General features: G+C 40.6%; 1 protein-coding gene and 1 long non-coding RNA gene across 4 annotated transcripts; one reads left to right on the forward strand and one right to left on the reverse strand.

The window, feature by feature from the left end:
* Positions 1-5,117: 5,117 nt before the first annotated feature.
* On the reverse strand, positions 5,118-51,078 carry LOC126426699 (uncharacterized). Of its 3 annotated transcripts, none has more exons than XR_007576391.1 (4): positions 32,283-32,476; positions 24,249-24,427; positions 11,723-12,280; positions 5,118-5,474 (listed from the first exon to the last, which is right to left on the reverse strand). It is a non-coding gene; the product is annotated as an uncharacterized LOC126426699 (long non-coding RNA). The 3 variants fall into 3 exon arrangements; XR_007576393.1 differs by lacking the exon at positions 32,283-32,476 and adding an exon at positions 24,650-26,907; XR_007576392.1 differs by lacking the exons at positions 24,249-24,427; positions 32,283-32,476 and adding an exon at positions 50,049-51,078 and having other exon boundaries at positions 12,111-12,280.
* Positions 51,079-51,969: 891 nt separating this feature from the next.
* Positions 51,970-53,207, forward strand: LOC126427340 (uncharacterized). The gene is made up of 3 exons (XM_050089667.1): positions 51,970-52,227; positions 52,408-52,551; positions 52,805-53,207. The coding sequence occupies exons 1-3, from the start codon at positions 52,033-52,035 to the stop codon at positions 53,159-53,161; spliced, it is 696 nt and encodes a 231-aa protein (XP_049945624.1). The 5' UTR covers positions 51,970-52,032; the 3' UTR covers positions 53,162-53,207.
* The last annotated feature ends 18,882 nt before the right edge of the window (positions 53,208-72,089 follow it).

The following is a 72,089-nucleotide window of genomic DNA, read 5'->3' on the forward strand; positions in this document are numbered from 1 at the left end:
GAGAGCTGCGTTTCCAGTGTAAGCTACATACCAACCATCTTTGTTTCGTTTCTTTGATTAAATAGTTCCACTAATTAACACATTTGGTGCAGAAATGCCTCTAAGCATTTCCGTAACTCATGAACCAGTGTGACAGTCGCTTATAAGCGTGTGTGTCCATGTATTTATTATTCATTCTAGCAGCAGTGAACTCTCTGGCAACAGATTTTTGTGGTTAATCTTGTTTTCTTGTGCTTAGTTGTCTGTACCGTGCATTGCTCCAAATGCCAGCTAATTAACTGACACCTTCTTATGCTAAAAAGTGTAGGAAGAATGAAAAAATTACTGCCGATCAGCGACCGAATGTATTTGATATACCGATTGTGAGTTTCAAGATAGCAACTTGGAGGACAGCTGTAATCTCAAGAATGCACATACCTGTCATAATGATGACAAGCTTTCAAATATGTTTCATAACATTGCAGAATATGAAGATATGGATGGTGATGGTGATGGTTATGGTGATAGTGACGGTGGTGGTATTATTGTTGGTGAGGAAAAGCTCACACGTGGAAAAGTTAACAAATCAGGTGAAACTTGGCATGATGAACCACACGACATGAAGTACCATTTGTTTGCAAAGTAAGAATGTTTATTTTTTTTTCATCCTACTGGCAATACACCTGTGGATCTCTCTAGGCTATAGATGAAATACTTCATGGTATAATTAATTAAACAAACAACAGTGCTGTGAATATATTCCTGAGCAATAACACAAAGGACCAATCTACAATTTCTAGCTGGAAAGTGATTAGTATAGATAAAATACTTGTCTTCTTGTGTATTTTGCTACAAATGTGGAACATGAAATCCATTTAATTGGTAGACAGATTACTAAAGAATGATTTCTGTCTTTAAACAGAGTAAACAATGAGCATGAGCAGAACAGCTGTATGATTATGTTACACTCATTACATTTGCAAAAGTTCCACAGGCACATCACCCAGAACCAGTTGATTGATGATACAAAATATGAATTATTTAGGAGTAAAGGAGATGATTCATCAAAATGCTGAAGCGCTGTGTCACCGACAGGTACACAAACAAAAGGTACAGTGCTTTCCTTTGCTAGCTTTCGGAATGAAATTCTTTCTCAAGCTGTAGGAGGAAGGGGGGGAAAAAAAAGCCAACCACACACACCTGTCTCCCTATATTGTGCTCAGTTGCCTGCCAGCTCTTTCCTGTCCAGCAGTGAGTGCACTGGGATGATGGAGTGGGGGTGCAGGGTGGGGTGAGGGATGGAGAGAGACTAGGGTGTGAGATGGCAACACACAACTAGCTGACACATATTAGGCAGGGATACTGGGACAGGGGATGGTGTATGTTTACACACACACACACACACACACACACAAAAATGGGGTGGAGGGGGTGGGGAGGGCAGTGAGTTACCTTAGGTTTAGGCCAGTGAGGTTAGGGGGTGAGCGATGTGCTACAAGGATAGCTTCCATCCGTGCAACTCAGAAAAACTGGTGATGGTGGGGAGGATCCAGATGGCAAGGGTTGTGAAGCAACCATTGGAATCTTACTTGTGCTCTGCTGCATGTTGCACCATTGTGTGGTCCACCTTGGTTTTGGCAACAGTTTGGCAGTGGCCATTCATTCTGGTTGACAGCTGGTTGGCTGTGATACTGACATAAAACGCTGTGCAGTGGTTGCAGCAGAGCTGGTGTATAACACAGCTGCTTTCATAGGTGGCCTGGCCTTTAATGGGGTAGGATAAGACAGGACTGGAATAGGTGGTGCTGGGTGGCTGGGTCTCCTTTATTCCTGAATACTTCCTTATTCTCAACCACAACATTCCGTATGTTATTATACAAAATACAACCTATACTAAATTAGTATAACAAGAAAACGTGTCAAGTGTATTATCCTGGAAAACACCTGTCTTTAGATCAATCATTGATTCTTTGGACAATATACACGAAACAAATAGGATACACACATAGTCAAAATGTACAAACTAAAGATGGTTTTATAAATAGGTGCTCAACGATATGTATGGATAATGTCAAGCTGAAAAGATTGCTTAACATTTGCTACAGGGGAAGTTGCATGTTGGCCAACATATTTACACTGATGTTTATTACAACAGTTTAGCATTAGCCAAAATGTTATTGAATCTGAAAAGACACTGCACTGAAATATTAAGGTTAAAGAGGACTAACATACTTAAGGAGATGAAACTGCAAAACTGTCAAAAGGAAATACAATTGCTAGCTATTTGCAGAGCATGATAAAAAAAAAAAGGAAAAATGAGAGGATAGCTACATTTTCACAAAATTTCATAATAGAATGATGCAAGTGACGAATTTACACTAGCAAAAAATCTCAAAAGTTAGACAATTGTCAAATACAAAGCTAATATGCAGGGGATTGATAGGCAGGACTAAATGACGTCATATTATTTATGTGAATGGAGGGCTGCCTGCTGCCATTAAAAATTAATCTTCCACCTTAATGGCATGCTACTTTTCAGTTCGAATTACCTGTACGACAAATATTCAGGGAGTAAAATGATGTTATATGATTACAGAGTAAAAATAATAAAGGAACTATTTCCTCCAAGAGGTATAGGAAAGAGACCTCATAACAAAACATACATTGCATAAAAGTGGAAAGCAACTGAAGGTAAAAAGCAGGTCGTGAGGCAGATGAGTAAAAAGTGCAATGAACACAGCCAATGTGCTGACACAATATATGAGTGTACAGACTGTCAAAACTGTGCATTTTTTTTTTTAGCGGTTTTGATGTAATACAGGGTTATTACAAATGATTGAAGCGATTTCACAGCTCTACAATAACTTTATTATTTGAGATATTTTCACAATGCTTTGCACACACATACAAAAACTCAAAAAGTTTTTTTAGGCATTCACAAATGTTCGATATGTGCCCCTTTAGTGATTCGGCAGGCATCAAGCCGATAATCAAGTTCCTCCCACACTCGGCGCAGCATGTCCCCATCAATGAGTTCGAAAGCATCGTTGATGCGAGCTCGCCGTTCTGGCACGTTTCTTGGTAGAGGAGGTTTAAACACTGAATCTTTCACATAACCCCACAGAAAGAAATCGCATGGGGTTAAGTCGGGAGAGCGTGGAGGCCATGACACGAATTGGTGATCATGATCTCCACCACGACCGATCTATCGGTTTTCCAATCTCCTGTTTAAGAAATGCCGAACATCATGATGGAAGTGCAGTGGAGCATCCTCAAGATAATACAACACTTTTCACTAACTCTCAAGACTCCATATGAAGTCATTGTGACTATTTGTCTTGGTATTTGCAAGTGATATTCTGATCTACTGTTTATGAGCTCACTGGAGAAACAGTTAGTCTTTCCTGAAGACATACTTTGCAACACTGCCTCTAGTATTGATAATGGCTTAAAAATAGCACGATGGAGAATCCATATCCAGCTGAAGCCACTCATTGGTGATTAGATTCCACAGAGCTACCAATCTGTGAGGATGTTAATCGCAATGTTTCATTCGCTGTTCCAAATATCCCAAACATTTTCTGTGGGAGACTGCATGTATGCATGCAGCCCTGTGAACTTCGCTGTTGTCATCTTAGAAGACAGGAGTGTCTGGAGCATACTCATCATCAAGATACAGAAGAGAGGCCAACACTGATTCACCAGAATGTTGAAATCAGCATCCTTGTTCATGTCCACTGAAGCGCAGATGAGTAGACCCAAGTAATGTTAAAAATCATCCCAAAAACATCACACAACCAGCATGCCGGTAGAATGGGACTTGTGATGGGGTATTATAAAATACACAGTAAAATAATGAATACATGAAGCCACACGTTTGTTTGTTTTCCTTAAAATTCTGCGTTCAGTAAGAATACGTCCTTTATTTTGTTATTTTACAATGCACACTTCATTATCCGCAGTTAAGTGGATATTCAACATAATATTTTAGTAATGAATCACCTTAGACACCCCCTCCCCCCCATTTTTAGTGTGTTTTATTCTCCCTTTAACATTGAGATTTCCAAGCATATATACACTGCTTAGTGTGCCTTTGTTTATTCATTATTTTAGTGGGTGTTTTATAACCCCACCCCCTTCTAATAATTTGTTCATATAGCATGCTTTATCAGTACAATCACTTTCTTTAGCATGATGTTTCACAATTGATCAATCCCCCCCCCCCCCCCCATTTGTCTTTTAATATCTGCAGGTTCTCCATCATGGTGCATCCTTTTGCAGTATTCCTTCATGTCAGGGGTCAACTCAACTATCAAGTATTGGGCCCCTTATACACCGATAATATTTTCTTGAAGCGTTTTTGCTTTGATACTCATGCTCGTTACAATTGCAGATTCAAACGCAAGTGCTTTTCATGCCTTTTTGTGGTATTGTAAAGAGTTTGCTATGTTTGCCAGAGCCTGCAAGCTCTTTATAAGCCACATGGCTTCACTGGCACACTTTCCTACCCCTCCTCCCCTCTCCTCTCCCGCTATCAACATTTTAGTAAAATGTTAATTCTAGTAATTAACTTGCACTTGTGAAACCACACACCTACTTGTTGTGGCTATACCACCTACCAGAGGCAACTTAAGGCCAGTGCCACTACTCTTCAGCCAGTCAGCACATGTCATCAGCTCTGCACATGACATACATACGCACTGTAGGCTCCAATGCCACGTTTTATATTTAAATGTCAACACACACACACACACACACACACACACACACACACACACACACACACACACGTTTCAACTGACATACTGCACGTTTGATCCACTGTGAAATGTGTGGTAATTTAAAAAGTTTTCAGACAAATCTCTAAAGTAGACAGCTACTACTTTTATATCATGTACTTCAAATCGTGATTAAGAGAAGGACACACACGTGCTAGACAAAGCCAACAGTTCCCACATTGATTATAGATAATATACGATTCTACATGAGTATGCTTCACTAAAATTATTTGTAAACATTTCCTGTAATTTTTTTTTATCATAATGATACCGCAACTGTTCTACACACACAGTTGCAATATTTGTTAATAGGTACAATATCTCCTGAAGAGGACAGTTTTAAAGTTGTCAAAACTATGGTCAAGATGTAATAAACCTATATTTCGCAAATGGTTGTCTGTTATTTCCAATCAGTTGAAGTAGTCAATTACTGTTGGGATAAGTACAGAGGAATTCATTTCTCACAAGCAACAAATCCTTTTACAATTCCCAGTTATGTGCTTGCGATTCAAAGTCTGATTAACATTGCTCGCTGCTTCTGTGTTTCATAATGCCTCAGAGAAGCTCTACATTCTTGGGAAGCCCAAACCACAGTACTTTCCACTGAAGAACCCAATGGTGCAGCACACGGCACTGCAGATTCCGAGACATACACTTCTGATGTCATAAGCACGTCGGGTGGCAGTCTCGTGTCGCCACGCAATGCCCCTGTAGCACCTTAAACAAAAAAAGAGTGCACAAGCCAAACGCAGAATAGAATTAATACATGTCACTGAGCACAATTACTCAATTATTTAAAATGTCAAGGGTTCACATACTCTACCTATACATTCCAAAATTATAACATAATTCTGTACCCATACATCTGCACCCCTACAATTAAGTAATTGTGTCACAGTTCATAATACTTCTATTTTCGTAGACTATTTATTACAACAAAAGAATATATTGTTCCTTATTCCTACACTGAGTCTTAATAATACAACACACATTTTGAAAATCTACATGAACCACATATAAATCATTCTTAAACAACTATCTACGAGAATAATCCCAAAACTAAGGTCTCCTATTTTTTTTATAAGTACATAGACCTGTTTCTTTCTACAATTGTGTACATCAGTTTACAGCTTGAACATTTAGCTATTTTTCAACATAATCACCATTTCTGTCGATGCACTTTTGTAGACGCTGTGGCAGTTTTTGTATGCCCATGTCATACCAGCTCGCCGCCATGCTGTTCAGAAAGTTACGGACCTCTTCTTGCACCTTGTCGTCGGAGCTGAATCGCTGGGACCACAATTAACGCTGACAGGTACTGAGATCCTCTGAAAAAACTCAAACGGGCAATTCAGAACTGGAGAAGAGGAATGTTGAGCAAGGGTGTACACATTCTTCGTGACAACGCTTGCCCACACATCGCTCGGCAAACCGTTGCTCTCCTGCAACAGTTTCAGTGGAACATAATCACCCAGCCACCCTATAGCCCTGACTTGGCGCCCAGTGACTATCACCTGTCCCTAGGTTAAAAGAACATTTGGTTGGAAAGCGGTTCAGCTCCGACGACGAGATGAAAGAAGAGGTTCATAAACTGATGTAAACCATTGTAGAAATAAACAGGTCTACGTACTTATAAAAAAATAGGAGACCTTAGTTTAGGGATTACCCTCGTATTTTGTGTAGTCAGTAAATCTCATCTGAATAATGTATTTCTGTGGTTATACTGTATATTTATAACTACTTCATGTCCAGCATCCAATTTGTGCTCATTAAATGAGCTTACGTATCTTACACATGACCTCAATCCAGTTATCAATTTCTCTCCATCATAGCTTTGCAATGACTGATGCTATTAACCTCCTTGTTCTAGTTAGTTGTACCTACTTAGTATGAGTTGTGATATTCTTATAATTATATGGTCCCTTGTACTTTTATAGGGCAAAACTTAGCTTCTAACCAAAATATTGTCCTACACTGCAACGCTGCTCTGAGTATGGAAGCTAGTCAGCCGTTACTACCCCAAACTCTAAAACAGTTACCCCATCCAGTGCAGTTTGCCACACACTCAAGTAAAATGTATAGTTGTATCAGTTTAAATAATTGTGAATACGTACCATCCAGTGAGTCATCATTATCAAATAATGATGCTCTAGGCCTTCGCACTTCAAAAATTTCCAAATTCTCCACGTGTTATCAGTATTCCAATTATTGTTTTGAGAAAAATTACCCAAATTAACCCATTTAATATGTCTGCAATAACATTAGTTGCCACTTTCTGGGCAGCTATTGACGTCAAAGTCTCAATGTACTTATTGTACTTACAGGTATCTTCACGTTGAAAAGTACAGAAATCCACCATAGTAATTTTTTAACTTCTCCAATAGGTTAGAGATACCTTACCCCATAATAATAAACACATAATAACTGTAGTGCTTTATATTTTTATAATTTGCCATACTGTTTCACACCCAAAGCTTAGGGCTACACTCAGGAACTTGGTAACATAATAACAAACACAGCTGATACAATAGTGTTAATCCTATGGTCTCTCTGAACCACAAGATCCAGAATTACAAACTCATTGTATGGGCCATACCAAATTGGTGCTCCCGGAATTCTTTTCAAAGTCACCTATTACTTATACAAATATAATAGAGAGAAACATTCCACATGGGAAAAATATATCTAAAAACAAAGATGATGTGACTTGCCAAACGAAAGTGCTGGCAGGTCGATAGACACACAAACAAACACAAACATACACACAAAATTCAAGCTAAACAAACACAAACATACACACAAAATTCAAGCTTTCGCAACCATCTGTTGCTTCGTCAGGAAAGAGGGAAGGAGAGGGCAAGACGAAAGGATGTAGGTTTTAAGGAAGAGGATAGACTTACCTTAGGGGGAAAAAAGGACAGTTATACACTCACACACACACACACACACACACACACACACACACACACACACACACACATCCATCTGCACATACACAGACACAAGCAGACATTTGTAAAGGCAAAGAGTTTGGGCAGAGATGTCAGTCGAGGCAGAAGTACAGAGGCAAAGATGTTGAAAGACAGGTGAGGTATGAGCGGCGGCAAATTGAAATTAGAAATTAGCGGAGATTGAGGCCTGGTGGATAACGAGAAGAGAGGATATACTGAAGGGCAAGTTCCCATCTCCGGAGTTCTGACAGGTTGGTGTTAGTGGGAAGTATCCAGATAACCCGGATGGTGTAACACTGTGCCAAGATGTGCTGGCCGTGCACCAAGGCATGTTTAGCCACAGGGTGATCCTCATTACCGACAAACACTGTCTGCCTGTATCCATTCATGCGAATGGACAGTTTGTTGTTGGTCATTCCCACATAGAAAGCTTCACAGTGTAGGCAGGTCAGTTGGTAAATCACGTGGGTGCTTTCACACGTGGCTCTGTCTTTGATCGTGTACACCTTCCGGGTTACAGGACTGGAGTAGGTGGTGGTGGGAGGGTGCACGGGACAGGTTTTACACCGGGGGCGGTTACAAGGGTAGGAGCCAGAGGGTAGGGAAGGTGGTTTGGGGATTTCATAGGTTACGAAGATTAGGTGGACGGCGGAAAGACACTCTTGGTGGAGTGGGGAGGATTTCATGAAGGATGATGGATCTAATTTCAGGGCAGGATTTGAGGAAGTCGTATCCCTGCTGGAGAGCCACATTCAGAGTCTGATCCAGACCCGGAAAGTATCCTGTCACAAGTGGGGCACTTTTGGGGTTCTTCTGTGGGAGGTTCTGGGTTTGAGGAGATGAGGAAGTGGCTCTGGTTATCTGCTTCTGTACCAGGTCGGGAGGGTAGTTGTGGGATGCGAAAGCTGTTTTCAGGTTGTTGGTGTAATGGTTCAGGGATTCCGGACTGGAGCAGATTCGTTTGCCATGAAGACCTAGGCTGTAGGGAAGGGACCATTTGATGTGGAATGGGTGGCAGCTGTCATAATGGAGGTATGCTTGTTGGTGGGTTTGATGTGGACGGACGTGTGAAGCTGGCCATTGGACAGGTGGAGGTCAACATCAAGGAAAGTGGCATGGGATTTGGAGTATGACCAGGTGAATCTGATGGAACCAAAGGAGTTGAGGTTGGAGAGGAAATGCTGGAGTTCTTCTTCACTGTCAGTCCAGATCATGAAAATGTCATCAATAAATCTGTACCAAACTTTGGGTTGGCAGGCCTGGGTAACCAAGAAGGCTCCCTCTAAGCGACCCATGAATAGGTTGGCATATGAGGGGGCCATCCTGGTACCCATGGCTGTTCCCTTTAATTGTTGGTATGTCTGGCCTTCGAAAGTGAAGAATTTGTGGGTCAGGATGAAGCTGGCTGAGGGAATGAGGAAAGAGGTTTCATGTAGGGTGGCAGGTGATCAGCGTGAAAGAAAGTGCTCCATCGCAGCGAGGCCCTGGACGTGCGGAATATTTGTGTACAAGGAAGTGGCATCAATGGTTACAAGGATGGTTTCCGGGGGTAACAGACTGGGCAAGGATTCCAGGCGTTCGAGAAAGTGTCTGGAAAGTGTCCGTGATCTGAAGTGTCGGAAAGTGTCCGTGATCTGAAGGCTGACCGATCCATCGTCATTCTTCCGGCGGACAAGGGTTCCACGACCGTGATACTTGATCGTCGTCCTACCCCCCCTTAAAATATGACAATCCTGGTGATGTCTGTGCTTTGTGGACATACAGAATCTCATCTATGGCTGTGAGAATCTTCACACGTGTCCTCAGATTCATATCTGAATAAAATCTTCTCGAAAGGGGATAATTTTATTCAAATTATTGTGGCTTGAAGACCAAGATAATTTTATTCAGGATGTTGACATGACGATTGACACCATCATCACTGCACAACCAATATAGCACATCCAAAATGTATGGCAATTCTCCAAAAGGACCATCCTGCCATTTGGAAGGTCACAATTTCGCCCCTTTCAAACTCATCCAGTTGGCCACAGGAAGCATGAATGCATCTCCATGGCACGGTTGCAGTTTGCACCACACTGAGCCTTTTGGCTGTGAGCATTTGCTATTAGAAAGGTAGCCACGGATGGCACTCTGGTAGCTATGCCATTATGTTATCTGTCGGCAGACGGTGTTGAAACCATTATCAGTACACCGATAATCTTCCAGGTGGAATAAGTTGTCTTCGGATCAAAATTGACGTTGTCTTTCTAGGTATACTAATGGTTTTTTCCAGCAGCATATATTTATACACTGACATGCTAAAAAAATGGTATAGGCATGCATATTCAAATGCGGAGATATGTAAACAGGCAAATACGGCACTGTGATCGCAACACCTATATACGACAAGTGTCTGCCACAGTTGTTAGATCGGTTACTGCTGCTACAATGGCAGGTTATCAACATTTAAGTGAGTTTGAATGTGGTGTTATAGTCGGTGCACGAGTGATGGGACACAGCATCTCCGAGGTAGCAATGAAGTTGGGATTTTCCCGTATGATTATTTCACGAGTGTACCGTGAATATCAGGAATCGGGTAAAACATCAAATCTCTGACATCACTGCTACCGGAAAAAGATCCTGCAAGAACGGGACCAATGATAACTGAAGAGAATCGTTCAACATGACAGAAGTGCAACCTTCCCAAAAATCGCTGCAGATTTCACTGCTGGGCCGTCAACAAGTGTCAGCAAGTTAACCATTCAATGAAACATCGTCGATATGGACTCTGGAGCTGGAGACCCACTCGTGTACCCTTGATTACTGCACAACACAAAGCTTTATGCCTCGCCTGGGCCTGTTCGACACCGACATTGGACTGTTGATGACCGAAAACGTGTTGCCTGGTCAGACGAGTCTCCTTTCAAATTGCATCGAGCAGATGGGCGTGTATGGGTATGGAGACAACCTCTTGAACCCATGAAGCCTGCATGTCAGCAGGGGACTGTTCAAGCTGGTGGAGGATCTGTAATGGTGTGGGGCATGTGCAGTTGGAATGATATGGCCCCTGATATGTCTAGATACTACTCTGACAGGTGACGCATACTTAAGTATCCTATCTGATAACCTGCATCCATTCATGTCCAATGTGGATTCTGACAGACTTGGGCAATTCCAGCAGTACAATGCTACATACCATACACCGGAATTGCAACAGAGTGGCTCCAGGAACACTCTTCCGAGTTTAAACGCTTCCGTTTGCCACCAAACTCCCCAGACATGAAATTATTGAGCATACCCTGGGATGCCTTGCAACGTGCTGTTCAGAAGAGATCTCCACCCCCTTGTACTCCTATGGATTTATGTTCAGCCCTGCTGGATTCATGGTGTCAATTCCCTCCAGCAACACTTCAGGCATTAGTCGAGCCCATGGCACATCGTGTTGCGGCTCTTCTGTGTGCTTGCGGGGACCCTACAAAATATTAGGCTCATGTACCAGTTTCTTTGGCTCTTCAGTGTATATTTCTGGTATAAATTAGGCGAAGTATTACTCGTACTCCTCTTGTTCCCTGGATCAGTTTGGATGTCCTTCTGGACATTCCTTTACTTTAAATTTCTTAATTTATGAATAGTGTTGATTAGGGCCGTACTATACTTGCCTTTCACCCTTCCCATTGCCAGTAGCTAATACTGTTGTTTACAAAAAGTCCTTTATATAAAAGCTTCAGTACTGTTATGTACAAGCTCTTGTTGATTCGCCTAGTCACATCTTGTTGAATATGGTCGCTAATGTTAGATTTTTATATTTTTGTTAAAAAATCAATTCACAACTTGAGAATATCTGTCCTTTATGGTAATGTAGACTATAAATTCTGTCATTACATGTGTTAAATGAATGGACGTTTATGTTTCACAGTTGCTAATACTGCTCTGCAGTAAAACAATTACTTTATTGAAACTGCTTGCAGCTGTCAGGTTCTTCACTTGAAGAGTGTCCATATATTTTAATAAATTCACAGGTATTATACTTACATAATGTGGTCGCTGCTTGCAAGGTGCGGGTACCTTGTAGTCTCGAGTATCTAGTTTCTTGCAATAATTATATTAGGCCCTCTTCTACCAAACTACTACTTCCATACTGATTACAGGCTTGAAACTGACTGTCGCGACTTGCAAGGGTTTCTGTCAAATTTCTTGACAGTGGAGTTGAAATTCGTTGATTGGAATCTCACTCTGAAGTCAGTCTTACCTCACAGTAATCGATCACTATTGAAATAAATAAGAAGGAAAACACTTCACACAAGCAATGAATTTATAAACTGTGTAGCCAGATTTAACAATTGTCCATATTAACAACTGTCCAGTTTAACAATTGTGCAATTACGAGCTTGCTGTTCAAAGTCTGACTAACAACACTCACTTCTTCAGTGCGTCCCATTCTTCAGAAGCCCAATACCGTGAAACTTCAACACAGAAGGAACTCCAAGGTGCAGCACAGATCACTGCAGGCTCCGAGACGTATACTTGTGATAATGTACATAAGTGTGTCGGGTGGCCATCTCACACTGCTGCACGACGACTTTCTAGCACCTCGAACATAAAAGAACACACAGACCAAAGCTAGAATAGTATTAAACACATAACTAATTCACTTTAACAAATCCCATATGTAAATGAGCACAATTACTCAGTTATTTAAAAGGTCAAGGTAAAAGCACGCTCCCTATCCATTCCGCAATTATAAAATAATTCTGTACCCTTACAATACCCGAGGCAGACAATTCTTCTGTGCCCATCCATTCACTGAGCCAGCTTACTGCCAGTCATTTCTATGTAAGAAGCTGTGCAGTGAACACACATTAGCTGGTAAACAATAGTGATTCTACACGGTTCATTCAAAAAGTTCCGATACTGATGTTATTCCTAGTGTACGAGCAATGTCATTGCAGTAACTACAGTGGCAGCTCCAACTAGCAACTATAACAACACATATGCACTCAACCAGTCAATTGCGAGAAGCCAGTGTTAAATGGTCAGCATGTGGCCACAGTGTGTCGACGTCACTTGTCACAAACCGACACGGAGCAACATCTCTAAACCAAGTGTTCTAGACTTTTTCAGAATGTTTTGAAAAAGAGAAAAGTACGTGCAAATTTTGTCCCACACACCCTGATTCACAAACAAAAACAATGACACACGAATGACTGCACCAACTCAACTGAATTGCAAATCGCAGACAATTCTTTTCTAAAAATAATCATCACGGGTTATGAGACTTGGTGTTATCAATACAGACCTAGCACAAAATGACAAGATGCAGGTATCTGCATGAAGGGTTAGCACTTTGACAATGTAACCAACACTTGAGCCAAAGTGATGTGCGAACTGAATGACATCCCAAAGAGGTACTTTCTTGATAGCGTCGTAGTTGTATGAACATTGTGCATGTTGTACTTAAGTGGGGCAAATGAAGGGGTTAACTATGTAGAATACAATACCTGAAACATTAAAACAAACCGTAATAACTTTCCACTATTTTTTATTAATCCACTTTCAAAACATTTTGGACAGATGGGGTAGAATAACCATTTGTGCTAGGGACACAGGAACCCTGTTGCTTAGCATGACTCAGAGACTAATACACGTACTTTAAGTGCTTTTGAATGTTATTTTTTAAAAAGTATATTATTGTACTAAAAAAAGTTTGCTTCAGTATATCAGTCAGTAGAAGAATTAATAGCATTTATCACCTGCAAGGGTACTGATATTGATCCTGTCCCAGAGAGATACTGAATCTGCCCTTACACATCTTTGATCCAGTGAGTTAGCATCACTGACGGGCAAGCCCCTTTGTACTAGCAGGGTACTGCTCGACACCCACCATTTGCTTCGGCATGTAAGTGATGTAGTCCCATCTGAGCCTTCTTAAAGAGAGGACAATGAGTGTGCACACAGTATGCGATCAGGAATAAAAGGTATTATTTTGAGGAACTGAAATTATTTGAATAGTCAGGAGATGGTTTTAAATTATGACCAACTGTAAAGAACTTACCAGCAATGGGAACATCGATTAAAAAGTGCTAAACGCATAAATGCAACTGCAGAGTGAGTGCGGTTATGCTCAAAGAGATAACCTTGCTTGTGATTTGAGCACAATAAAGCATGTACAGTCAAATCAATGTGAACTTCATTTAACCTGGCCATGTTAATGACAGTATTTTGGTCAGTGTTTTGATGAAAACTGTGGGGAATGTAGATGGGGCACATGTCATCAGGCACACAGTTAAGAACTTTATCGAAATGATGTGTGTATCCTCCACGCTGTTGCAACCGTCAAGTCCGATTACCTATTAAAAATCAGACAGACAAAGTAGGTGAGTTAGCTTAAATAAAAGGAATGGCAACTTACACACCTAACAGAATTACATGCCCTTCTGGACATTATGATCTACCACAAACCTTGTTTTGATATCATGAACTGTTCAGGAAATAAAAGGGGATGTTATGCCTTATACACCATCCTGCTTTGTGTGTGTGTACAGAGAGTATTACTATTAGTGGCAAAAACTGCAACTGTTCAGCAACAGGAGTAGAAATGTTACAATAAACCTAGGTCCACAAACGAGCCATTTGTGAGAACTGCACATGTGTGGTTCTGGGTGAGACAGCCACAACTGTTCTTTTCAGAAATCTAATCAGAACTTGTCACGAAGCAAGCTCGAATATTTTTACTACCCTTCTTGTTTTGTCATCTGCCTCCTTAAAATTCATTTTTTTTCATGTCTCACTAATTACCATTAACAATTGTGAGTATTATCTGCATTTCCAAAAAAGAGAAAGGTTGACCCTGAGTTTTAAAGAATGTAACACAATTTTGTGCTTAGTTTTATGTACGTAATTGATTTTCTAATCTATTTCGATTATCCCTAGTTAATATCTTTTGTTATAGGGTAAAATTAGTAATTGTTTTGTAACTTAAATTCTGTTTTTGACTTATAAACAAATATAATTTCTGTACTAATTATAAACATTTTGAGGAACAATTAACAGTACGCTTAAGGGATCTATTTGGCTTTATTCGAAAACATGTTAGCAAAGCCAGTCCTTAATTAGTTCCAAAGTAATCAACAGTTTTGTCAAAAGTACTGTTTGCGTAACGATGTCTGTTAATTTCATCATTTAAACAAATAATTTGGCCTAACTCTTGTAACAGAAGAAACTGTTAAAAAGAACCAATTTTTCGATGTATTCAGTTAATAGAATGTGTTAAGTTTCAATTGTAATTTCTGTAAATTAAACATTGAACAACGTATAGTTTCAATACCTATTATTGTGAGGATATATAAGGGCCCGATTTTTGGTATTGAGGCAGTCAGTCCACAGCTGAGTTTCAGACAAGAAACCTGTGTTGGTTAGAACAACAACAATGCATCAACTTAACCATAAAATAAGTGTTACACCACAACAACAATGCATCAACTTAACCGTGAAATAAGTGTTACACCAATAGGCCATGCGTTAAAGCAATGACAGTGTCTGTTAAATTTATCTGAAAGACTGTGATTGTGTGGTTAGGTTGTTACTGCTCCTAGATGTTCAACAGAAAACTATTGTAACAGTATGTGGAGGTTTGCCTGCAAACTATTAATGAGGCTTATCGAAAGTTAAACAATAGTAACTGGCCATATAACTGTGTGATATTGAGGGTTTGTGAACAATGAAAGTAAATAACCATGAAACACAACTGTACAACTACCGGCTAATCAGTGCCGATATTACAAACCCCATTTTTCAGCCAGTGTAGCAACGCAGTACCTCGACACCGAGGACAATCAACGAAGAAATAAAGCAGGTGATCGTCACAAACTGGAAGGAACTAGTTCTTTTCCATGACTCACCATTCACTCACAAAAATAAGTAAAAGGAAGGTACACTGCCTAAAATTCAGGTCATTAAACCTGTATTTTTATCTGATCTGGTCCTATCTTGAAAGAATGGTAGTGTTATGTGCCTAGTAATTTTCAGATACAAAAGTTTTAAATTCTGTCTGCTGTAAAAATTGAAATTTTTATCCGATTTGGTCCTATCTTGAAAGAATGGTAGGGTTATGTCCCCAGTAATTTTCAGATACAGCAGTTTTAAATTTTGTCTGCTGTAAAAATTGAAAATATTACAACAAAACCCTAAATATTTTTTATCTAGTGGAAAAATTCATTCTTGTTATATTTTGATACTTTTGTTGGAAAAAATACAGTATAAAAACCATAACAACTGTGACTGAAGTGTATCGGCAGTCATCATTCACCGTCAGTATTACCATATTGGTTCCCACAATGAAAAAATTAATCAATATTGTCATTCATAAATAAAAATTGATCCATTTTAGTTGATGTGAGCCTATTTCTCTTCTCAGAGCATTCTGTCCTGGTTTTGAAAATATTCGTTCACAGGCCACTGCTGTTGTTGTGATACATACTACTTTTAGAGCCAATTGATACAGCGCTGGCCACAGACTTTTTCTTGTTTCCCGCCAGTTTAAGGCATCAGTGTTTCTAGGCAAATATCCCTCCACTAAATATTTGTTCAAACTGACAATTACTGCAGTTTACAGGTCATGACTTGCTTGAAGCTGACTAACAGTTTCATTCAGCTCCTCCCAGATTGAAGAAAACTCACGTGTCACAGTGGTAACTGTTTGAGAAATGAGATTTTATTTACTTTTTTTTTTTATTTTTTTTTATTTATTTATTTTTTTTTTTTTGAAAAACCAATGCTTTAATTTCTGTAACAGCCTTCTCTTAGCAGTCCTGAAATGTTTTGTCGTAAGAAAATCCTTGCCTTTGAATCGAGAGTCCAGTAACATTGCCCAAGTTATCAACTCGTTGCTGGAATATAACACCAAACCAATCTGATAACCATTTAAGCAAATTATCAACCAATGACTATTTCTTTAGGCTATTCTTTATTTTTGTCTTTAAAAGATTTTAGTTGCCATTTCACTAATCTTGGCACAATTTTCATTTCTGAAAGTGAGACTGTTTTCTCCAAGGATGCCTCCTTTGGTTACCTTATCAAAAACTTTCAAAATCTGTAAACCCTACAGCATTATCTCCCAGTCTGTATCTTAAGTTTAAGGTGATCAATTTTCCAACTAAAATAGCAAGACACGAAATTATGTGATCTTTACAAGAAACAAATCTTTGCAACAGTTTGCTTAAAGCAAAGGGTCTCTGCTTAAGAAACGTAGCAACTAGCAATGTATTTAGCATTGTCAATGGTTTTCTTTATGGAATTCTGAATTGTATGTCGCACAGTGAGGTTTAAAGAAGCTTGGGATAATATGGGGAAATTTTAGAAGCGTAGCAGGTAATTTCATGTTTGACACATTTTCTCTTATTATGGAAATTATTTTAAAACTGATATTGTATTTGGGATAACAGACTTTACCCAGTTTGAGACGTTTTCTGCATTGTGTCTGTCTTCGAATTGTGAGCAATCTAAAAGGTATGACTTTAGTTCACTCCTCACACCTATGAAATGTACAGCGAGTGCATTGAAACTAATGTTATCTACACTCATCCACACATCATATGTAAGGCAGACTGCCTTTGCAGGGCCCAAATCATTTTTTTTATTTTATCAAATAATTCATTATGCAAATTAGGCATTCATGAATCTCGGAGACACTGCACATCAGACTTACAAACAATGTCCTACCCTTGAAAATAAAATTTATTACAAGCAGAGACCAAACATAGCAGTCAATCTGAGAGAAACAATGACTAAGACATACCAAAACATTAATCTTGAACATAAAGATCAAATGCTTTATGAAAAAGCTTTTGTGTTCTAGGATAAGAGTAGGCAAAGTAGAAGCTGCAGCTGATCCCATTGTCCCAACAAAAGAACTAAACCAGTCATTGAACCGTAAACAAAACACAGACTTGATTGTGTAAATCATGGATTGCTTCTACATAAGCTCAAGTACTGTGGTATGAATGGGACAGTGCTCGAATGGTTTAAATCATACCTAACTGGAAGAGTGCAGAAAGTTGAAGTAAGCAGTTCACATAATATGCAAAAAACTGGTGATTTCTCAAACTGGGGAACAATCAAGAATGGGGTGCCGCAAGGTTCGGTCTTGGGTCCTCTGCTGTTCTTAATATATATTAATGACTTGCCATTCTATATTCAAATACTAACAAAGAGATAGAGGGGCTGGCCAGTACTTAGCTCAGTACAGCCGATAGATACACATAAAACACATAAAACAGAACCGAAAATTTACATTCCTAGCTTTCGGAACAAATGTTCCTTCATCGGGGAGGAGAGAGGGGAAAGAAAGGGAAGAAGGGAAAGGAGATTCAGTTACTCACAACCCAGGTTATGAATCTCCTTTCCCTTCTCTCCTCCCCGATGAAGGAACATTTGTTCCGAAAGCTAGGAACGTAAATTTTCGGTTCTGTTTTATGTGTATCTATCGGCTGTACTGAGCTGAGGTAAGTACTGGCCAGCCCCTCTATCTCTTTGTTAGTATTTGTTTCACATCTCATATGAGATTTTCCATTCTATATTCACAAAGATGCAAACCTGCTATTTTTTGCCGATGATACAAGTATAGCTATCATACCCAACGGACAAGAATTAACTGGCGAAATTGTAAACGATGTTTTTCAGAAAATCATTAAGTGGTTCTCTGCAAATGGACTCTCATTAAACTTTGACAAAACACAGTATATACAGTTCCACACAGTAAATGGAATGACACCATTAATAAACATATACTTCGATCAGAAATCGGTCGCTAAGGTAGAATATTCAAAATTTCTAGGTGTATGCATTGATGATGGGTCGAACTGGAAAAAACACACTGAGGATCTGCTGAAACGTTTGAGTTCAGCTACTTATGCTATTAGGGTGATTGCAAACTTTGGTAATACACAACTGAGTAAATTAACTTACCACACCTATTTTCATTATCTCATTTTGTATGGCATCATACTCTGGGGTAACTCATCATTGTTAAAAGAGTGTTCATTGCACAAAAGCAGTGTAATTAGAATAATTGCTGGAGCTCATCCAAGATCATCTTGCAGACACTTTCTTAAAGAGCTAGAGATCTTCACTGTAGCCTCACAATATATATATATTCACTTATGAAATTTGTTATTAACAATCCGAACGAATTCAAAAGTAATAGCAGTGTACATGGCGGCAACACTAGGGGAAAGGATGATCTTCACTACTCAAGGTTAAATCTAACTTTGGCTCAGAAGGGGGTAAATTATGCTGCCACAAAAGTCTTTGGTCACTTACCTAATAGTATCAAAAGTCTGACAGATAGCCATATAGCATTTAAAAGGAAATTAAAAGAATTTACACACACACACACACACACACACACACACACACACACACACACACACTCTCTCTCTCTCTCTCTCTCTCTCTCTCTCTCTCTCTCTCTCTCTCTCTCTCTCCATGTAATATTTTGTGTAATGTAGCATCTTGTATAGACACCTTTTATTAACCTGAAACGTTCCACATCATTACTAAGTGTCATATTCATGATCTCTGGAAGAAGTACTAATCTAATCTTACTGATTATTTTGTGGAAGTAAATGACGGTAATCATGACAAATTCTTTCTTGAGCTGACAATGCTGTTGAAAAATCCTTCAGCTCAGCATTTACTGCACAGGACGGCATTGGAGTCCAAATGATCAAGCTTATTGTACATCCGCTACTGCTCATAATAACTACTGCTCCTTATACCTTTAAGCTCTTGCCCAGACAACAGACCAGAAACACTCATTCCCATCAGAATATAAGCAATACAGATTCGACTGCTATCAAGAGTAGCTGATCATTCTGTCCGATGGAAGAGTGAATGTAGACATCAGAAAAAAGTGAGAGTGAAAATTTTAAATGAGCAGATTAAAGAATACAGAAACAACTGAAAGGATTACCTCAGAATAATGGAAGAGGACAGGTTACCAAAATTGGTGATAATCATAATCGAGTGGGTAGAAGATATTTCGGAAGGCTGAGGAAAATCAACAATTTCAACCAAGAGGGCGATATAGGCAAATGCCTAATACATGTAGAGAGAAGGAGATGACATATTAAAAACATTATGACTTTTTATGTAACTGCAATTTTAGTAAGTTTTGTAATTACGTGTAAAACTCTGGTCTGATGTAAGAGGACTCCTGAAGGCAATAATCTGTTCAGATTAAATGAAGAAATAAAACATTAAATATAATACACAGATTGTCCCAGATGAATGGCCAGTGTTCAGGGATGTGACAGGAAGGATCATTTGAAGCAAAAAACTAAAACATTTCATGTGAACATATGCACTACTCTGAATGGTTTCCAAGATAGAACATATTTAATGGACATTGTTACTTATTTTCTTTATTATTCAGTACTCTGTCATTGGTGGCACTGTACCATAGTAGTGCTGGCAAAGTCAAGATGAATAATTTTATATAGGGCACGTAGTCTATCAAATCAGGAAACGACCTCAAACTGGTTTACCTACACCTCAAATCATGCGCATTGTGCAGGATTTTCCATATTCTCTCACTCTCTTCATGCAACCTATAAGTCCTCAAGAAAAAAAGAATAGGACCTTTTTAAAGGAAATTTAACGTAGTTTAATTTTGTACCACAAAAAGTTTTCACTAGATATCACAGATTTCGTGTTATCCAAGAAAAACATACAAAAGTAACTTTAAATATTTCTGTCTCTCAGAAACCATTTCGAATAGGGCATATTTCCATATTGAGTTTTTTTTGCTTCAGATGATTATTCCTCTCATATCTCTGAATATTGACTATTCCTCCTGAGAAAGCCTTTATACACAGACTATCATGTGGTTTAAAATTATTGTGTGTTATACATACAATTATATTTAGCATCCTGTCCAGCCAAAGTAATTAAAATGTGCATAAAGGCTACTGACACACAAACAACAGCAACTATGAATGAAACAGACATAGAAGAAGACATAACAGTACACCTAACAAGAACACTCACACAACAAGAAAACAGAACCACTACAACACAAGAAGACAATGACTAGATCAAATCAAATTACAAAGAATAAGGAGCAAATTACATAGAATAAAGAGCTCAACTCAGACTGAGAGGTGCTCAGTCGAGACAGTGAATTGCAAGCTCTGTATCACTGTCCCAGAAGTGCAGAGAAAGAAAGACGCCTCAAATTGCCGTGTGGTCTGTTCCATGTGATCTCGTCTGTGAGAGTGGCGGAGAGCAGTGAGCTAGCTTGCAATCCGATCTGTAAGTGGTGGGGAGCAGTAACCGAATGAACTGCCTTGCAATCTGATCCCCGAGAGAGGTGGGGAGCAGTGAGCTAGCTTGCAATCCAATCCATAAGAATGGTGGGGAGCAGTGACCTAGTGAGCTACCTTGCAATCTGATCCCTGAGAGTGGTGGTGAGCAATGAGCTAGCTTGCAGTCTGACCCAAAAGAGTGGTGGGGAGCAGTTACCTAGTGAGCCACCTTTCAATCTGATCCCTGGGAGTGGTGGGGAGCAGTGAGCTAGCTTGCAATCCGCTCCTTAAGAGTAGTGGGAAGCAGTGACCTAGTGAGCTACCTTGCAATCTGATCCCTGAGAGAGGTGGGTAGCAGTGAGCTAGCTTGCAATCTGATCCCTGAGAGTGGTGGGGACCAGTGAGCTAGCTTGCAATCTGATCCATAAGAGTGGTGGGAAGCAGTGACCTAGTGAGCTACCTAGCAATCTGATCCCTGAGAGTGGTGGGGACCAGTGAGCTAGCTTGCAATCTGATCCCTGACAGAGGTGGGGAGCAGTGAGCTAGTTTGCAATCTGATCCCTGAGAGAGGTGGGGAGCAGTGAGCTAGGTTGCAATCCGATCCATAAGAGTGGTGGGGAGCAGTGACCTAGTGAGCTACCTTGCAATCTGATCCATAAGAGTGGTGGGGAGCAGTGAGCTAACTTGCAATCTGATCCCTGAGAGAGGTGGGGACTAGTGACCTAGCTCGCAATCTGATCCATAAGAGTGGTGGGGAGCAGTGACCTAGTGAGCTACCTTGCAATCTGATCCCTGAGAGTGGTGGTGAGCAATGAGCTAGCTTGCAGTCTGACCCAAAAGAGTGGTGGGGAGCAGTTACCTAGTGAGCCACCTTTCAATCTGATCCCTGGGAGTGGTGGGGAGAAGTGAGCTAGCTTGCAATCCGCTCCTTAAGAGTAGTGGGAAGCAGTGACCTAGTGAGCTACCTTGCAATCTGATCCCTGAGAGAGGTGGGTAGCAGTGAGCTAGCTTGCAATCTGATCCCTGAGAGTGGTGGGGACCAGTGAGCTAGCTTGCAATCTGATCCATAAGAGTGGTGGGAAGCAGTGACCTAGTGAGCTACATAGCAATCTGATCCCTGAGAGTGGTGGGGACCAGTGAGCTAGCTTGCAATCTGATCCCTGACAGAGGTGGGGAGCAGTGAGCTAGTTTGCAATCTGATCCCTGAGAGAGGTGGGGAGCAGTGAGCTAGGTTGCAATCCGCTCCTTAAGAGTAGTGGGAAGCAGTGACCTAGTGAGCTACCTTGCAATCTGATCCCTGAGAGAGGTGGGGAGCAGTGAGCTAGCTTGCAATCTGATCCCTGAGAGAGGTGGGGAGCAGTGAGCTAACTTGCAATCTGACCCAAAAGAGTGGTGGGGAGCAGTGACCTAGTGAGCTACCTTGCAATCTGATCCCTGAGAGTGGTGGTGAGCAATGAGCTAGCTTGCAATCTGACCCAAAAGAGTGGTGGGGAGCAGTTACCTAGTGAGCCACCTTTCAATCTGATCCCTGGGAGTGGTGGGGAGCAGTGAGCTAGCTTGCAATCCGCTCCTTAAGAGTAGTGGGAAGCAGTGACCTAGTGAGCTACCTTGCAATCTGATCCCTGAGAGAGGTGGGGAGCAGTGAGCTAGCTTGCAATCTGATCCCTGAGAGAGGTGGGGAGCAGTGAGCTAACTTGCAATCTGATCCCTGAGAGTGGTGGGGACCAGTGAGCCAGCTTGCAATCCAATCCATAAGAGTGGTGGGGAGCAGTGACCTAGTGAGCTACCTTGCAATCTGATCCCTGAGAGTGGTGGTGAGCAATGAGCTAGCTTGCAATCTGACCCAAAAGAGTGGTGGGGAGCAGTTACCTAGTGAGCCACCTTTCAATCTGATCCCTGGGAGTGGTGGGGAGCAGTGACCTAGCTTGCAATCCGCTCCTTAAGAGTAGTGGGAAGCAGTGACCTAGTGAGCTACCTTGCAATCTGATCCCTGAGAGAGGTGGGGAGCAGTGAGCTAGCTTGCAATCTGATCCCTGAGAGAGGTGGGGAGCAGTGAGCTAACTTGCAATCTGATCCCTGAGAGAGGTGGGGAGCAGTGAGCTAACCTGCAACCTGATCCCTGAGAGAGGTGGGGCCTAGTGACCTAGCTTGCAATCTGATCCATAAGAGTGGTGGGGAGCAGTGACCTAGTGAGCTACCTGAGAGTGGTGGGGAGCAGTGAGCTAGCTTGCAATCTGATCCATAAGAGTGGTGGGGAGCAGTGACCTAGTGAGCTACCTTGCAATCTGATCCCTGAGAGTGGTGGGGACCAGTGAGCTAGCTTGCAATCTGATCCATAAGAGTGGTGGGGAGCAGTGACCTAGTGAGCTACCTTGCAATCTGATCCCTGAGATTGGTGGGGACCAGTGAGCTAGCTTGCAATCTGATCCATAAGAGTGGTGGGGAGCAATGACCTAGTGAGCTACCTTGCTATCTGATCCCTGAGAGTGGTGGGGACCAGTGAGCTAGCTTGCAATCTGATCCATAAGAGTGGTGGGGAGCAGTGACCTAGTGAGCTACCTTGCAATCTGATCCCTGAGAGTGGTGGGGACCAGTGAGCTAGCTTGTAATCTGATCCATAAGAGTGGTGGGGAGCAGTGACTTAGTGAGCTACCTTGCAATCTGATCCCTGAGAGTGGTGGGGAGCAGTGAGCTAGCTTGCTATCTGATCCATAAGAGTGGTGGGGAGCAGTGAGCTAGTGAGACAGCCTACGATCCGATTGGTGAGAGTGATGGGGAGCGCCGAGCTGTGGGGGAGGGGAGTGAAGCCTCACTGCGCAGTGGCTGAAGGCTGCAGCTTTTACGAGCACTGGCAAAACATTCCGAGTGTCATGCTAAGTCAAAGGATGAGATACAGCTCAGTCAGAAGTATGTAAACGTTTATTGAGCTTCTGAAATTTGAGATATTCTTTTGAAATCGAGAGCAGAAACATGATGCCGGAAGTGTTTTCTGCCTTAATGTATCGTACTAGAGAGCTCGTGTATCGTTTGAGCACGGTCAGCGCAGTAGATTGGGAAACAAAGAGGCGCAAGTTTGATTCCCTGCTGGATCGAAGATTTTTTCCCCACATAGAAAGTGATTGTTGTGTTGTGCTTGCTTTCATATCGTCACAATTAGCATGTCTATTGAGATGGCTGAATGGGTAGAGCCCACCAGACAATAAATTGAAAAAAGAAATTTTTTTGTACTTTCTTTGTTTTCTGTTGTCATGTATTACCTTCTGCTTTTCCTGAAGACAGGAGAGGACCAGGACGTAAGTGATCCAAGTGGAACTGAGCTGGACATATCAGTTGTTTTAAAACAAAACACTGTAAATCTTTCTAAACAGTAGATGATCCAATGTTGAAATTTTTGAAGCCGCTCCTGTCATTAAGATAATTCCGTCTCCTCTTCTTGCTAATCATGTAAAACAAATAACATTAAATTATTTGTGAAAGAGAGAGGGGAATTATAGAATTTGATTGAATTATGTTACATTTGCTTCTAGACTTACATTTGCTTCTAGACCCACAAAATGCATTAATTCTGGTCCACATCTAAACTGATTGAAGTTACTGAACAACTTACTCATTAATATTAAAAAATAAAAAAGGAAGAAACAAACAATTAGGTCCCTACCGTATAAACGATAATCTGGAATGATTTTGTGAATATTACGAGGAGGTGCGTGGCCGACGAGACTGCACACGTGTGATGGCTGCTGCCAGGCAGGGCTGGTCCGAGCAGTAGCAGCAGCGACTCCAGCCGACGGTCACCCACACCCACAACCCAAGTGCTGAGCCACCTTCTGCAACCTCCCTTCAGTCATACCAGCAAAGGGCGCCACAGGAGGAGTATACCCAAGTCTAACCTCTGCCCTGCAATTCTGCAAAAATTTCAGCTTGGTCTGTCCTTATGTTTTATTCGGCATTTCAGGTTCTTTGTCTGGCCAATCAAATTATTAGTTAGCAATTCGTGTCACTCTTGAGTCATACCCTCATTTCCACTCCTAAAAATTGTACATCTGACAAAAGAAGTTTCTTCCATAAACATTCCAGAAAAATAGTTCACTAACAGTTCCCTCAGACTCTGCAAACTCTATGAGTTGGGTCTAATCTTTCTGGCTTAAGTCCTGCTTGTTGTCCGCTATCACTGACCTGAACAAGCCTCGGTCCAGTCTCTTGGAGCCACAACTACAACAATTTTCCTGGAGGCGCACAATAAAAACATCCCACAAAAAGGAACACAATACACAGTGACATTACACACATAAACTCACACATGGAGTAACAAACATTCTAGCAAAACAAGGCCTCTATGAAGAACAACAAACAATAAATACCATAATTCAAAACAGAACAATGACATGAAAACTATCAGAAGAAATATTTACGATAATGCAAGAGGATTATAGTATCCAAAATGGCATAGCAGACAGTAAACCACTGGCAAATACCAAACATATATAAGCAACAACTCATTGAATTTGGCCACAGACAGGAAATAATTATTAACACACAGTCAAAAATAGTCACCGACCACAAACAACATATAAATGCATAACAAAGCTGACAATAGTAGGAAATAAAGATGCTTATACAGCTCATGTGGTGTGCAAACAAGTGACTGCAGCATTGGAAAACGAAAAAAAGCTTTGCCAACAAAATATTGAGAACACACATAGTGTGTCATAAGCACTTAGTGCAAATAATAACAACAATATTATGAACAGGACAGATCGCTACTTACCATACAGAGGTAACTCTGAGTTGCAGATAGGCGGAACAAAAAGACAGCAGTACATTTACGCTTTTGGCCAAAAAGATGAAGGCCTTTTGGCCAAACAGTTAAATATATAGCGGTCATTTCACTGTGCCTGCTTGCAAATCACTGCCTCCTCTATATGGTAAGCAGCAATGTGTCCTCTCTGTAATACTGTTGTTATTCCATCCTGGACTTCCCACTATTTGTAAGTAATAAAAAATATGTTAAGCAAAGCAGACCATGCCATGCTGACAAACAGAAGCATATAAAACAAATTTTGTGTGATGTAACTAACTGGGGATGGTGTTTAACTATTTCTTGTTTGTCTGAACCTGCACATAACTTCCATAATTCAGTTCAGCAACAACTTGATTTATAATTAAAATTAAAATACAAAATTAGATAACTGCCAATGAAATAAAACTATGGTTTCTAGTACAAACCAGCCCAGTGAAGAATAATTACTTCTTCAAAGAAATTTGAAGGAGCTGTGGATGCAAGAAGCAAACTAGCACAGGCAAGAGGGTGATTCTGGCCAAAAGAAGTCTACTGGTATCAAACACAGGCCATAATTTGAGGAAGAAATCTCTGGAAATGGAAGCCTGAAGTGCAGTATAATACGGGTGTGAATCTTGGACTAAGGGAAGAGGACTAAAGCATTTTAGATGTGGTGTTACAGTAGGATGTTGAAAATTGGCTGGACTGAAATGATAAGAAAAGAAGCTGTCCTCCACAGAACTGGTGGAGAAAGAATCATATGAAAAAACCAAGAACGGACAGGATGATAGGGCATGCGTCAAGATATCAGCTAATAGCCTCTGTGATACTAGAAGGAGTTGCAGAGAGTAAAAACTGTAGGGGAACACACATTGAAATACATCCCACAAATAATTGAAGATGTTGAGTATAAGTCTACTCTGAGATGAAGACAGGTTGACTCAAGAAAGGAAGTTGTTGCAGAGTGAATCAAAGCAGTCAGCTCTCCAACGTGGAACAGAGCATAAAAAAGACTGCTGTCGTTGTCTTCAGTCCGAAGGCTGGTTTGATGCAGCTCTCCGTATTAATCTATCTTGTGCAAGTCCCTTCATCTCTGGATAGCTACTGCGGCCTACACCCACTCGAACCTGCTTACTGTATTCAACCCTTGCTCTCCCTCTACAGCGTTTCCCCCCCCCCCCCCCCTGAACTTTCCTCCATTACTAAACTGGTGATTCCTCGATGCCTCTTGTGTCCTATCAATAGACCCCTTCTTTTAATCAAATTGTGACATAAATTCCTTTTATGCTCAAAAAAACAACCTACAAAGAGAAAACCATACCCAGTGACATTAAAACCATCACTGTCAGCACCCCCAAAATGCAACGGCATTAGATAGTACGAGGGTTGACTGAAAAGTAATGCCCCCATCTTTGTAACTCTTCAACAGTTGGCAGCATTGGTATGCGGCAGGTACTGGTTTGTTCCGAAGCCTCTTCTCTACAGCTCCAGTCAGCGGGAAGCCTTAGCATTGAACAGTTGTGTTGTTACAATGTAAAGTATGGAACCCTGCAGAAACGGTCGGTGAGTGCGATTTAAGAAATGTGCATTCATTGAATTCTTGACAGCAGAAGGTGTCACCCCAAAAAAGATTCATCAGAGAATGAAAGCAATTTATGGTGATTGTGTCAATGTGAGTACTGCGCCTCATTGGGCGAGTAAGTTAAAAGATGTTGAGGCGGTAACATCTGACCTGCATGACAAACAAGGAGTTGGATGTCCTGTGACAGCAACCACCGAGTTTCACTAGCAAAATGTTGACAGACTGATTCAATATGATCGTCGTATCACTCAGAAATTGCAAGCACAATCAGCATTTCACAAGAATGTGTGGGTCACATTATTGCTTTGCTTGGCTATCGGAAGATCTGTGCACGGTGGGTACCCCGGATGCTGACTCCTGAAATGAAAGCGTACAGACTTGAAACTTGCCAGGAATTCCTCTCACGTTACGAGAATGAAGATTACGCCTTTCTCCATTCAATTGTGACAGGACACAAAATGTGGGTATCCCATTACAGCCCGGAGACAAAACATCAGTCTACGGAATACCGACAAAAAGACTCGCCCCAGAAAAAGAAATTCAAGACGCACCGCGACCAGAGTGTTCTGGAATGCAGATGGTGTTACCCGTGTCGATTTCCTCGATCCTGGAACAACAATAAATTCAGAGTGTTACATCACAACGCTGCAAACTCTGAAATTACAGCTAACAAGGGTCCAAAAGGAAAAGGGAAATGTTTTCCTGCAGCATGACAATGCCAAACTACACACTTAACGTGCGACCACAGCAGAACTTCAGAGACTGAATCTCACCACCGTACGGCATCCTCCACACAGTCCAGATTTAGCACCGTCTGACTTCCATCTGTTCCCGATAATGAAAGATGATCTGTGGGGACACTGTTATACTTCTGATGAAGACACTGAGAGAACTGTGAGACTGTGGTTGAGGAAACAGAGTGTCAACTTCTTCCGTGACGGCTTCAGAAAACTTGTTCGTCGTTGGCAGAAATGTATCCAATTGGCTGGTGATTATATGGCAAAGTGAATATTGGTAATTAAAGATCACATTCTAAGGATTATTTCTGTGTTTGATTTATTAAAATATTCCTGTCCAAATCCAATTAATGAAGGTGGAAGCATTACTTTTCATTCAACCCTCGTAACTGAGTTGTTGCTATAAAACTATGCAGGCTTATGAGGCCACTGTCACTGATGGTAAATCATCTGAGTTGTTAGGCCGTGTCACCCTCCTCTTCGAGCTCCTTCACTGCTCAGCATTTTGATACCTCTGGCATCGGCTTTAACATTCCACTCGTGTACCTGGACGGCTGAACACTGTCGAAAGGCTTTTGTGTTCACTTACAAAAGGGTATTTTCATACATTTTTCCAGAGAACAGCAGTTACTGTGTAAAAATCTTCAGGCTACTGTTGGTCACTGGATAAATAGTGAAAGCAGATGCTGAAAGAGAGGGGCAGTCCAAAATGTTATTGGTGCTGTGGCACCTCGATTGTTTTCTGGTGGCCTCACTATCTGTACCTGTGTGTTTACTCCGGTGACAGCAGATAGCTACGGAGACGGATGCCTGTAGCCATTGTCTCTACTGTAACTGTACACTTTTTTAAATATTTTGACTGCTTCACAGAATTTCCTTCTATAAATATTACTGTCTCTGCCTATCACACAGAAGTTCTTAAAATGCATAACCTGCTCACATTCTTCATGGTGCTCTGGTATGACTTCCTTTTTATGTGTGTGGCATTTGTGCCCTTTAATGTGTTAATTTATTGCCCTTCCAATTTCGCTGTAATGTAATTTTCCACAACCACACAAAACTTTATATACAATATGTGATCAGAAGTATCTGTAGACCTGGCTGAAAATGACTTACAAGTTCGTGGTGCCCTCCATCGGTAATGCTGGAATTCAATATGGTGTCGGCCCACCCTTAGCCTTGATGACAGCTTGCACTCTTAGCCTTGATGACAGCTTGCACTCTCGCAAGCATATGTTCAATCAGGTGCTGCAAGGTTTCTTGGGTAATGGTAGCCCATTCTTCACAGAGTGCTGCACTGAGGAGAGGTATCGATGTCAGTCGGTGAGGCCCGGCATGAAGTCGACATTACAAAACATCCCCAAAGTGTTCTATAGGATTCAGGTCAGGACTCTGTGCAGGCCAGTCCATTACAGGGATGTTACTGTCACGTTAACAGTCCGGCACAGGCCGTGCATTATGAACAGTCGCTCGATCGTGTTGAAAGATGCAATCGCAATCCCCGAATTGCTCTTCAACAGTGGAAAGCAAGAATGTGCTTAAAACATCGATGTAGGCCTGTGCTGTGATAGTTCCATGCAAAACAACAAGGGGTGCAAAGCCCCTTTCGTGAAAAACACGACCACACCATAACACCACTGCCTCTGAATTTTACTGGCGTTCACTGGGCATTCGCCATACCCACATCCTGCCATCAGATCGCCACACTGTATACCATGATTCATCACTCCACACAATGTTCTTCCACTGTTCAATCGTCCGATGTTTACGCTCCTTACACCAAGCGAGACACCGTTTGGCATTTACTGGTGTGATGTGTGGCTCATGAGCAGCCACTCAACCATGAAATCAAAGTTTTCTCGCCTCCTGCCTAACTGTCATAGTAGCTGCAGTGGATCCTGATGAAGTTTGGAATTCCTGTGTGATGGTCTGGATAGATGCCTGCCTATTACACATTATGACCCTCTTCAACTATCGGCAGTCTGTCAATCAACAGATGAGATTGGCCTGTACACTTTTGTGCTGTACGTGCCCCTTCACATTTCCACTTCCCTATCACATTGGAAGCAGTGGACCTAGGGATGTTTAGGCATGTGGAAATCTCACGTACAACTGTATGACGCAAGTGACACCCTATCACCTGACCACATTCGAAGTCCGTCAGTTGCGCAGAGCGTCCCATTCTGTTCTCCCACGATGTCTAATGACTACTGAGGTCGCTGATATGGAGTACCAGGCAGTAGGTGGTAGCACAGTGCATCTTACACGAACAATGAGTGTTTTTGGAGGTGTCCAGATACTTTTGATCACATAGTGTACTTCCGCAGTGTGGAGGTGGCCAGCAGCGTCTGTTGTAAGTCAGAAGAATACTTTTTATCTTCTACCGCTCTTCCAGAGAATTCTGAATATGCGGCTGGCTACTCTAACGACAAATGGTAACCTTACAGACTGTATGGGAAGGGCCTCGTTGTTGTTGCTGGATATTGAGGAAGTAAACATCCAGCCACAGTGATCAATGAACATCAACAACCAAGGTGGCACAAATATAGCTTTTGGAGTGCTCCTCTGTTTTAGTATCTGCTTTGAATATTTATCCAATGAAGGCAGCTCACCAAGAGCAGCCTTGAGACTTTTTACTTCTCTGGAAAAGCCCAAGAAAGTAACCTTTGTACACACTGACAGAAAAAAAAATCACAATACCGATAAGGAGTTGTGCGACATAAACGAAAGTTGGTATGCATGTTTTTACACCTGAAAGACAAATTCCACACCAGTTGCATGAAAGTGCCAGCAGTGGCACCACTATGAGGACGCAAATCGGATTTGCTTTAAATACATGCTGTAATAGTCAGGAGTTTTAGTCACCTTTGACATTGGATGTTGCTCAAAAATGTCTTTAAGATGATGAGGTTGTGTAACAGGGTTATGAGGAGGTAGATGTTCTTACTGCAATATCTTAAGACTTGGAAGAAATGCAGCCACTGTACACGAATGCCGGCAGCAGTGGCCGAGAGAATGTACGGTCAAAAGATCACTTGGCACTACCGAGAGGGAAGAGCGTTCGTGTTTGGTGTATTGTTCTGGCGCACCGTATTGCCACTGAAACCGCAATTTGAGCACCAGCTGGCACAGTGGAACAGCGAACTGCTACAAATCTGTTACTTCAGGGAAATCTCCGAGCCAGGCACCCTGCAGTACGCTTTCCACTGATCCAAACCACTGCTATTTGCAACTTCGGTGGTGTCAACTGAGAGCCCACTAGAGGGAAGGGTGGTGGTCTGTCGTGTTTTCTGATAAAAGCTGCATCTACGTCGGTGTCAGTGACGGTCGTGCGTTCGTTAGGAGCAGGCCAGTCGAGAGCCTGTGACAGTCTGCATGCTAGATACACTGGACCTACATGTGGAGCACTATCGTGGTTATCCCACACACCCTGGCTGCAAATCTGTACATCAATCTGGCAATTTGACCTGTTATGCAGTCACTCACGAACAGTATTCCAGTGAGTGTTTTCCAGTAGGATCACACTCGGCCACATACTGCTGTTGTAACCCAATATTCCCTGCAGAGTATCGACACGTCGCTTCGGCCTGTTTAATCGCCAGATCGGTGTCCGATCCATCGCATACGGGGCACCATCGGAGGACAACTCCGATGTCACTGACGACCGGAATTAACCGTCCCTGTATTGACTGAGCACGGCACAGAACTCTATCCCACAAACTGACATCTGGCAACTGTACACCACGACGCGTGCATGTTTGCGTGCCTGCCTTTAACGTTCTGGCAGATACACTGGTTATTAATGCACCAGCATTTCACATTTGCAGTGGCATATCTCGCATTTACATTAACTTGTACCCTTGCAATGTTAATCACTTAAATATCTTACCTAGACATTCCCAAAATTTCATTACTCTACATTAATTATTTTTTGGTGCCAAGATTTTTTTGTCAGTCTTTTGATAGTGTTCAGCCATCCAGGAGGGACAGCAAAGGAATCCAGCAGCTGATCTCACCGCACGGAAAAGTTAAGCACAGAAAAAGTTTGAAGACGAATATGATTCTGCCCAACTACTTGGAACGTTTTATCATCAGGGAGTTACTGCTTTTCAGCCTCTCTCATCACTTCAAAAAGAAATTCTTTCTGAGAATGGTTCTATTAATCAAGTAAATAATGTAAGAAAGCACATACCTCAAGGTGCGGACTGACGAGATTCGGGCAGCAGTTTAGGAAGCCGGTGGCGCCCGAGGATTACAATGCATGCACAAGAGCAGCCGCACAGTTGCAACGTACTTGGACTTTTTCTCAGCTTCAATTGTAAGGCTGCTCTCCCGCATAACATGACGGACCACACAGCTCCAGTTTAGAGGAAGTTCCTCACAGCCAGTGCTGTGCTGACGAACACGTGCTGCAAGTGTACAGTGCGAGGCAGTGCTTGCCAAAAAAAAATTAATGAATCGACTCTGTCTGAAATGTTAAACATACAATGACAACACAAAACAGAGGAGACTACAATGATGACTGCCACAGCTGGGGTTCACTTCTGTTAAAACAATAGGACCAAGAGGATGTGATCAAAGCATAAAACTGTTTGCTAGCTTTTCGATTCCATCTGTGAGATGCGAAATACTGACAATTGGAATAATTTACAAGAATGTTTGTCTATCGAAGCTGCAGGTTGCGAACGATAGATATCGAACGTGCGACTGTAAATCGATCCCGCGACTGTTCTGGCAGGTGTTATGAGCAGTGTTTACAGTCGTCACCACAGCAATCACAAAAGAGGGTGTTGACTAAAATACTTTTAATTATGAAAGAAATTACTTACCTTACTCGTCCTCGACAGTGTCGTCACGAGAAAGTCCATTTGATGTGTACGCCGTGGGAAGCATTCCCATTTTGCCCTAATCTCGATTAGATTGCCTGTGTCACACAAAAATATGTGTAAAGTGTCACATGCGTCAACTTTTCCTTGCAATCGCAACTTATGGAAATACAGATATTGAAGCAAGTGGAGTTGCTCTCTTGCTCCTGGACGCCCTTCTCTTTTAATAGATGATTTCACCGATTTCCTCAGCCGCTCCATGTCCTGGGTGTGCACACTGGGATCATCGGAAGACACAAACTTTACACAGTGGTTCAAAACCTCGTGGTTGAATCCTTCTGCTTTCAGAGTCTTGTAGGACAAAGTCATCTATAATCACCGGGCAGTATAAAGTGCTTTATCAAACTGGCCAAATTCACCTTGTCTCTGGAAAACACTCTTGCCACACAGCACTTCTGGCACTCTCGTCCTATAGCACCGAAAGGTCATCCTCTCTGGTTTTTCTTTCTTGCTATGTGTGACTAGTCCACTTCAACAACTTTATTTGGTCCACCGATCAGTACTCTGTCGTTCATCACTACTACACAACACACTTCTCTGCAAAAATCCGAAATAGACGCACACATTATTGGCAGATAAGTCATTTTCCGATGCTGTTGCTCGCAGGGTGTGGTCTCTAATCCAGCAAGATACAAGAATTATGCTGTTCTGGATTGATATTCTTGAATAGTAAAACCATGTATTCTTCCAGATAGCCATTTATTTACCACAGTTTCTGCAATGAAATTGTAGAAGTATTTCACAATTAGAGCTCTTCTTACAAACTTTTATAGTCTTCGCCTCACTGCAGTCTACACAGCCCCTCCTTCCCTCATCCGGTCTCAGTCCATATTTCCGACAAAAATTAAACAATTACATAAGCATGGAAATAGATTCTCTGACGTGAGGCAATCGGCCGAAGAAAAGTCTACTACCACAGACATCCCAACTCACTACCGACATAAATCATTAGGTTTCCCTAGCAACTCAAATAATTTATTGTAATGCCACCACCACAGTCGCACGATCGATTTAGAATTGCACGTTCGATATCTTTCGTTTGGAGCCCGCGGTCATGATAGGCAAACATTCTTGGAAATTACCGGCAACTGCACGGAAAGGCGGGGGCCAAAATTTATAGTGACAGTATGAACTCTGGATACAGCACCACAGTTCATCATTTCGTGCCAAATTCATTTAACTGTATCAGACAGGTTGAATTATTTTCAATTACAAGTAATTAATCATTAGCACTACTTTCACTGTACAAGATTAGTATCTTAATTTCCTCTTCCTTTCAGGTCAAATTATTTTATAAAGAAAGAGGGGGAAAAGCATACTTACAACATCCCTGTCTGTCGTATTGCATGCTCACATGAAAAACAATGAGAACTGAACATGATTAATCACAAGTTAGTTGTCGGTAGCCTATTAGGAAAATTTGGATATTTGTGGGAAGGTCTTATGGCACGAGACTACTGAGATCATTGGTCCCTAAGCTCACACACTATAATCTAACTTAAACTAACTTACGCTAAGGACGACACACACACCCGTGCCCGAGGAAGGTCTTGAATCTCCGATGGGGGCGGCTGAGGAGCCTATTAAGAAGCTCGTTCATAACCCACTATGGTTTGTAAACAAAATGCGGTTGTATTTTCCTCTATTATGTTATAATTTAACCATATCATTATAATTATCAAAAAAATCAAAAATAATACATACGAGTAGGTTATTGCAATGACAAACATATATCTTGGGCTACGCTGCACATCAATCTATTACAGCCAACATATTTTCATGTTGAGATTTGGTAGCTTCACCATCTCATCCGCAAACTGTAACGTTCTAGTCTAACCTAGGCCTTGGGCTATAATACAGGTGAGTCAGACCATCAAATTTTATTCTATTATGTAATCAGTTTGTACCTCCCATCAAAAGAAATCATTAGATTTAGTGATTCTCCTCAGCTTCTGTCGCTGTATCAGTTACAACTAATGACGACAAATTGCCGTAGCAGCACACGACGCAACAGAAACATACCATAAGTGCACTTTACCTGAAATACCACTATCGACGCGCATTGAACTGAACACAGGAGTAATTGTTGCTTTGGAGGAACTGATAACTCAGCTGCAGCAGGACATTCTTTGCACTATGGAGTCCATGAAATACAATTTTGTAACACCAGCATTTTATCAAGACAATGCATTATCATGTATGTTTGTACAGAAAAGCAAAAGAAATTTATAAACATCATAATAATTTTAACAGAAATTGAGAAAATAAATAAAATGTGGGCAACTTGGTACAGAGATGAAATCTAATTCTCAGTTACTTCTAATTGAGAATGAGGTCACCTGTCACACAACTGCCCTCTATACAGCTCATTTGCTCCCACACATTCAGGACCCCTCAAGCTTCCCCCACAGGTGCACATATGCTCGACTAATTGGGAAATAATAAAACTGTGAGCATTCTGTATGGCAGGAAGTGTGACAGCTCACTTTTGGTACAGAATCTAAGAATACATTTTACATTTCAGGGAAATTTGTCCTAACACAGAGTTGTGAAATAATTATGCCAGTACACTATCTGAAACTCCACCTTCTGCACACACACATCACATGTCAACTGGTTGAGCACAAATGTATGTTGGTATGCACAAACATATAGCCTTACATGGTGGAGGAAAACAATATGATAATATGGTCACATCAGGATACACAGTGCTGAATTGTGCAAAATTTTCCAAAATACCACAGACAGGAAATACACCATTGTGAAGCTACAGCCATTAAACAACACCCAATCAGCAATGAGCCCAGAGAAGAGTCTGCATTTAAACTAACTTAACACAGACAAAATCTATTACAGGAAAGAGCACACCAACTGATTAAATCAGCGGAATGTAATAGCTTCAGCTGAGTAGTCAAAGCTAGGGAAACCTGAAATTCCTATCCATGGCTGCTTATGCTGGATGAGAATTTAATCTACTACACTAAATGTCTCACAGTGGCATTAATTTGCTGAGATAATGAACTATTCTCAGGGAACAGCACCACAGCAAGATAGTCGATATGTGGTACTGTAAGGTGCAATCCTTTTAGTAATGAAATCTGTTAATAATGAACTCTGAAGGTGACACATTCTAATTTTTGCTAATGTACAGAGGTTATAACACTTATATTGATTAGAAGTAGGTTTATATTATGTAACTGTGTACATGTAATTAAGAAGTGTTTATTTTTTGTTAGTTCATGTCATTGATTTGTGACAGGAAATTTAGAGTTCTGTAATGTATATATGGAAGAAACTAAATGACATTTAAAATAATGAAATTTTATATTATGTGCATATTTACAAGAAAAACAATGTGTACTGGAAGCTGGTTCATGCTTAGGGCACTTGTATTGTAAAATGTAAAAGATGTAGTGAAGTCCTTCCACAATGGAAGTGGCATGGCGCAATGTAGATGGTTTTGGTGGTCGAATTGGCGGCTACTTGGTGTGAACAGTACGCAGTCAGTGGCTAGCTGTTGAACAGTACACATCGACGGTGCCAAGGGAGGCAATTGGAAGCCGCTCTGCAAGGAATTTTGCCTCGGATGTGAATTTGGTTGTTGCTTGGTATTCTCGGCAATAAGGAATGGCTCTTAACATGTTAAAAATCTGTCGCCAAGAAGAAATTTTATAGAGCATTCAAACATCGAGAGCTGTGAGTACAGTTAGCTGCCATGTCGCTTGCCACCACAACTTCGCCACTGTTCCACTAACTTCATGCATACAGATATGCATCAGAGCATGGACCAGTTAATGTGTGTGGGTGATTTTAATAATAATCCAAATGCTATAAATCTGTGTTTGGAACCATATCTTCTATCCTGATCATGAACCTATGCAGGGTCCTCTCCTAAGTGTTTATAAAACCGAGTATCCTGTTTCAAATGAACTAGTGATTTATTTATGTTTGTCAAATGTGCAAAGATTAGCAAAAGTGGAAGTTAAAACCACAAAAGTAAAGTTAGAAGTTTGCTGAAGTACTCTCAGTTTAGTATCGTTTTGCAAAAATACAGTGCTAGATTTTGTAAATGTTACTGTCTAAAATACCTGCTTCACAGGTGATGAAAAAGGCAAATAAGTTAAACTCATTTGAAACATAGTTTAGCCTTGATTACTATCATGACTGATTTTATTAAGTTAGTTGAGCTCAGTGTTGAACAATTTGCCTTGAAATGTAAACTGTTGCAAGTGAAGCTAAGAATTAACTTTGGTTTAATTAATTTTTGCTACTGAAATGATCGTAGGGTTTGGCTAGTGATACTGTACCAGTTTATAGTTCCCCACCATATTCTTCTCATATTAGAAAGATAATTGGAATATTACTGTGTCAGTTAAGTTAGAAGCCCCCCCCCCCCCCCCCCCCCGTCCAACTTCAGTACTGTACTTCCTGCAGTAACATCTCAGTACTGAATCAAGTAATGATCTTGATTGTAGCTGTTAGTAGTATGAGTTTGGTACATTTTTTGCTTTCTATGATTATTGGTTTGTGCATTATTGGTAACTACTGTTACCCACAGTTCAGAGTGTCCTGTGTCTGTGTGTATCCTGTGTGCTATTCAAAGAGAATACTAATGAAAGAAACTTCAATAACTGATATTCAATTTTCTTAAACTTACATTTCCAAATTAATGAGCCTAATTAGGCTGCCGACTGTTCGCTTTTTCATTCACATAAGATTTTACTACTTTCATTAAAACCCAAAGTTAAAGTCTGTTTAGTTTTTCTATTAATTGCAATATAATCAAAATTACAGTCTGATACCTTTCTTCCATTAGTTATAAGTGCAGTCAAAATTTCAAAATCCTCTCAGAGGGTAACATTAGCTTGTGTTACGGCAGGTTGGTGTTATACGTGGCTTTTCCCGTGACAGGACTTAAGGTTAGGTTGTTAGGGAAGAGTGACTTATAACAAGCTAGTATTATAAGGTGAAAAATTAATGTTTAGTCAACAAGTACAGTAGGTCAGTACATGGCAACAAGTGGAGTGGAACACAGTAGCCACAGCATATTATAGGAGCAGCTTACTCAGACGAAATCACACTGCCAGACACACTAACATGTTCACCTATTGGGTGAACTTCTGCACGCTCCTCGCCTCCCGAAACAAATGAGAGTAGCGTTAAATTGCAGGTTGATTTGATGCTGTGTAGGCGAAGTGTGCAACAACAAAGAAGCAACACTGCAACTAAGCGTTAAAACTTAACTAGCACAATTATCATAAATCCTCCAGTCTGACATCATAAAAGCAAGCACATGTGCAACACACAATAATGGCAAATACTCAAAGAATAAAGTGAAACCAATATGGAGCATTATCAGGAAGAAAAGAAACAAATGTGAGAGAGTCTTATAGTCACCTAAAAAAAAGTTTTGTAATTAGCTTTTAGTTTGTTTGGACATACACGTCTGTGGTCATGGTACGCTGCACCACACTACCATAGCCAAAACAAAAATAGAGCACCCCATTAATAAAGTGAAATTTGGTGCCATAATTCAGTTTCTGCATTTGAAGGGGAACAATGTAGCAACAATCCACACTGACTTTGGAGAATGTTATGGCAACAATGTACCATCATATGGAATAGTGGCTAGGTGGCACAGACCTTTCCAGTGTGTTCAAACGCGTCTGCACGACTTAAGACCATTTAGCTGGAAACAACTGGGAATCGCAAGAAATGTGGATGCCCTGCAGAAAAGTTATAGATGAAAAACACAATATTGTGCATAACAATGAAAATAATCAATTATTGACAATATCATGTAAATGGATAGATTAAAAATCTACTCACCAAGCAGTGGCATGGGAACACACGCACAAAAGGTTTTAACCTTTACAAGCTTTCGGAGCTTCTCCTTCTGGCAGAAGAGTTGAAGGGAAGGAAGAGGGGTGAAGGAAAAGGACTGGAGAGGTTTAGGGGAAGGGGTACTGTTCAGAAAAGTCACCCCGAAGCCCGGTTCTGGGGAGACTTACCAGACAGGACGAGAAGGAAAGACCTTTCCTTCCTGCCACAAGGAGGAGCCACTAGCTCCGAAAGCTTGTAAAAGTTAAACCTTTTGTGTGTGTGTGTGTGTGTGTGTGTGTGTGTGTGTGTGTGTGTGTGTGTGTGTGTGTGTGTGTGTGTAGGGGGGGGGGGGGGGGGGGTTGTTGGGATGTTTAAGGGGGACTAAACAGCGAAGGTCATCAGTCCCCCATTCCAAAATCAGGCGAGCCGAAAATCTACGGAGCAGATAAAAACCAAAGGGGGAGGAGACGTCCCCCCAGGTGCTAAAAGAACACAAAGGCAGCAACAAACTCTACAGACAAGAACAGGACAGAGGAACACCAGACAGAAAGAAACAGAAGAAAGGGGGGGGGGGGGAGGGGGGCGTTCCCCTTCTGTCACAATACTGTGCATGTTTCACATGATTAACTTATTCAGGTAACCAGTTTTCAGCTTATAAGGGCATCATTGGACTTTTAACTATCACCATTAAAGAAGGCACAAAATTTGTTAACAACATTGAAGAAGATTTTACTCGTCTAACTGAGGCACAAACACACAGTGAAGTCCATCTCTGGCAGTGCAGTGGTAATGCAATTAAAAAGGTTAAAAGCTGAACTTTAAATAAGTATAAAGAAAGCAAATCAGGAAAAACACTAAACTCAAGAAATATTGCCTACACAACAGTTTAAATTAACAAGGCCAATAAAATACAATTAGTACTTGACAAGAGTACTAAAGAATGACTTGAAGAGGTATTACATAAGGAAAGCGATACACAAACAGAGCAAAAAATAAAACTGACAATTGTAACAAAATATACACCGAGATTTTGCCTGCCGCAGTGCAGCGACTAATCGTGACTCTGTAGCCATTCATAATTGTTAAATTTTTGTTAGTGCAGGATTCTGTGCACGAACTGACCTCTCAAATATGTCCCACAAATGTTCGATGGGTTTCACGATGGGCCATCCGAGTGACCAAACCATTTGCTTGAATTGTACAGAATGTTCTTCAAACCAATCACCAACGGTTGTGGCCCTGTAACAATTCCATTGTTGTTTGGGAAGATAAATCCACTAATAACTACAAATGGTCTTCAAGTAGATGAACATAACAGTAACGTAACAATCATTTACAGCCAATGATTGGCTCAGTGGGACCAGACAATCTAGTCCACTCCATGCTGACACGGCCCACAGCATTATGGAGCTACCGCCTGCTTTCACAGTGCCTTGTTGACACCTTGGGTCCAAGGCTTCACAGAGTCGCGCCACATTGTAACACTACTATATGACCAGATTACAGTCATCTGCGGAACAAACACTGGTAGCAGTTACTTCTGTAAAATATCTGGGAGTATACATGCGGAACGATTTGAAGTGGAATGATCATATAAAATTAATTGTTGGTAAGGTGGGTACCAGGTTGAGATTCATTGGGAGAGTCCTTAGAAAATGTAGTCCATCAACAAAGGAGGTGGCTTACAAAACACTTGTTTAACTTATAATTGAGTATTGCTCACCAGTGTGGGATCCGTACCAGATCAGGTTGACGGAGGAGATAGAGAAGATCCAAAGAAGAGTGGCGTGTTTCATCACAGGGTTATTTGGTAAGCGTGATAGCGTTACGGAGATGTTTAGCAAACTCGAGTGGCAGACTATGCAAGAGAGGCGCTCTGCATCGTGGTGTAGCTTGCTGTCCAACTTTCGAGAGGGTGCGTTTCCGGATGAGGTATACGAATATATATTGCTTCGCCCCACTTATACCTCCCGAGGAGATCACGAATGTAAAATTGGAGAGATTCGAGCGTGCACGAAGGCTTTCCGGCAGTCGTTCTTCCCGCAAACCGTACGCGACTGGAACAGGAAAGGGAGGTAATGACAGTGGGACGTAAAGTGCCCTCCGCCACACACCATTGGGGGGGCTTGCGGAGTATAAATGTAGATGTAGACCTAGGGTCCAATTGATAGGGTCATGAGCCCATAAGAGGTGTTGCAGACGATATTGTGATATTTGGCATTAACAGCTCATTAATGCCAAATTTTGACACTCTGTCGTAAAGTGAATGCTGCGCCACTGCATAGCCTGTCGTGAGGGGCCTGAAATTTGGTATTCTCGGCACACTCTCGATCCTGCGAAATTCGGAATACTGAATTCCCACATGATTTCTGAAATGGAATGTCCCACGTGTCCAACTACCATTCTGCATTCAGAGTCTGTTAATTGCAACTGTGGGGCCATAATCACATTGGAAGCCTTTCCACGTGAATCACCTGAGCACAAATGACAGATCTGCCAGTGCACTGCCCTTTTATATCTTGTGTACGTAATACTACCGCCATCTGTAAATGTGCATATTGCTATTCCATTACTTTTGTTGCCCCAGTGTATATGAAGTACATAAGCAATTACAATACAATAAATAAATACTGGAAAATGGAGGAACAGACACTGTGGGAAGTAATGAAAAATTGAGATGATTAAGTGAGTTTCAGAAGAGGGGAAGTACTGAGCTGTGTTTGGTCAGTTGACATTAAATCGGACCATGGGCCAAATCTTTGTCGATTTCCAGGGCTTCCAACACGTTGATTTTTTGGCCTCTGCTTGCGAAGTGAAGGACATGCCACTGTAAATGGTACCTGCGACCCTCACTCGGTATGTGATCAGCAAATATGTAGTCATGATTCCACAACGTCCAGTTGCATTCACCTTCAGCCAGCCTAGATGCTGTCTCTCTGCCTGACTGACTGACCAATATTAAACTTATGACACTCAGGACAAGTAACTTTTTACAGCCCACTGTTGGCCTGGTAACTGTATCGCATTTTTGCTATTGAAAGTAAACTGTGCTGTGGTGTTCCTCATATAATTATAGACAATCCTGTAGTAGCAGGGTTTCAGTGTTTTTACTACACTCTGAGATCTCTATCCTAGGTATGGCGTTGAATACCACTTACTGCAGACAGTGGTAGGAGCAGGAGAAGATGCGTGGAGGGGAGCTATAATTTTCAGTTTTTGTTTCCCATGCGCGATGTGGTCAACCAGGACAGGACTGCAGCCACTCGTTGAGGCAATACATTTTTATTATGTGTAAGTCTGCTTTGAAATCTTTCTTGGGCAAGGGAACAGATATGAGACAGTGCACCACTGAGTGGAAAGCTACATGTTCGTGTGTTACTGACAAGGGAACCTCCCCATCGCACCCCCCTCAGATTTAATTATAAGTTGGCACAGTGGATAGGCCTTGAAAAACTGAAGACAGATCAATCGAGAAAACAGGAAGAAGTTGTGTGGAACTATGAAAAAAATAAGCAAAATATACAAACTGAGTAGTCCATGCGCAGATAGGCAACATCAAGGATAGTGTGAGCTCAGGAGCGCCGTGGTCTCGTGGTTAGCGTGAGCAGCTGCGGAACAAGAGGTCCTTGGTTCATATCTTCCCTCGAGTGAAAAGTTTAATTTTTCGTTTTCGCAAAGTTATGATCTGTCCGTTCGTTCATTGACGTCTCTGTTCACTGTAATAAGTTTACTGTCTGTGTTTTGCGACTGCACCGCAAAACCGTGCGATTAGTAGACGAAAGGATGTGCCTCTCCAATGAGAACCGAAAACATTTGATCACAAGGTCATAGGTTAACCGATTCCTCCACAGGAAAACACGTCTGATATATTCTATACAACACTGGTGACGGCATGTGATCGTGTGTCAATTACCAAAGTTCAGGCACTCACACATAATCAGCTTCGCTCTCCAAAATTCCAGGACATGTTCAGATTTGCTTGGACATATGCAGGATTTGACGGTCTACAGACAGAAAAACTTGAAAATGTTAAAAACGTATGTTTTGACAGAGCAAAGGGAAAACTGTGAGACTGTGAAAATGTTGCATTCATTTGTTGCAGTTTATGTGACAAACTCTCATATTTTCATCACTTTTTTGGGAGTGATTATCACATCCACAAGAAAAGCTAAATCAGGCAAGGTAGAAGAATCTTTTTACCCATTCGCCAAGTGTACAAGGTAGGTGGATCGACAACATATTCCTGCCATGTGACGCACATGCCGTCACCAGTGTCGTATAGAATATATCAGATGTGTTTTCCTGTGGAGGAATTGGTTGAGCTATGACCTTGCGATCAAATGTTTTTTGTTCCCATTGAAGAGGCACGTCCTTTCGTCTACTAATCGCACGGTTTTGCGGTGTGGTCACAAAACACAGACAGTAAACTTATTACAGTGAACAGAGACATCAATGAATGAATGGACAGATCAGAACTTTGCGAAAATAAAAAATTAAACTTCTCACTCGAGGGAAGACTTGAACCAAGGACCATTCGTTCCGCAGCTGCTCACACTAACCACGAGACCATGGCGGTCCTGAGCTCACACTATCCTTGATGTTGCCTACCTTGCGCATGGACTACTCAGTTTGTATATTTTGCTAATTTTTTTCATAGTTCCACACAACTTCTTCCTGTTTTCTCGATTGATCGATGTTCAGTTTTTCAAGGCCTATCCACTGTGCGAACTTATAACTAAATCTGAGGGAAGTGCGATGGGGAGGTTCCCTTGCGAGTGTTGTGAGCAAGAAGGTATTGCTACGTCTGTAACTGTAATTTTCTATAAATTTTGAAACACGTTTGTATGCTGGTGTCAATGGTCAGATGTAGGAAGTTTATGGGTTGGTTCCACTGCAAACTGAATATTTTTATGTCGGCTGTTTAAGTTACGAAAAAATTTGTTAAGCTGTCTTAATGTGCCTGTCTATATACACAGCACATGATCTATATATCTGAACCGGTAGTTAATAGTTGCACTCAAAGGTTCTTTATTCAAAAAATGTTGCTCACAGCCAAAATGTGGACTAAGAGGGGACCCCATAGCTATGTCATCTGTTTACACAGAGTCCCCTGCCACTGGAAATAATTTTGTGCTAAGCATGTCTTAGTGCCCTGTTTCATGTCATTCAATTCCAAATGGTTGACATTAGACCTAAAGATCGTCTGTGTCAAAATATCAACACATTGCCTTAGTGGTATGATGGAAAACCAACAGCAGAGATCAAATGATACTAATTTAGCATTGTGTGACTCAAAACAGCATTTTCTACCAGGGAGTAAATGTGTACAATAAACTGCCCAAGGAGGTGAAAAAGATTACACAATACATCTCTTCAAAAAGGCAGTTATAGCATTCTTCAGAAGTAATGTATACTACACAGTCAAAGATTACTTAGATTCAAGGTAGTGGTTAATAATGAAAAGGACAACTACAACAGCCTGTCACGTTACAGAACACATGATCACAATGTAATGGTTTTACAAGAAAATCATATGCCAATACGTACAGTGCGTGATAGTAATGTCTTGTCACTGTTTGTCACATGGCTATTAAGATGTGCATGGGCTGTAGTTGGATTTTAATGAGCCTGGAATCAGTTTTCTGAACAGACTGGAGGGAGTGCATAGGGCATAGCCCCATGTTCATGGTCCACAAGTCGCCAGCACATGTCCCTAGTTTGTGCTGCAATGATGAACAAAAAAAAACTCTGCCCAAACAGACCTCGAAGGCCCTACGGTACCGACAGACTGGCATGTCATCCGTAGCCCACAGCACAATGCTCTCCCAGCTGTTGTCAGTTTTCATGACCAGAGCCACTACTTCCCAATCAAGTAGCTCCTCAATAGGTCTCACAAGGGCTGATTACACCCAGCTTGCCACCAGCGCTCGGCAGACCGGATGGTCATCCGTCCAAGTGCTAGCCAAGCTCGACAGTGCTTAACTTTGGTGATGGGAACTTATGTTACCACTGCAGCAAAGGCCACTGATGAAGAACATAACTATATTTTATAATAAAAGTTATCTGGTGAAAATTGCGCATAAATTGAAGAATATTGTGCAATGATGACCATACGAATAAGGCACTGCAGTTGTTAAAACACTGACCTCATATTTGGGAGGATGGAGTTTGCTCTGTCCAGCAATCCTGATTGATTTTTTTTTTTGTGATTTTGCTAAACCACGTCGAGCAAATGTCAGGATTGTTCTTTCATCAAGGTCACTTCCAACCATCTGTCCAATCCTCATAAAAGCAAACATATATTCTGTGTGTATGTACATTGTGAGTTATTTATTTTCATTGTATTACAATGACAAATCCTGTATCATTGTCAGATGATCCCTGGATCAATAAATCAAATCAAATCAAATCAACTCTAGTCAACATGTAGATAAACAAATCAAGATCAGTCTACTTGCTGTGAACTTAGAATTATGTCATTGTTCTGAGAGAACACTGGATAGTCTGATATTAAATGCAATGGAACTTAAGTAAAGAAAATGTATGTTACACAGCACTGAGCTGTAAGAATACTGTGTAATATGGAGGATCAAACATGTCAAGGGAATGATTCAAAGATCTTTGATCCCTTACTGTACCTTCAAGTAGTTCCTTTACTACATTTGTAACTACAATAAAAATTATTTGGTTCAAATGTGATTTACACAATCACAGAAAAAGATGAAACTACCTGGGAGGTTAAAACTGTAAGCCGGACCGAGACTCGAACTTGGGACCTTTGCAGGAGAGCTTCTGTGAAGTTTGGAAGGTAGGAGGCGAGGTACTGGCGGAATTAAAGCTGTGAGGGCGGGGCGTGAGTCGTGCTTGTGTAGCTCAGTTGGTAGAGCACTTGCCCACGAAAGGCAAAGGTCCGGCACACAGTTTTAATCTGCCAGGAAGTTTCACATCAGCGCACACTCCACTGTAGAGCGAAAATTCATTACAGAACAAGGTATTTTTACAAAATCTGCATAGACTACTACTTTGACCAGGAGTCTGAGTGGAGTTATGTACTCTGGTGCAAAGTTATTTAACAAGCTCACACCAAACATAAAACAACAAATTGAGAATTCCTATGAGTTCAAAAGAAAATTCAAAACCTACTTATTAGTCTCTGCTTCCATATATTTTCTGATTTTCTAAATTCAAGGACTTATTAGCATTAGGTGCATGACAAATCACAATGTTCAATCATTCCTACAGTGAGCTGCAGCACATAAATAACATTTCTCCATGATAAATATCAATTTGGCCACAAAGCTCAGAACATGAGGCAAGCAACTGCTATTTAATATAACTGATGATGTAGCATCTGTTTTCAAAGCAGTGGCATCATTGTAAATTTTACTACGTTCAATTTAGGTTTATTGCAGTTTAAAATTAGTTAAAATTTCAGTTTCAAACTAATGCTTGAGTTCATTAAAGTTTACCTTGGCATACTCCTCTTTGCTGAAGGTTTATCTTTAAGAAAGGACATAATTAGCAGAGTAAATGAATAAGTAAATGAAAAGTTGCAAACACTGTTACAATGTTGTTAACCTCCAGTTACAACACACAATGATATTTAGTGCTGCCATAAACTGATTTTGTCCATTATAAATGTTTTTTTTAAAGTCTGCAACTGTGAAAACAATGGGTTTGTTTATAAATAACTTTCCGCTACCAGTCAAGATTTTCTTTTATTTATGTTTTACACGACACACTAAGGGAAATGATTCCCATTTTCAAGTGTGTAATTATAGAAATCATTACAAAAAAATTACATACGGAAGTACAAAGAAATACATATTTGAAAATGGGAACCATTTCCCAAAATGCATCATGTGAAACATAAATAAAAGAAAATCGTGACTGGTGGCAGAAAGTTATTTATAAACAAACCAGGCCTCCAAAAGCTTAAACGTCTGTGGAAGCAGAGTATTTAATGTTAAAATAGAGAACTACTTCAAATGATTCGTTCATTTTCAAAGCTCTATACTTTACAAAGTATTACAAGTGCAAATATGACTGACACACAATTACGATCATAAACTCACAGAGTTTGCATTGTGTCCATTAGTTGGTGTTACGAGCGCACTGCACTGGCTTGACAAAATGGTGCCACAGCAAGAAAAGAGTTTTTGTGTGTTGGAATATGCGAGATATTCAGTGATGAAGCAACCTCTATTTATCTGGAAAGGTTAAGCATCACAATGTGAAAGTAAGGGCACTGAACAGCCTCATAAAATTGTGGTGCATGAACGAGATTCACCGAAGATTAATGTTTTCTGTACAATGTCACAGATAAAGTTGTAGGGGCCATTTTTATTCTGTGGAAAGGCTGTGAAGGGTATCTCTTGCCTTGATATGCTGATTCTGAGGATTTCATCTTCCAACAAGAGAGAACATATTCTCATTGCAGCATCAATGTTCATCCCCTGAATGGTGAATTTCTGCATTGTTGAATTTGGCATTGTGGTGAACGTGGTGTGGCTCTGTTCCCTTGGCTCCCCCAGGGCACACGACCTAATGTATTGTGACTATTTTTTCGGTGATACATTAACGACCATGTTAGCATAACCCCCAATGCCAAGAACCTGAAACTACTCCGAGAACATATGAATACTGCTGTGATGACCACTGATAGGATGTTGCTACATTAGATGTGGAAGGAATTTTACTACCGCTTATCCGTGTGACCAGAGGGGCACTCTGAGAACATTTGTAGAGCACAAAAGTCAAACTTTGTGAGTTTACAGTTCCATTTGCGCATAAATCATATTTGCACATGTAGGACTTCAGAAGATATAGAGCTTTGAAAAGAATGAATCATTTATAGTAGCCCTGTATATTTATATTACTTATTAACAGCCATAATGGGCAAACTCAGTCAGTTACATTTTCATTAACTAAAATTTTACTCTCTATGTTCTCAGGAAAAAAAAACCTTTAGCATAATTCAAAGTATCACATTATAAATTTATTCTAACTACTTCATTAACACCATTAATCCGATTATGGCATCTGGGCAAAAACAAAGTATTCACTGCTTCTCCTAAAACTAAATAGCAATGCACTCACTGATACTTCATACTATTAGACCCCAAGCAGTTTACACTCTGGTCAGTACAAAAGTAAGATATTTGTGCCACGATATTTCTGAGCAATATGGTACACAAATTCTAGCTGTAATTTTAATCTCACACTGGACAAATACAATAACACACTCAAACCCAGATACCTTCCATTAACTCTTTACATTTTCATTTCTGTGACATTTGAAGTGACACTAGAATTAAAAACAGCAGATGGTTACCCAGCACGCAACTTATTTACCAGCTGATAAAATAAAAGGCTATAAAAGTCATGGCAAACTGAAGGACTAGCAGAACAATAAACATGTTGGAAAATGCCTACAGAAAATCAGCCTACAGGTTTATCACAGCAGAAGAAGCAATTGGAAGATAGCATGCAAGTATTAGCTCTGGCAAACCAACTATTTATCAAATATTCATTCTTAGACAGATACTAGAAAAAACAAGGATACACAATATAAAAACACATCATATATTTCTTTATTTTAAAGCAGCATATGACACCATAAAAACAAATAAGCTTGTTGAAGCCACGAATGAATTTGGCATACCAAAACATTTAATACGCCTCACAAGTTTGACTATGGAAATAGTAGTATGTAGAATACAGATACAACGAAAATTAACACCAAGTTTTGAAACTACCTGTGGTGTGAGGTAAACGGACGTACTCTCATGTATGCTTTTTAACATAGCACTAGAGAAGGTAGCAAGGACAGCCCAAATCAACACAACAGGTACAATATAAAATAGAGTACTGCAGCTTCTGGTCCATGCAGATGATATCACTGCAAGAACAAAACTAACAGCTAAAGAAATGTATAGGGCACTAATGGTAGCAGCAATAAAAATGGGACTGGAAGTGAACGTCAATAAAACCAAATATATAACACAACCATAACCAAGTACAATGTTAGAAATTGACAAGGCACAAATAGACTCTGTTACTGAATTTGTCTATCTGGGACCACTGGTAACATAATGGAAATAAAGTGCTGCGTCCACTCAGCTAATAAATGCCATTATGGGCTGACCCCAAAACTTATCTCCAGAAATCCATCCAGAAGTACAAAGTGTCAGCTGTATAAAACTTTAACAAGCCCGGTATTAACAAATGGCTCAGAGACATGGGCACTGACAACGGTGTGAAGAGCTAATAGGACGTATTGAACAAAAGGCATTACACAAGATCTATGGGACAACCAGTGATGATGGGGTATAATGTAGACCACATAATTTTAAGCTTTACCGATTATATAAAGATCTTGAGATGATAAAGTTCATTACAATAAACCACCAGAAATAGGTCAGCCATGTTTTTCATATGGAACATGGGAACACAACAAAACTAGTGCTGCAACAAACGCAATGAGACAAAGAAGCAGGGGAAGACTAAGACTTTGATACTTGAATGGTGTACAAGAAGATCTAAAAATTATTGCTGTCAGTGGATGGAGATGCAAGACATTGGGCAGGGACAAATGAAATGATGTCATACAGCAGGTCAAGGCCCATCAAGAGCTGTAGATCCAGGAGGAAGAATAAGAACATAATTTCAGTGTAAGTAAAACATTGTGTTTGCTCAGATGAAGAGATGCTGAATCAAACTGGGGTGAAATTAAATTTATGTGGCTCAGGTGAAAAGACATATCCTGAGTTATGAAGGAATCATCAGTTAGGCAACGGGTGGAAGTGGGTTAGAGCTATAGTGAAAGACCAAGGCTTGACAGTTAAAGCGCACTTACAGTGTCTGTGGCTTTTCCGTTGCATGCTGCAGTTGGTAACATTTTGCACAGTGAAAGATAAGAAATGAACACAACAAATGATGAGTGTGATGATTAGACAAGATGGTAGAACCAATGACAAAACAGTAATCAATAAACTACTTCCTGATGTGAACCATTAAACTGTGCAACAGCATGTTGGGATATGTTGTGCAGAATGTAGTCGTAAGAAGCAAACAGTACTCTTAGCATCCTGCATAATCACAACCTTGGAAATCAGAACATTTCGAAAATACACCACAAAGATTTTGAAAACAGTTATTGGGCTATGCTGCAGAAGTCGACCATGCCAGTTTTCTTACATTCATTGACTTCACCAACTCACAAACAAACTGTAACATTTCATACTAACCTAGTCCTTGGGTTACACAACAGATCTGCCCAGTACCACAGTCAGTTTTTCTTCATTCACATACATTGACTTCACCAACTCATCACCCAAATGATCACTGGAATACGCAACAATATCTCAAAGGAATTCTGTCATATTCTGAGAAACACAATACAAGAAATACGGACGAAAACGAGTAACCAACTTCATTATTCTTAACACCCGTATCAAGAACTGTCAGTCAATCTCACACTATCCGTGACGAAAGCAAATGCAATTAATTTATATCTTCCACCGAAACAAGTCACTAGATTCAGCAATTCTCACTGGCTACTGTATACTGTCACTCGATTGGCTATGACTAACAGAAACGAACTGCTAACTCCACGACAGCGGAAGAGCCGCCGACACCGTAAGTGCACTTAACTAGGCTAGACCACAGTAAGCAGGTTTAAATGGGTGTAGGATGCAGTAGTATTAACGCAATGACAGGGATTGTTTAGAACAGACATGCATGGAGAGTTACGTAACACTAGTCTTCAAGCTGAACACTTCAACCATAATGTGTGTGTGTGATACAAACTATAAACGCCCAATCAATTTTGAAGAGTCAAAGATAAGTTGACAATCCTTCAAGTGGGGCACTATAAAGCAGAATCCAAACTTCTCCAATGCTTCAGTTTACATCGCAGCTAACACCGCACCGAGTGTTGATATATGTACAAGAGTTGAGGAACTGTACTTACAAAGTCAGAAACTTTTTAACATCTACCAAACAATGCACTTTCAAGGCAGTTCCTACTCTGCTACGTGTTTAGCAGCTCATTTTCTGCAATACCAATTGACATTCTCGTATGTTCATTGCTATTAATTAGGCCCATATTACATCGTCGAAGGTCTTAGACAATTCTTTTACAAAAGGTATGACAACGCTCTGATTTTTATTCATGATAAGGCATCTCAGTATGTCGTCAAATATTTTAAAAATGACATCTGACAATGTAATTTTATAGTGTAAAGGGGGCCTTACAAACATCGGGGAAACAATCATCCATAGTCGACAGTTCCAAACGTAATCTCATAGCACTTCACTTCCCAACTAGCTGTAAGCCTCCGTTAACGTTTTCGGAGCTAGTTAAATCGCTAACGTATGCTGTGATTTAAAAAAGTAGGTATTTCTCGTCATGGAGCGCTGTTGTTTGGTCTTAAGATTTTTTGGATCATTCTTCTTACTCTTAATTACTGTCAGTTTCTTTAGCTACCGTCACGTCATGTCTCCTTGTCGTATGATTAAGTTCCCACAATACTATCTTCTCACTACAACACCTACGACCAGAACTTATAAAATTGTATACGGTTCGTCGCTAACCGGCAAAAAGTTCTGCGCCACGTTTGCTACCTATAGTGACGTCAACGCGGTTTTTCGATCTATCGATAGAGTAACGTTTGTGTGAGCTGCGAACATTATCGTATATCCTGGATATTATACGCAAACTATAATTTAATCGGTTTGTTTTGACTATTTTGCAGCAATGTAGTACTGTTGCAACAGATTCTGAATCACATTTGTTTTTAATGGAGAAGGAAGAAACAAGATAGTATTCACTATTCAGCATGTGTCGCACTACTCAAACAGTTCATTGACAGAAATGACCCTCTATATAGTGTAGGAAGAACGCCTTGCTAAAATAAAAAAGGGAATTGCACTCATTTGTAATATAACAAGTTTGGAACTTTTCGAGCAAATACTAAGATACGATATGAGCGCAATCTGTAAATATGCCAGAGAGCGACGCTTTAGAGTTTAGATAAATTCGGCGAGTTACTCTCGAGAGACGTTCTCGAGAAAACCTCGCCCAATTTGACTCGCAGCTGACCGAGATCGGCCGAATCGCAAGTCGATCTGTAGAGGCCAGGGTGCTCATACACTGTCTGACAGCAGCTCGCCAAATACGAGAAGTGTTCATAATCCGAGAGTCGCTATCTGACAGTAGTGAGGTACAATATGCGGAAACAATGGTCACGTGAAGAAATTGTGGAACTAATACAACTTTACGAAGCAAACGAATGCTTGTGGAACATAAAATGTTCCGGTTATAGAGATAGGACGAAGAAACATAAGGTTTTGGAAGAAATAGGACTGAAGTTTTCTTGTTCCCAAGAAGAAGTTCAGAGGAAACTTCACAATTTAAGAAATCAGGTACGAAAATTTAATGTTAGCAGAAATTACCTTAGAAGTAAATGTATGGTATAATTCAGACTGGTTATATAATACCGGTATTAAATAACTGTCACTGGCATTGTTAATGTGTGGTATGAATGATTGGGACAATAGTAAACCCAGAAAGAAAATATTGGCAGTAGTCTGTCATCCTTTAAGGTATCACAAGAGCTGAAGAAAATTAAGCAGAGAAGAAGCGGAAGCGGGGCAGGTGACAATTGCAAAAGCAATTGGCCTTATTTCGATGCGCTGAAGTTTGTAATTCCAGGTTTGGCTGCCTGTGTTTCCAAACAAAGCAATTTGGTATGTGGAAATCTTTTCTTCAAAATTTACTGTCAAATTTCGATATGTTAGTACTGTCATGAAAATTAAATTTAAGGTAATAGCTGTGAGTTTTATCTCTCACGTTTCTTATGTCTGAATGAAAAAAATTGTGTTTCTTCAACATCGTCGGGTACCGGATACAACATACCGGTATCATTTGTCGTATCGAATCAATCCAAAGTATCGCTGCAATGCATCTCTTTTCATCCATAACTGTGATGATCAATTTCAGGTGGAGACAAGTTCACAGCCTGTAATATTATGGAAAGTCGAAAGCACTGGCACTTCGGAGCAGACTACCGAGGACGTAACAGAGAGACAGGGCATTGTTGAAGACCCGACCCGGGAGAAAAGTTCAAGGAAAAGGAAACATGAAGAAACCGACGACCTGGTGGCAAGAGCTGCACTCAAGGTGTTAGCGAAAGGGGTACCTGACGAATATGAGATTTTTGGAGAGTATGTAGCCTCTGAATTACGCTCACTGCGCTCTGATAGTGTCAGAAGAAAGCTGAAAAATGAAATTAGGAAAGCTATAATCCGTGCAGCTGACGCCGATGAAGAGTCCTACACGAGCGCTAGCACTTCCTGAGTCCGAATATGTGTCTATCACCACCGCAGAACACCAAACTATGTATCCTCATTGAAGTGGACTGACAAGGCAGCCAGTCCACAGTGACGGGTAGCCGATAGAAAGGCACGCGTACACACTCACGCCGACGGGCGTCAATTCTGGAACAGGATAACTATTGAATGGTAGCAAGAAAAGTACGTAGCTGCTTTATACTTAACTTTATTAGTTGATGACTACAGCATTCTTCTTGAGACATTTATACTATCTCTCAAAGTAGGTAAGGCTAATGGCGCCTTGCTAGGTCGTAGCCATGGACTTAGCAGAAGGCTATTCTAACTGGCTCTCGGCAAATGAGAGGAAGGCTTCGTCCGTATGGTCGCTAGCAATCTCCTCGTACAACTGGGGCGAGTGCTATATCGTCTCTCGAGACCTGCCTTGTTGTGGCGCTAGGTCTGCGATCACACAGTGGCGACACGCGGGTCCGACATGTACTAAATGGACCGCGGCCGATTTAAGCTACCACCTAGCAAGTGTGGTGTCTGGCGGTGACACCACACTCATCTCCTGCATTAAATTGTAAGACACAAAATTAAGTCTGTGACCATAGTATCTTAGGCCACAGAATGTTTTAAAATAGAACAGTTCCCGCAACAATCAGGTATTAAGGTCGTATTGTAGTAATCTTCAGATTCGCTGCTGGTAAATAAATAAAGCTGTCTTTCTCATATAATGCGTAACCAACAATTCTAAGAAGTGTAATACACAAACACACACACCTCACGTAACCAATAATTCTAAAAAGTGTAATACACATTCGCACACACAGACCTCTGGCTAAAATTGTAGCTAATTGCACAAAAATAGCAGGGGAGATAGGTATTAACTGAACCTTGGAGTTAATTGAATTGTTACATTAATTAACAATTCAAGAGCGAAAATTATTTTTTTCGTACTATAAAGTTGTTTCCATACGTTTGAAGTACTATTTGAACGTACGTGGCTTGCCTGTTAGCTAAAATCGCATATATATATCTGTGTGTGTGTGTGTGTGTGTGTGTGTGTGTGTGTGTGTGTGTGTGTGTGTGTGTGTGTGAAATCCAGTGGTAAGAGTAATTTTCTCGCATCTATCCAATTCTCCAAAAATTGTAATTACCAATAGTACACAATTTCGTTTCTTTGATTAAATCCAGTGTTTATTGTTTTATGATACTCCATGAAATATAAGCTGCACATGGAGCAATTTTCTCACTACTTTGAAGATTCTCGATAAAGTAAAGGGGGGGGGGGGGGCGCTTTAACTGGACCAATAAAGTTTGGGATTATGGAATAGTTTCAGTTAACCCCAGAAAGCTGCTGATGAATGAATATAATAAGAGCTACCTGCCAGTGCCCTCAGAATTAATACCGGCTGATCATAAAGTCAGTATAATTTGAAAACTTAACAAACCACGGAATAATGTAGATAGAGAGGTAAAAACTGACACACATGTGTAGAATGACATGTGGTTTTATTAGATCCCAGATGGCGCTGGACAGCAAAATTGCTACCGTGATGGGTGCGAGGGTGAGAGGTACGCCAATATGTTACAGAATCGCATCATCCCCAGCCTGGCTGATAAACACCTGCTGGAACAAACAATGTTTATGCAGGATGGCGCTCCACCCCATATTGCTAGACGCGTGAAAGATCTCTTGCGCACGTCGTTTGGTGACGATCGTGTGCTCAGCCGCCACTTTCGTCATGCTTGGCCTCCCAGGTCCCCAGACCTCAGTCCGTGCGATTGTTGGCTTTGGGTTTACCTGAAGTCGCAAGTGTATCGTGATCGACCGACATCTCTAGGGATGCTGAAAGACAACATCCGATGCCAATGCCTCACCATAAGTCCCGATATGTTTTACAGTCCTGTTCACAACATTATTCCTCGACTACAGCTATTGTTGAGGAATGATGGTGGACATATTGAGCATTTCCTGTAAAGAACATCACCTTCGCTTTGTCTTACTTTGTTATGCTAATTATTGCTATTCTGATCAGTTGAAGCGCCATCTGTCGGACATTTTTTGAACCTTTGTATTTCTTTGGTTCCAATACAATCCCATGTCATTCCAAGCACCTGTGTCAATTTGTACCTCTACATCTACATTATTCAGTGATTTATTCAGTTTTCAAATTTATACTGACTTTTTTATCACCCAGTATATAAGGCATTGCAGCCTTGTAGAGGTTGCATATTTTTTGGCTTTTACTGTCTCCGACATCTTGAAAGTCTTCAGTGTTAGGGGTATGAACCTTTCAATTCATATATATACTGGCCAAAACTTTTTTTGTCATCAAATGCCACGGCCAGACCTGTATCAATTCAGCAATAAACAGCCAATGGCACACTGGCAGAAGTTGCGAGCATACCTCATCACCTGTCCTTACCAGAATGCCAATTAGACGCAGCAGCAAAAACAGAAGATCAAAGCAGTTGTCAAAAAAATATCATTCAAGTATGTAAAGCCTTCAGTCAAACACCAAATATTGGAAGAGACCAGCAGCAACTCTCAAGATGCTGATTATGTCCAGTACGTTGATTTCTCTGATACTGGCTTATACACAAGTGTTACTGAGAATGATGAAACAGTTAAGACGGGGGGGGGGGGGGCGCTTCATTGTAGTTGAAGCAGAAGGGAAAACTACCACAGGTGATCACTATTATGGTGCTCAAACCTTTAAAATGTACAGTTATAGCTGAGAAGTAAAGTGTTTTACTAGAGTTGTTACTACTACAAAATCTGAAGCTGCAGAAGAAGATGATGCCTTTGTTGCTTTGAATTAAATAATTGACAAGCAACGCAATCAAATGCACGGAACCAGAACTCACTGTGAAAAGGTGATCTGGTTGTAGACTGATATCGCTAAATTCATTGTGTGGTAGTCTTGTTATTTCCACGATTTTTTCCATTAATATACTCAGAAAAGTGTGTTGAGCTTTGTTACTAATGTTGTTGCAATAAATTTTTGTATTTACAGTCCTGTAATTCATTTATTTAATTGAGAGATCCAGTTAACCCTGACATATGGCCCATTTAATGCAGCCACTGTTGTTAAATGGTCCAAAAGTAGAGTCAAAGTTCTTCCCCAATTGTGTAAAATCTATGTTAGATAATGCAAAGTGAATATGCCTGTAGTTTTTGTACATGGTATCTTCCAGATTCAGGAATAAAAGTTTTAAAAAGACCCACTCTTTAAGTAAGGTTTCAAGGGAACAAAAAATAGGTCCAGTTAACACCAGCTTCTCCTAATAAAGCTCACACAAACATGGGGAATTATTGTCACTATAGCTCAACAGTTGACAAGTATATTTCCATACGACTAAGTACTAACAGCATCTGTAAACATTTTGATTCATTACTGGAGGATCTTTTTCAAAAATACTTCTTAACAGCTAAAAATTGAAGAGGCCAGCAGAAGAAAATTGTAATCCTCAATGTTATGATTAGAGAAATGGCACTGTCTGTTGTGTTTTCAAATTTAATATATAATGGTAACAAGTAGGCTTGTTCCATATTTTGTACTTCTAGGATATACTGGCTGTTAAAGGTGCGGTTGGTTGGGTTGTTTGGGGGAAGAGACCAAACATCGAGGTCACCGGATTAGAGAAGGACGGGGAAGGAAGTCGGCCGTGCCCTTTAAAAGGAACCATCCCGGTATTTGCCTGGAGCGATTTAGGGAAATCATGGAAAACCTAAATCAGGCTGGCCGGACACGGGATTATGCCATCGTCCTCCCGAATGCCAGTCCAGTGTGCTAACCACTGCACCACGTCGCTCGGTATATACACTCCTGGAAATTGAAATAAGAACACCGTGAATTCATTGTCCCAGGAAGGGGAAACTTTATTGACACATTCCTGGGGTCAGATACATCACATGATCACACTGACAGAACCACAGGCACATAGACACAGGCAACAGAGCATGCACAATGTCGGCACTAGTACAGTGTATATCCACCTTTCGCAGCAATGCAGGCTGCTATTCTCCCATGGAGACGATCGTAGAGATGCTGGATGTAGTCCTGTGGAATGGCTTGCCATGCCATTTCCACCTGGCGCCTCAGTTGGACCAGTGTTCGTGCTGGACGTGCATACCGCGTGAGACGACGCTTCATCCAGTCCCAAACATGCTCAGTGGGGGACAGATCCGGAGATCTTGCTGGCCAGGGTAGTTGACTTACACCTTCTAGAGCACGTTGGGTGGCACGGGATACATGCGGACGTGCATTGTCCTGTTGGAACAGCAAGTTCCCTTGCCGGTCTAGGAATGGTAGAACGATGGGTTCGATGACGGTTTGGATGTACCGTGCACTATTCAGTGTCCCCTCGACGATCACCAGTGGTGTACGGCCAGTGTAGGAGATCGCTCCCCACACCATGATGCCGGGTGTTGGCCCTGTGTGCCTCGGTTGTATGCAGTCCTGATTGTGGCGCTCACCTGCACGGCGCCAAACACGCATACGACCATCATTGGCACCAAGGCAGAAGCGACTCTCATCGCTGAAGATGACACGTCTCCATTTGTCCCTCCATTCACGCCTGTCGCGACACCACTGGAGGCGGGCTGCACAATGTTGGGGCGTGAGCGGAAGACGGCCTAACGGTGTGCGGGACCGTAGCCCAGCTTCATGGAGACGGTTGCGAATGGTCCTCGCCGATACCCCAGGAGCAACAGTGTCCCTAATTTGCTGGGAAGTGGCGGTGCGGTCCCCTACGGCACTGCGTAGGATCCTACGGTCTTGGCGTGCATCCGTGCGTCGCTGCGGTCCGGTGCCAGGTCGACGGGCACGTGCACCTTCCGCCGACCACTGGCGACAACATCGATGTACTGTGGAGACCTCACGCCCCACGTGTTGAGCAATTCGGCGGTACGTCCACCCGGCCTCCCGCGTGCCCACTATACGCCCTCGCTCAAAGTCCATCAACTGCACATACGGTTCATGTCCACGCTGTCGCGGCATGCTACCAGTGTTAAAGACTGCGATGGAGCTCCGTATGCCACGGCAAACTGGCTGACACTGACGGCGGCGGTGCACAAATGCTGCGCAGCTAGCGCCATTCGACGGCCAACACCGCGGTTCCTGGTGTGTCCGCTGTGCCGTGCGTGTGATCATTGCTTGTACAGCCCTCTCGCAGTGTCCGGAGCAAGTATGGTGGGTCTGACACACCGGTGTCAATGTGTTCTTTTTTCCATTTCCAGGAGTGTATGTTGTATCTGTAATTGGAGAAACAACAAATAACGATTGGCGTGAGTTCCAAATTCTGTTTATTGCCAACAGTTCCACAATACTAACACAACTTGGTGCTTGATCAAGAGCAGCGACTGGACTGCAGAGTCCAAGTCCGGTACGGTAAACAGTCGTAGCACAGTGTAGCGTCGTTCCTGGGTGCGACGATGACGTAGCAAGTAGGTAGCCCGACACGAGACTGCCAGGCGTTGCAGCGTATGTGGCTATATAGGGCGAGTGGCGGAGGATTATGCCTACCGTGACCGAGTCCACTTGTCATGTCCTGTTACAATTGGCGACGCGGCCTCACGTAACTGTCTCTCGAGAGGACGCCGGCCGAGGTTGCCGTGACAGTGCGGAGGCACTCAGCGTGTGAGGCCTGCGCTGTACAGCTGTGCTGAGCTGCGCATAAGCGGGGCGTGCCAGGCCGTTGGCTGTATGACGTAAAGACCGCGGCCATGCAGCTGCAGGCGCCACGGTGTGGGCATTGACTATACCACAATATATGTATGATTTTTTATTGTTGTATTAAGGTTTTTATCTTTGAATTTAACCAGCATATAACACACATTAATTTAAATGACACCATCAAGGGTCAGCACATTCTTCCCTGAATCCTCAGTTATGTGCTGGACTGCTACTCAAATTTCAGATTTATTTTCTGCCCACAACATGCAGTTTCACATGCATGGGCAGTGTTAACAAAAGATGTATTACAGCATTATTTTGTACAATATAAAAAATAAACAAACACCATGCTAATAGCCCTTGAGGGCCCAACAGTATCAGCTGGCCGACAAGTAATCCTCAGCCCTAAGGTGTCACCAGGTGCAGATACAGAGGGACTCTGCTGGCCATTGTCAGTTTCCGTGACCAGTATCACTACTTCTCCATCAAGTAGTTCCTCAATTGGCCTCACAAGGGCTGAGTGGACCCTGCTTGCCAACAGCACTCGGCACACCCGGGCAGTGACTCATCTGAGTGCCAGCCAAACCCGACAGTGCTTACCTTCAGTGGTCTGACGGGAACCGGTGCTACCTCTGCGGCAAGGCCACTGGCTTTTTATACAATATGCTACAATTCAATAATTCAAACAGTTGGACAATAATTAATTCCACTGTGCACAGTTGATTTTTTATGCAATTTACTACTATTCATTTATGCATTTATTTATTTTTCTTCATTCATCCAAAGACTGTCTCACAATGATGTCATGGTAATACAGTGCAAGTAAGTTGGGCAAAATATAGAACACACAGCATAGATAATATACATTATTAGGATAGGACAGGTGGTTAGCCATAGACTCGATTGAGGAACCAATGTGGCATTTGCCTTAGTATTATGGAAAAACCCAAATCAGGATGGCTGGAGAGAGCAACTTCTAAATGAGGTCAGTATTCAAGCAGCCACACTGCCTTATTCGGTAAGTCCCTACAGTATAATATTCTTTGATTCACACACCATCTTTGATTGCTGATGCCTTGGATTGTGCAGATGCTGCTGTGCTCCTTGCATCAGCTCCATACTCTACTCCTGCCATATTCCAGAAAGATAAATGCACGATAGATGCAGTAATAGATCTCATCGAAAATCTTATAACAAACTTGGACTCTAAAAATAAATGTGTAGGAGTATTTATGGATCTAACAAAGGCATTCGACTGTAGACCACAAAACTTTAGTAGAAATATTAGGAGTATATGACATAAGAGGAAATGCAGGAGTCTGGATTCTCTCATACCTGACAAAAAGGAGCCAATATAGTGAAATTACAAAAACTACTGGTGAAAAAATAATATCAGAAGCAAGTATTTTACACTTCTCTGTGCCACTAGGCTCCATTCTTGGGCCAATACTCTTCATTCTATACACAAATCACATGCCAAATATGATTAGGTATGGTAGTATAGGCACCTATGCAGATGACACAACTCTTCTGTTCAAGGATAAAGACACAGAAAAGCTAGAAATAAAAGCCAGTGTAGAACTAAATAATGCCATCCAAAGATTTACTGAATTAAACCTGCACACCAATATTACTAAAATATTTTGTCTTTGAGACTTTCACAGTGAAGATATCAATGTATGCATAGATGAGTGCATAGCAGAGAACACCAAATATACAAAATTCCTTGGGATAATTATTGATGAAAATGTAAACTGGATAAGCATGTAGAATATATAAGAGGGAAACTCAGTGCAAACCTATATGTGCTGCACAAACTCAGCTACCTAAAAGATACAGGCATTATGAAAACAATATACTGTGCATTAATTCATATGACATTAAGTCACGCCATAACTTTGTGGGGAGGTACCTTGAAAACAAAGATTAATAAAGTATGTAATTACAAAAAAGAGTCATAAGAATGATAGCCAACCTTAAATGGAAAGATTCATGTAAACCAGCATTTAAAGCTCTCAAAATACTAACGTTACCCAGTATATACCTATACAAACTCCTCTGTTGGACAAAATTCAAATATTCTCCTGATACTAGAGATAACAACACACAAGAAAGCCATCATACACTGGTCCAAAAGCCCTTGAAAAACTCCATTCTTGAGAGAAATAAACAATAAAAATATTTTCAAAAAATTTCTCAAAAATTTTCTAATACGAAACTGTTATTACAGTGTTAGTGACTTTATGTGCACTACATTCAAAACAATTACAATGCCATTATTGTATTAAAAGAAAAATTGTACAAAATCTAATTTAATATGAAATAGCCGTAGAATAATGTTGTAATAAATTATATATTTGTTAAACAGTAGACAGTAGAAACTATGTACCTGTCAGTGCATGAAATGAAAATATATCTTGATCCATACAATGTACTTTGTCAAAGGATAAATAAATAAATAAAATAAAACATTCAACTATGATCCACAGCCACCTGAAAAACTGAGTCAGCAGTATACTTGAAATTGACCCTTCACCTTTTCCAAGTAGCTCCCTTACCTTTCATTATCACCTGTAGAATTTGTGCTGTATGATAAATCTAGACCATTTAAAATACCATATAGCTAAGTCATTGCAACATGTCTCATGGCCCAAAAAAAAAAAAAACAAAAACTTAGTCTGCTAATAGCTTGCTTATATTTCCCAAACTTCATAAAGGCTCACCTGTATCTTGGGAGACTAAGAACTACAGGAGGATGGATATTAATTAAAACCACTTTGCACTTGTCTTAAGAATAAATTTTTCATTCTGCAGCGTATTCTTTATTGAAACTTTGCTGCAATAAAGCTGAGTTTAATGTTCAGACTAGAACCCGGAGCTTTGTTTTATGTGGTATTTGTTGGGTAAGCCCTGAATGAAGTTGCAAAGTGTTTGATTTTTGGCTCTGAGCACTATGGGACTTAACAGCTATGGTCATCAGTCCCCTAGAACTTAAAACTACTTAAACCTAACTAACCTAAGGACATCACACAACACCCAGTCATCACAAGGCAGAGAAAATCCCTGACCCCGCCGGGAATCGAACCCGGGAACCCGAGTGTGGGAAGCAAGAACACTACCACACGACCACGAGCTGCGGACATTGATTTTATTTGCAGGTGACACATCGGTAATCATTGAAAGTGAAAGTACTGACCAAATTCCCTAAACTGCATTAAATACATTAGCAAACCTAGATACCTGGTTTGATTTGATCGGGTTAAAATTAAATATGTAAAACACTCAGTTAATGTAGTTTAAAACAAAACAAGCAAAATTAAATAATATTTAGATCAGTCACAGAAACCAGGAGTTGCAGGAACCTATCTGTATGAAATTCCTAGGAATACAACTGGATAAAAATCTATCATGGGGCTCATATATACAGTACCTTGCAAATAAATTAAATAGCCTAGCATTTGCAATATATTGTACAATGCTACCAGTATGGGCATAAGGAAAGTAGTACACTGCAGCTTCTTTGAGTCAGCAATGAGGTATGGAATTGTAGTTTGGGATAACTCAAACCACATGTGTTGAATATTAAAACTTCAAAAAAACCATCATTAGAAATATGCACAATGTTGTTGTTGTTGTTGTGCTCTTCAGTCCTGAGACTGGTTTGATGCAGCTCTCCATGCTACTCTATCCTGTGCAAGCTTCTTAATCTCCCAGTACCTACTGCAGCGTACAGCCTTCTGAATCTGCTTATTGTATTCATCTCTTGGTCTTCCTCTATGATTTTTACCCTCCACGCTGCCCTCCAATACTAAATTGGTGATCCCTCGATGTCTCAGAACATGTCCTACCAACCGATCCCTTCTTCTAGTCCAGTTGTGCCACAAGCTCCCCTTCTCCCCAATTCTATTCAATGCCTCCTCATTAGTTATGTGATCTACCCATCTAATCTTCAGCATTCTCCTGTAATACTTTCAGAAACAACTTCCTGACACTTAAATCTATACTCGATGTTAACAAATTTCTCTTCTTCAGAAATGCTTTCCTTGCCATTGCCAGTCTACATTTTATATCCTCTCTACTTCGACCATCATCAGTTTTTTGCTCCCCAAATAGCAAAACTCCTTTACTACTTTAAGTGTTTCATTTCCTAATCTAATTCCCTCAGCATCACCCGACTTAATTTGACTACATTCCATTATCCTCGTTTTCCTTTTGTTGGTGTTCATCTTATACCCTCCTTTCAAGACACTGTCCATTCTGTTCAACTGCTCTTCCAAGTCCTTTGCTCTCTCTGACAGAATTACAATGTCATCGGCGAACCTCACAGTTTTTATTTCTTCTCCATGGATTTTAATACCTCCTCCAAACTTTTCTTTTGTTTCCTTTATTGCTTGCTCAATATACAGATTGAATAACATCGGGGATAGGCTACAACCCTGTCTCACTCCCTTGCCAACCACAGCTTCCCTTTCATGTCCCTTGACTCTTATAACTGCCATCTGGTTTCTGTACAAATTGTAAATAGCCTTTCGCTCCCTGTATTTTACCCTGCCACCTTCAGAATTTGAAAGAGAGTATTCTAATCAACATTGTCAAAAGCGCCCATGTGGGGTTGTTAGTACCCCCATCGGGCGCCTCCCCAGGTGGCGGATAGGGGAATGCCTCCTAGATATAGGTGGTACTGGGGAAATCAAATACCCAGGGCAGACCAAAAACTAACGAAATGTAGCGTCTGAACTCCTAGAGGAGCGGCTACAAACAGCGTCTGTTCTCCATGTTAGGAGCGGCTGAACACACACTCTGGAACTTACAATCCCAGTTTTAACCTCGGAATGGCCCAAAAAGCCATCTCCCCCTGAATTTCAAACAACTATGTGTGATGTCAATTTCTCTAGATAGAACTACTCCAGGAGGTAACCAATCCTCCGCCACTAACAGCAGCGCAATCAGGCCTAAGGATTCTGGAGAGTCTGAAGCACCATGTTGTTCAAGAAATTCAAAATCCTCTAAACTGAAGATAAACAATGTACATTTCTTTGGAACCCTAAATATTAACTCGCTCTTGAAGCCGGGAAAACTGAAGCAGCTCACCAAAGTCTTGAAGGTATATAAAATCCAAATATGTGCGCTGCAGGAAACCAGATTTACAGATGAAGATTTAATGGATTATGAAGGATACAGGATATTTAAAGGAAAGAAAGGCTGGAACCCATGTGGAAGAGGCCTTCCCCACCTTGGAACAGGCTTCATCGTGAAATCTAACTGGGTAAACTCAATAACCGACTTCCAGTCACCTAATGAACGCTTGTCTTTTCTCACATTCCGCGCCCTAAATAAAACCTATACATTTATTAATTGCCACGCACCCATCAACAATGACAATAAGAAAAACCCTCAGAAAGTTGATACATATTGGGAATCTCTAGACCACAAACTTTCCAAAATGCCAACATCAAATGTGAAAATACTGTTTGGGGACTTCAATGCACAAATAGGCCAAGAAAAAAAAATACAAAAAAACAGTAGGAAACTACCCGGCTCACAAAAGGACAAACAGAAATGGAGAAAGATTAATAGAACTATGCAAGGGTCATAACTTAAAATTAATGTCTACAAATTTCAAAAAACCTCCTAAGAAACAGAAAACATGGAAATCACCAAACACAAGTATTGGAGAGTTCCAGATAGATCACATAGCCATCACACACTATAATCAAAAAGAAATAATGAATGTGAGAGTTCGGAAAGGGGCAAACATTGTAACTGACCACTACTTATCGACAATCAAATTAAATTTCATACCACAAAGAAAGAAACAAATACAAAACAGGAAAACTCAAAAGATAGACGCAAACATCTTGAAAGAGAAAAGAGAAGAATTCTGTCAAAACATAGTTATATGTTCGGATAAATGGGAAGATATAAAAGAAGGAATGATAAGATCTGCTCAAGAAGTCGCAAAAATGAAAAAGAGAAAGAAACACGAATGGTGGGATGAGATATGTGAGGAAGCAATAGAACGAAGTATGAAGGCATGGAAGAAATGGCACTCAACCAAAAGTGATAAGGACTACCTGGAGTTCAAACAGCAAAGATCTTCTACAGCAAAACTCATTAGATCAGTAAAAAGACTATTTGAAAAGAACCAACTTACACAAATGGATAAAGATTTTAAGAGAAACAATAACAGATCCTTTTACAGCACATTCAGACAGAAACTACAAAAATATGTAGCACCAAATCTGTGTTTTAAAGATACCAGTGGAAAACTGGCAATGAATAATGAAGAAAATTGTGAAATATTAGCAAAATATTTTGAACAACTCCTCAACTGTCAGGAACCTATTGAAAAATTACCAGCCAACACCCCAAACACAGTAAACAATAATTCTGAACCCCCATGCCTCATAGAAATCAGAGAAATCATTAAAAACCTTAAGAACAATAAAGCACCAGGGGAAGACATGATTATTGCAGAAATGTGGAAAAGTGTGGATAATACAACTCAAGAAAAACTACTGGGAATAATCAATGAGATTTGGAGAACAGAACGTATACCGGAAGAATGGAAAACTGCATTAATCCACCCCCTCTTCAAGAAAGGGGATAAAACCAATGCAAATAACTACAGAGGAATATCTTTATTTCTGGTAACATATAAAATTCCATCTAAGGCCCTACAAAACAGATAGGAGAAACAACTTGATCAAGAAATTGGTGAATACCAAGCAGGCTTTAGGAAGGGAAGATCTTGTGTGGAGCAAATTTTAAACTTGAAGTTAATTATTAAATATAGACGATTAAGAGGAAAAGACATCTTTATCACGTTTGTTGACTTCAAGAAGGCGTACGACTCCGTTGACAGAACAACCTTGGTTAACATCCTTAGTGAGTTTGGAGCAGACAAGAAAACAGTCGCAATCATCAAAGAAACACTTACGGATACCTATGCAAAAGTAAAGTTCCGTGGTGAGGTATCCAGACCATTCAAAATCAGAACAGGATTAAGACAAGGAGATGGGTTGTCACCTACCCTATTCAACTGTGTGTTAGAAAAAATTATTAGAGAGTGGAGGAAGAAAACGACTGAAGAATGAATACAAAAAATCAGATTAGGAAGAATAAAGGATGGATTAGAAGTAGATTGCCTTGCTTTTGCTGATGACTTAGCGATTCTGGCAGGAAGTTTGGAAGAAGCAGTCAAACAGATCAATATTCTGAATTAAACAGCAGAAAAAGCAGGACTGAAAATCTCCTTTGAAAAGACAGAGTACCTAACCAATGTAAAAGAGGCACCGAACAATATGATTACAAAGTATGGCCAGATAAAGAAGGTTTCTAATTTCAAATATTTAGGGGAAATCATCCAGCCCAATGCTTCAGATAAAGAAGGAAATAAAACAAGAACAAGAAAAATGGAAATGGCATTCCAGCTAACAAAGAATGTGTACAACAAGAAGTCAGTATCAATTAACGCAAAAATAAGGCACTACAACACTGTGATTAAGCCAGAGTGTCTGTATGCATCTGAATGTTTAGCAATGAACACTAACAAGGAAATGGAAGCTATAGCAAAAAAGGAGCGAAAAATCATTAGAAGAATACTTGGGCCGAGGTTTGAGAATGGGACTTGGAAGCTTAGAAGTAATAGAGAAGTGTATGACAAAATTGAGAAAGTGGGAGATACTATGAGGAAGAGAAGAGTAAGCTTTTACGCCCATTTGAAAAGAATGAATGATGAAAGGCTGACAAAGAAAATATTCATGTTTTTTGACAAGAACCCCAGAACCCAAATTACCTGGTTCAAAGAAGTCAAAGCAGACTTAGAGGAGATGGGTATAGGAGAAGATGATATAACCAACAAAGACTTAATGAGAGACAAAATTCAACATTTTGAAGGATTTGAAGTGAAGAAGAGAAGAACTGGAGGAACAGTGTGGACAGAAGACCGAAGGGAGCAGCACAGAGAGAGGATGAAGACATATTGGCAGAAGAGAAAAGAGGAGGAGCGCAATAGGAGAAATGTACATTGAAAAATAGTTGTTTAACGCGGTCCCTAGACGGCCAAAATCAGAAAAAAAAAAAAAATTGTCAAAAGCTTTCTCTAAGTCTATAAATGCTAGAAACGTAGGTTTGCCTTTCCTTAATCTTTCTTCTAAGATAAGTCGTAGGGTCAGTATTGACCATTTCCAACATTTCTACGGAATCCAAACTGATTCCCCGAGGTTGGCTTCTATCAGTTTTTCCATTCGTCTGTAAAGAATTCGCGTTAGTTTTTGCAGCTGTGACTTATTAAACTGATAGTTTGGTAATTTTCACATCTGTCAACACCTGCTTTCTTTGGGATTGGAATTATTATATTCTTCTTGAAGTCTGAGGGTATTTCGCCTGTCTTATACATCTTGCTCACCAGATAGTAGAGTTTTGTCAAGAGTGGCTCTCCCAAGGCTGTCAGTAGTTCTAATGGAATGTTGTCTACTCCTGGGGCCTTGTTTCGACTCAGGTCTTTCAGTGCTCTGTCAACCTCTTCACGCAGTATCACATCTCCCATTTCATCTTCATCTACATCCACTTCCATTTCCATAATATTGTCCTGAAGTACATCGCCCTTGTATAGACCCACTATATACTCCTTCCACCTTTCTGCATACATGCACAATCTAGGATGAAGAAAATCATGTCATCCACTCCTAAAAAATCTGAGTATATTATGCGTTCCCTCATTATACATCTATGAGCTGATTATCTTTGTACACAGTAACCCTGATTTATTTGTAACAAACCATTTTCAACATGATTACAACACAAGAAATGAAAATAATTTAATGCTGCCCACCCACCATTTAAAACTTTATGCTGAAACTCCACATTATAGGGTACAGGAATGAAAATTTATAACAAAGTGAAAGGAAGATAATTGCTCAGTGTAAACTTAGAAACACTGAAAAAACCTTATATGAGAGGCTAGTGCAGAAATATTACTATTCACTAGAAGAATTCATGAATGACAACCTGAAAATTTGAGCAGGTAGAGCAAGTACTTAGGACTGTTAATTTTTAAAAGTTTGTTACTATTCATGAAAAATTATTAATTGCTTATTTAATTAATTATTCAGTACAGAATATTATATTTCTGATATTATAAGGAAAAATGTTAACCAGTTTTTGTGTTTTGATGAGTCTTCTCTACATTAACTCAAAGACTTTAAATGGTTTGTTACAAGACAATAAACTTCTATTCTTTTCTACTGTTCATGTGTTTGCACTTTTTCAGTAATATTTTATTTTTAACATTTCTCTTTATATATTTACTTATTGTGCATGTTGCACTCATGGTGTAGACAATGTATTTTGTTATTCCCTTTAAAACATTTACTGAACGAGGTGCCTACTCCAGTCTTAACATACTGGATTCACAATCGGGAGGACTGGGGTTTGTTACGCATTTGGCCATCCTGATCTCAGTTTTCTGTGGTTTCCCCTTGTCACAAAGGTGACTGCTGGGATGACCCCTTTGATTAGGCCATGACTGATTACCTGACGTATCCTCATCTTCTCCTATCCTATTTTGAAAATGTTTTATATGCATACATTTCTGTTTGTTTCTGACTTGTCTGATACTAGTGTACCAAATAGCCTACGGATGAACAAATAAATAAATAAGTGGGTGAAAAGAATGGAAGAAACATTGGGAAGAGTGGTGAAGACTGGTACAGAGCAGCTGGGAAATCAGAGAAGGTGGAAAGGCTTGTGTTTCGAGCAGGGCCTGTCGGTGATGGGAATCTGCACATTGTGATGATTATTGATTGTGAGTTTACAGTAGTAATTTATGACAGCTAACACTCACTACCAATCTATACCATGTCTTATTCCACATACCTGAAATGCCTTCTCTCAGTATAATTCTTGGAACAGCTCGGACAAAAGAATGTTAGAATACTGTTCTTGAGGGATTGATGAGCGACACTCAATATTAAGTGGCAGATCATTTATGTAAAACAGAAACAGAATGGAACCTAAGACAGAACCTTGTGGTACTCCATGTGAAATGGTTTTCCATTTTAAAGTATAAGTTCCTCCCTGATGATAAAACCTCTCTTTGTCTTCTGTTGGTTAGATAGGACTTAAACCATTGTAAAACTGTGACCCTAATTCCATACTTTTCCATTTGCAGAGTAGCAAGGCCTGTGATAGGTCACAAAAAAGTCCTATGGCATGCAGTTACCAGTCTAGAGATGAGCTCACTTTATCTACAAAATGGTTTATAGCAGATACTGTGGTTTTGCCTTTTGAAATCCATACTGATTTTTTTGAGATTAGTTTAAATTTTACTTTGAAATTATGAATTTGTATGGTGGCTACCTTTTCATATATTTTTGATAGTGATAGAAGAAGACATAATGAATGATAGTTTCCCATATGTTATGTTGTGCCTTTTTTGAATAGTAGTTTAACTACTGCGTACTTCAGTGTGTCTGGAAAATAACATTCTTGAAGGGATTCGTTAACTGTTAGATAGCGGCTGTGCAATTATTTTAGAGACTGTTTTCAACACTTTTGTCGATATCCTATCCCATCCTGCTGATGTTTTACTTTTTAGTGATGTTGTTGTTGTTGTGGTCTTCAGTCCTGAGACTGGTTTGATGCAGCTCTCCATGCTAATCTATCCTGTGCAATCTCCTTCATCTCCCAGTACCTACTGCAACCTACATCCTTCTGAATCTGCTTAGTGTATTCATCTCTTGGTCTCCCTCTACGATTTTTACCCTCCACGCTGCCCTCCAGTGCCAAATATGTGATTCTTTGATGCCTCAGGACATGTCCTACCAGCCGACCCCTTCTTCTAGTCAAGTTGTGCCACAAACTTCTCTTCTCCCCAATCCTATTCAATACCTCCTCATTAGTTATGTGATCTACCCATCTAATCTTCAACATTCTTCTGTAGCACCACATTTCGAAAGCTTCCATTCTCTTCTTGTCCAAACTATTTACTGTCCATGTTTCTCTTCCATACATGGCTACACTCCATACAAATACTTTCAGAAACGACTTCCTGACACTTAAATCTATACTCGATGTTAACAAATTTCTCTTCTTCAGAAATGCTTTCCTTGCCATTGCCAGTCTACATTTTATATCCTCTCTACTTCGACCATCGTCAGTTATTTTGCTCCCCAAATAGCAAAACTCCTTTACTACTTTAAGTGTCTCATTTCCTAATCTAATTCCCTCAGCATCACCCGACTTAGTTCGACTACATTCCATTATCCTTGTTTTGCTTTTGTTGATGTTCATCTTATATCCTCCTTTCAAGACACTGTCCATTCCATTCAACTGCTCTTCCAACACCTTTGCTGTCTCTGACAGAATTACAATGTCATCGGCGAACCTCAAAGTTTTTATTTCTTCTCCCTGGATTTTAATACTTACTCCGAATTTTTCTTTTGTTTCCTTTACTGCTTGCTCAATATACAGATTGAATAACATCGGGGAGAGGCTACAACCCTGTCTCCCTTCCCAACCACTGCTTCCCTTTCATGCCCCTCGACTCTTATAACTGCCATCTGGTTTCTGTACAAATTGTAAATAGCCTTTCGCTCCCTGTATTTTACCCCTGCCACCTTCAGAATTTGAAGGAGAGTATTCCAGTCAACATTGTCAAAAGCTTTCTCTAAGTCTACAAATGCTAGAAACATAGGATTGCCTTTCCTTAATCTTTCTTCTAAGATAAGTCGTAAGGTCAGTATTGCCTCATGTGTTCCCACATTTCTACGGAATCCAAACTGATCTTTGCCGAGGTCGGTTTCTACCAGTTTTCCATTCATCTGTAAAGAATTCGCGTAAGTATTTTGCAGCTGTGACTTATTAAACTGATAGTTCGGTAATTTTCACATCTTTCAACACCTGCTTTCTTTGGGATTGGAATTATTATATTCTTCTTGAAGTCTGAGGATATTTCACCTGCCTCGTACATCTTGGTCACCAGATGGAAGAGTTTTGTCAGGACTGGCTCTCCCAAGGGTATCAGTAGTTCTAATGGAATGTTGTCTACTTCCGGGGCCTTGTTTTGACTCAGGTCTTTCAGTGCTCTGTCAAACTTTTCATGCTGTATCGTATCTCCCATTTCATTTAGTGACAGTATCACATTTTCTGTGTGTTTTACAGTAGTTTAGGGAAATGTACTGAAAATTTCTCCTTCAAATTGTTTACTGTTGAAGAAATTCACCTTATCGTGGTAATCTTCTGCATTGATGTTTGATTTGTTTAGATTTATAAGGAATTCATTAAGTGATTCAGAAATTTGAGCAGGATTTATCCTCTGTCTTGATTTCAGAAATATCATGGCCTCTGTAGCTATGGCACCTGTTTCAGCTTTGATCAATAACCATAATGCCTTTGATTTGTTTTCACTATCAAAAATAAATGTATTATTTACCAGTTCTTTTGCTGCCTTTACAACTTTTTTAAAAATATTCTTGTATTTTTTTTACATACGTAGCAAAGTCAGGACTTTTGTTGTAATTTTTTTTTTTTGCACTAGAGATTTTTATTCCTTCAGTAATCCACTTTACATTATTTCCTACTTTGTTATGATGTTCAGTAAGGGGGAAAGTTTCATTGAAAACATGTAGGTAGTTTTCCAAGAAAGTAGCAAAATTTTCAGAACATGAAACACTATGATCTATAGCTCACTCCATCGTATTTAATCTACGATGGAATAAGTTCACATTTCCTTTGCTGAACTGGTATTTGATGTAGGTTTTTTTTTTTGAGCAAGGTTCTATTGTTTTTGGTAACTCCATAAACAGAGCACAATAATCAGAAAGCCATAAATCTAAGCAAAACTTATTTGCCTCATTATAAGTACATGACACTGAATAAAAGTACAAAATGCATAGTAAGTCAATCAATGATGTAGGTAGAACACAACACGTAGGTTAGCCCCAGACCCTTTCTCAGCAGAGATGTGTCACACCGCATCTGAAACAGAGGAAACAGAAGGTAGGAGACGAGGTACTGGCAGAAGTAAAGCTGTGAGTACCGGGCGTGAGTCGTGCTTCGGTAGCTCAGTTGGTAGAGCACTTGCCCGCGAAAGGCAAAGGTCCCGAGTTCGAGTCTCGATTGGGCACATGGTTTTAATCTGCCAGGAAGTTTCATATCAGCACACACTCCGCTGCAGAGTGAAAATCTCATTCTGGAAACATCCCCCAGGCTGTGGCTAAGCCATGTCTCCGCAATATCCTTTCTTTCAGGAGTGCTAGTTCTGCA

Source organism: Schistocerca serialis, chromosome 11, assembly GCF_023864345.2.
Source record: "Schistocerca serialis cubense isolate TAMUIC-IGC-003099 chromosome 11, iqSchSeri2.2, whole genome shotgun sequence".
Taxonomy (NCBI): domain Eukaryota; kingdom Metazoa; phylum Arthropoda; class Insecta; order Orthoptera; family Acrididae; genus Schistocerca; species Schistocerca serialis.

Coding starts and splice junctions, on each gene's coding strand:
- LOC126427340 (XM_050089667.1), top strand. CDS start 52,033: ATGCGGAAACAATGGTCACGTGAAGAAATTGTGGAACTAATACAACTT. Junction 52,228..52,407: donor TTCACAATTTAAGAAATCAG/GTACGAAAATTT, acceptor TCATCCTTTAAG/GTATCACAAGAGCTGAAGAA. Junction 52,552..52,804: donor TTTCCAAACAAAGCAATTTG/GTATGTGGAAAT, acceptor GATCAATTTCAG/GTGGAGACAAGTTCACAGCC.